Raw genomic sequence first — 71848 nt, forward strand, 5'->3', positions numbered from 1 at the left:
TGGAGTTGCCATGTGTTAGACCAATCAGAAAAAGAATCAAGGTCTTTTTGGAGAGTAGTTGTGCTGTCAGTGGTGTTGAAGAGTTTTAAATCGTCTGCAAAGAGAACACAGTTGCTTGTGATGTACCAAATCATTGTAAAATGCAAACAATATACAGGACCTGCAGAAAGAAATAATTAAATTACAGAAGAGGAATTAAAAATACCTTTGAGACACAGCACCAGGAAGAGAATAGCTCCAAAATATAACTTATTTATTTGTTTGATTTGACTTTTATGTCGCCCACTCCTACAGGACTCAGTGCGGCTCACAACAATGAAACAATACAATAAAAAAGTCAAATTCAAATGTTAAAGCATTAAAAACCCCTTAATACCACCCCACTATAAACAATAAAACCCCCTAATAATTAATAATAATAAAAAAAACCGAATCCAGAGAATGCAATCATACCGTCACACTTACCAGTCAAAAGATGTACCGGCCGGAAGTGAGCTGTTAATTCTCATGGCCCCTGCCTTGTCGTCAGAGCCAGGTCTTCAAGGCTTTTCGGAAGGCCAGTTGGGTAGTCTCAGTACGGATCTCGGGGGTAGTTGGTTCCAAAAAGCAGGGGCGTCCCTGAAGAGTCCAGGGAGACTCTTTAGTTGACACAAGGGGTGGGACCCTAATCCAGGAACTTCTGTACCCAAAAATGTCTGTTGAAAGGGATCCAACTTTTGATGGAGGAATTGCCAATGTTGGCATCCAGGAGGCTTCAACACTGCCACCAGCTGTGCATTGTACCTGCTGCTCCTGTACCAATGCTCTGGGCCCATAGCCTTCATCAGCCATCCCAGAAATCGAACCAGCATCAGTGGATGGAATGTGGCGGTGTGCCTACATCCTGCATTCCCTCAGAGGTCAGTCTCGGCCTCCCGCAAATGGTTCCTCTCTCTCTTGCAGGGCACCAGAACTGCCAATCATGGCTCTGGCAGAGGACGCCATTGAGATTCCAGCCCTGGGCCGCCCTTTCCAGCTGGGGATGCTTTACGACTGTCGCAAGGATGTGCTCATTCCAGGTAGGAGCTGGAGGAGAGTCGCGAGTGGCAGGAAACCTGGGAGGGAGGGAGACAGGCGCTGCCATAAATGTACAGGCTTGGCCCAGGGAGAACTGACATCCTGCACATGCGGCCTGTTAGTACCAGTAGGCTCTTCTGCTTGGGAATGTGTATCCAGCCCTTGGTCTATAACACAGCAGGGGTGGCCCTGTCTACCAAACAGGGGGCAGATTTCCACAGTAAACTCACTGAAATGCTATGACAAAACCTCTCTACTCAGTCAAAAGCCTTTGGGGGGGGGAGGGTTGCAGTATTTTGCAAAACAGGTAAGAGGTTCCCAAGGTGGTTGCTGGATAGTTGAGGTTATCCTCTGGAAGAAATGATGACCCCTTGTCCAAGCTCTCTGGGGCTTCTCTATCCAGCTGCTGCTTTTTGGGAGGTCCATTTTCACTTTTAACTTCATGCTACTGTATTTCTGTTCCATGCAGGGTTCAGCCTTTGGGACTACAGCTCTCTTCAGAACCACCGGAACGTCAATTTTCAGCCCAAGACAGAAACAATAATCATTGATTCTGACAGAATTGATGACAAGGCCTCTGCCCTGGATATGTCAGAATCTCTCAAGGCCAGTTTCCTGGGGGGATGATTAAATTGGGGGGGTCAGCTGAATATCTTCATGACACCAAGAAGTCCAAGCAACAGGCCAGAGTCACCGTTCAGTACAAAAAAACCACCAGGTGTGAACAGCTGATAATGAACTATCTAGGGACCCAGAATGTCTCTTACCCAGCCATCTTGGAGCATGGCACAGCCACCCATGTGGTCACTGCGATCCTCTATGGAGCCCAGGCCTTCTTTGTATTTGACCGAGAAGTTTCTTCAACGGAGATGTTAAAAAATACAGAAGGAAACTTCTAGGCTACACTCACTAAGGTAATATCTACTAGAGAAGCAGAAGACAAACTGACTGTGGAGGAGAAAGAGAATGCTCTTAAGTTCAGGTGCAAATTCCATGGAGACTTTTCTCTGGAGAGTATTCCAGTGACTTTCCAAGATGCGATTAAAGTTTATGAAACTCTCCCAAAATTATTAGGGGAATATGAAGAGAAGGCAGTGCCTATGAGGGTTTGGCTCTATCCATTGACCAAGCTGGATGCCAGAGCAGCTAAGATGGTCTGTGAGATCAGCCTATCATTGATCTTTGATCTTGAAAAGATATTGGAGGAACTCAATGAAATCCAGATGCAAAGCAATGATCTAGCGAATGATCCCATTGTTGAATTCTTCCCTGAGATCAAGAGGAAAATCCAGCAGTTCAAGGATTTATGCAAGCAACACAGGCAGACTTTCCAGAAACAGCTGTCCAGAGTGTTGCCTTCCATCGGTGGAGGAGGGCAGGAGGAACGGACACTGGTGGACCTCTTGATGTCTGTCAACCAGTCGCCCTTCAACAGCCAAAGACTCCATGAATTTCTGGAAACCAAGAAAAGAGAAATTAACTTTGTCAAATCTTATCTGACTATTCTAAATAATATAGAAGTTATTTCATCTCAGAGCAAGCTGGAAGAAATAGTTCTTAACCCCCAGAATGTACATGTGGTCTCCTTTATATTCACTTCTTTACATGAAGACGAGCCATTTCTGTTGAGCTTACAGGACTGGCTTCAGGAACAATTCTTGCAACAATCAGCTAACCTTGGCCATGGAGGTCCTCAAGAAACATCAGAAGCTGGAAGCTGCTCTTATTTAAAATAAAAAATAATCTTTACTAATTATTTTACATTAAGAAAAATACACAAATGCCACAAGACAAACAGAAACAAAAACAAAACACAACACAACCTATACCAACATATAGATATCATCATTCATAATTAGTTATATATCAAGTCTTAAACACTCAACAATTTATACATTTGCTAATCTACCCGTTGACATTATTGCTACAGCTTATTTTATTTTATTTATCAGCCTGCTATGTTATATATTGTTACCTAAATCTTAGTCTTTATTAATTTCAATCATATTACTTAAATCATAAATTGTCCAAAATTAATTGCTACACAACAATTTTACTTTATATGTCTAGTAAACGAAAGGAATAACAAGATTGCTTACAATTTCCCCCTGTATTCTTTCAAATTGTGAGATATTTCACTGTATTATAGATATTTAAACTTTTAAATATTTTTTTTTGGATTAACCCAATCATACCACCTGCTCCAGGTTTGGTAGAATTCTCTTTCTTGTATTCCCAGTGTCATCTTGTTCATCTCAAAAATTTTGTAAATTTTATTTATTAAGTTTAGTGTTGAGGGAACATTATTTAATTTCCAGCTCTGTTCATAAGCAAGTCTGGCAGCTGTGATTATATGTATTATTAAATATCAATCTTTGTTAGGTATTTTTTTGTCTAATAATTCCGAGTAGGTATAGTTCTGGTTTCAAAGGGATTAACCAGTTATTTGCTCTAAATAGTTTTTAATTTTATTCCACATTTTTTTTGCCACTGGACAGGTGCACCATGCATGGTAATATGTTCCATTTTTCTTTTGACATTTCCAACATTTCGACGATATACTTGGATACATTTTAGATAAATGTGCAGGTGGCAAGTGCCACCTGTAAAACATTTTGTAAATGTTTTCCTTATAGGTGGATGATATTGTTAATTTGTAACTAATGGTCCATATTTTTTCCTATTCATCTAAGTATAGCCGAAATTTTGGGTCCATGCTATCATGGAACCTCTGACCTTATCTTCTATCATTTCATAGTTAAGGAAGAATTTGTATAATTTTGAAACAAACTTTTTTCTGAGCCAAATGATATTTTATGTAATTCATTTTTTGTTGGAATTCTATTTTGTTCTTGTTTTCACTGTACTTAGATTTTATTTGCAAATAATGAATCCATTCTATGGCAATCCCATTGCCTTGTAACTCTTGTGTTGAGAGCAATTGATTGTTATTGTTCATATGTTAATATCTTATTTATATCTAATGTGTTGGGATAAATTATAGCTTCAGTTGGAGAGGTCCATTTTGTCTTTTAATTTTAAACCATATTTCAATTAAATTTTTCCTTATACAGTGGTACCTCTACTTACGAATGCCTCTACTGACGAACTTTTTCAGATATGAATCCAGTGTTTAATAAGAATAATAATTAATAATAATTTATTAGACTTGTATGCCGCCCCTCTCCAAAGACTTGGGGCAGCTCACAACAAAGATTTAAGATTTTTTTGCCTCTACTTCCGAACCGTTTTCTACTTCTGAACCCTTGCTTCTCTCTCAGCTGCTGCTGCTGAGAGCAGCAACCAAAACAAGCCCTTTTAAGTTTGCAGGTTCTGAGGATCGCAAGGGAACTGGAGCCAGGCTTTGCCATGCGGGGTTTCTACCCCCCCATCTCTTCTGCTACCGTCACAGCAAAGCAGGAAGGCGTCAGAGAGAACGGTGCATCTGAGGAGCTCTCTGCAGCCGCCCTATCTCGCTGCCAGTTTCCCCTCTCACCCGCCGATTCCTCCGCTCACAGGTGAGAGGGGATTGCCCCCATTTCACTGCCAAAATATGTTTGAGGGAGCCCCGGCCATCCGTCGCCCGCCACCCCCTCCTGTCAGAAGCCCGTGGGGGCCAAAGCCGGTGTGGGGAAAGGTGGAACCTTCGGCTCCTGGACAGGCAGGAGAGCCCCCAGCTGCTGCCTTCCCACCCGGCTGCCTTGCTTGCCTCCCCTCCCCACCCTCGGCCAATGGCACCCATCCCACCTGTTCCAAAAGTTGCACCAAGCCTGCCTGGGAGCCCTCGCTGCCAGGATGGGTTGGTGGGACGGGGGGGGGGGGGCAGCCTCCAGCTGCCTCCCCCATGCAGCCTGGGTCCGCTGGCGAGAGCTTTGCCTTGGCTGTTTCTTCTGAGGGTGGACTGCTGTCTTCTACCCTAGGTGCGGAGATGATGCCCCTCCCACCATCTCCTCTCTGCCGGGCTCTCCCCGCTTACCTCCCATCTGCCCCCCCTCTTTCAAAGGAGGCAAGGGGAGATTTGACGGAACGCCTGGCACCTTTATTTCAATTCTTCCCTCCAGAAGATCCCTGGTGTTTATTTCAGGAGACTAAAAAGAAAAGCGTCCTTGCCTTCCGGGCTTCAAGATAAAGTCCCCTGTCAAATGGGAAGAGAGGCCGGGTGCAGAAAAAAACCCAACCCTTTGGCATTGCAGACTCCAAAGGAGTTTTTTTAACAAAGATAGACAATCAAAAGAATTGGAACTTTTGGGAAGGGAAGGCAGTGGGTGGAAGGATGGAGTTTATTGCTGCATTTGGCTGATCTGAGTCATATTAAACCACCATCCAGCAAATTGGTGCCTCCTTCCCTTTGCGGGAGGGGCTTGAGCAGAGGACAACTGAATGCAACATAAATAAAAACGCACTTGTGAGAATTCAATGAGTACAAATCACCAGGACCAGATGAACTGCACCCCAGAGTCCTAAAAGAACTGGCAGACACCATCGCGGAACCACTACTCCTTATTTACCAAAAATAAGAGAGGGGCTTGAGGGAAAGATAGAGAGGGGCCTGACGAAATGGTAGAGAGAGAGGCCTGTTTCTTTTCCTGCAAAGCAAAGACTTACCATACCTTTCAGAGTGTAAGATGCACCTTTTTACCCCCCAAAAGAGGGTGAAAACTTGGGTGTGTTTTATACACTGAATGTGTATAAGTCACATTCCCTCAGAGTAATTTACCTCCTTGCAGCAAACAGCAGCAGAGCCTGATTAGCACAAGCCACTTATCTGATTCATTGACGTTGCCAGCAAGTCCGTGCTAAAATGAAAGTGAAACTAAAGTTGCATGGAAGCAAATGATGCAGGGAGAGGCAAAGGCTGAAACTGGCTGGTTTTTTGCTGCAAGGAGATAAGTCCATAACTATAAATGTCTATAGAATGTTCAAATTATTAGATTTATTTTTATATTGTTCTAGACAACTTAACAAAATGAAGAAGCTTTTTAAAATAAATGCTTGATCTGCAGAGGCCCAGTGCTCTTGTACCTTCTTTTAAATAGCAGAGAATACTTCCAGAAAGCCATATCAATTTTAAAGAACTGTAAAAGTATAATCCAAAATGTCCTGTTTTGGTATTAAGTAGTAATATTAAGTAGTAGTATTAAGATAAGGCAGCTGAGTTAAACCCTCACTTAGTCATGTTTGGAGTAGATCTATTTAATTAGAAGGAATAAGTATGATTACATTTAAGAAAACTTTCTGGGTTTTTAATATACTGCCATATTGTACATTTCTCCAATTCTTTGCTATTTCTATAGGTCAGGCACACATGCACAGAAATACAGAGCAAACAGTGTATATATCATCTGTGCTGTTTGCTGTTTGGCAAATTGCTAGGAAGCAGAGGCCCCTTTTCCTTGTTTTCCTCCCCCAAAACTAAGGTGCATCTTATACTCTAAAAAATACGGTAAATGTGAATAATGAGACAGGAAGTCTGCTTCAAAAGAGGACAGGAAAGGGTTCCCCCCCCCTTGCTCCTTCCACTTTCATTTTCTCACTGAAGACAAAGCAAAAGGCCAGGCTTTCCTTAAAATAGATCTAGTAGAGAAGCAGATCCACCTGCCAGCGGGGATTCCCCATTCCCACAAAACAAGTGAGCCCCCCCCCCCAAGAAGCAACGAGAACCCGCAATTGGCGTTTCATGGGACAGTAAAGTGAATTGAGAGCAATGGGCATTTGTGGAGAGAAAGTGAAGGAGCTTCCTCTTTTACGCAAGAACAGGCAATTCCTCCACTCTGGGAGATGCTGATGGGTGGGTGGAACAATGGAGACCGCAATATTGGGAAAGGCGATCATCAGAGGGGGATTACAGGAGCAGCTGAGACCCTTGGGATCCTGTCTTCCTTGTTAGGCAATATAGCTACATGTGTGTCATAGAAGCACCTGTGGCGTGGGTGGGTGTATTCCAGATAATTTGGGGAGGTGAAAACATGTTTTACCGGTAAATACAAAGCAGTTTCCTTCAGCTCCAGGGTAATGGGATTAAGACCTTCACCCTTAGGATATGATAGGATTAAATTGTCTAATTTTCATAAATTGTCTAATTCCTTACAAGAAACCCATATTTCAAAGGATGAGATCAATTTATTACATTTCCCAAATTTTGATTTTTTTTGCACACCCGCATCTGAGAAAAAAAGAGGTATAGTTATATACATCAAAAAGACTTACTTTCCTAAATTTATCTATGAGGATGAAAATGGCCAATTACTGATAGTCCAATTAAAATTAGGATATAAAAAAATAACTATTATAGGGAATATATCCCCCTTCTATTAGCCAATCTACCTTTTTTAACAACCTACATCAAAAAATACTAGAATTGAACCTAACAATTTTTTTAATAATTGGAGACTTCAACGCCATAGCAGATAGAACTAAAGATTATAAAGGTACTACTAAGCACAATTTGCATAAAATCTTACCCGCTACATTTAATCAAATAACATATGAATTTGCCCTAAAAGATATATGGAGACATTACCATCCAGATACCATACAATATACTTTTTCCCCCCTCCGCATAAATCTTGTTCCCGCATTGACATGGCTTGGTCTAACCTTGAAATTATAAATGAAATTATAGATATGCAAATATTAAATGCAACCTGGGGTGATCACAATCCTTTACTCCTAACATTTAAAAATCCTAATAACAAAACTTTTCAAACAATTATTAATCAACAACAATTCCAAGACAATACAACATGATTTACCTCTCCTTTTTAAAATTAACCTAAACGACGAGACATCTTATCAAATGGTATGGGACACTTTTAAAGATTACATTCATGGTATTTACATTTCTTACTCAGCAAAAAACCCGAAAGAATAATATGGTCAGTTACAAAAATTAAACATATCCTTACAACTCGCTGAAAAAACATTACATACTGACCCCAAAAACATTGCAATCCTGGCTGAAATAAAAACCATTAAACATGAAATAAATTTAATAACACAACACCAATTTATTCAAAAATTAAAAACCGTGAAATAAGTTCATTTTGAATCTGCTAACAAACCAGGTCGATGGTTAGCCCTCAAATTGACTTACCAAAAACTAGATAGGAATATTGACGCTCTAATTGATAATTCTGGACATTTGAAAACAACCAATGCTGATAAAAAACAAATAATTCAAGACTTTTATGAACATCTTTACAATACATCAACAATAGACGGTGATTCAATACTAACTTACTTAGGAAAAAAACGAAAGAAAAACATTAATAAATGATGAACAAAGATCCATTCTAAATAATCCAATTACTATTACAGAACTTAAAATTGCAATAGCAAAACAAAAAAAATAATTAAACTCCTGGCCCTGATGGAATACCCTCTGAATTTTACAAACAACACTCAGACATAATTTTACCCATAATGTTAGATATTTACAATGATGCACTTTCTTATGCTAAACTTCCTATTTCCTGGTCAGAAGCCTATATAACACTCATCCCAAAAAAATAATCAAAACAGGCACCAGCTCGAAAATTATAGACCCAGAGCACTCCTTAATATGGACTACAAAATGTTTACTTCAATAATAGCAGAACGATTAAAGAAAATTTTAAATATTATTATCCACTCTGATCAAAATGGATTTCTGCCTTTAAGAAACATAGCAACTAACACGCGAATAATATTAAATACTATCGAATACTATGATAAACACTATGACAAACCAGTCGCCCTAATATTTATGGATTTAAAGAAAGCATTCGATAGTCTTCAATGGCAATACTTCATTACACAAATCGACTATATAAATTTTGGTGAAAAATTTCTCAATTTCATTAAATTGAGTCTGCGGAGAGGGGCGGCATACAAATCTAATAAATAAATAAATAAATAAACAAACAAACAAATAAAACTATATATTCAAAACAATATGCCAGAATCCTTTCCAACAACAACATCATGGAAAAAATAAGCATAACGAAAGGTGTACGTCAGGGATGTCCACTAGCTCCTCTTATTTTAATTCTAGCGATAGAAACACTATTGAACAATATAAAAAATAATAACTTAATTCAAGGCATTACTATTAAAAGAGAACAATATAAACTTCAGGCTTTTGCAGATGATGTTGGGTTTATAGTACAAGACCCAATACAAACTGCCCCGATTTTAATGAATGAAATATACAAATTTGGAGAAATATCAGGTTTAAAAATCAACAAGAGAAAGACCCAGATCCTAATCAAAAACATGACCCCAAAACAAACCATACTGTTGGAAGATCTGATCAATATAAAAACTGTCAATTTTTAAAAAAATATTTGGGTATATGGATGACATCCAATTATAGCACTATAAAAAAAGACAATTACGATCAATTACTTAAAGACATTCAAAAAGATTTGTTAAGATGGTCTAAACTGAAACTATCTCTCATGGGGAAAATATTTGCTATTAAATCTAATATTTTGCCAAGATTTTTGTATCTTTTCCAAGTCGCCCCAACAAACCTAAATAAATCTTTTTTTAAATCACTACATAAGGAAATACGAAAATTCATATGGGCAAAGAAGGCCAGAATAAAATTTAAAAATCTTCAAGATCATAGAATTAGAGATGGCCTTGGACTCCCAAATTTTTATCTATATTATCAAGCAACGAACTTAACTATGTTAAGAGATTGTGTGACTCTTAAAAATAGAAGACTCCTAACCATCGAAGGCTTTGACCTTCATTCCGGGTGGCTCTCATTCTTAATGATGGATTCCAATAAAACACCTAAATACTTCAAACATCACTATTTACGGAAAACTCTAATAACAACTTGGCATTGTATAAAGAGAAATCATTACAATTCAATACCGAAATGGTTATCACCAAATGAACTAATTACTTACTAACCCTTTTTTCTTCTGCTAAATTATTAACATATCAACATCTAATAGATAAAAATAAGGTTCTCCTATACAAACAACAATTAAAAGACATAGGGATAAATTTAGATTGGTTAATATACCTACAAATCAATTCAAAATACAATGAACATAAAAAAGAATTTGGATTCCAAAAAAATAATATAATAGATACAATATTTTTCGGCCCAAAAATGATTTCTAAATTATATAATTATATAATGTATGATAATTATGTGGAACAAGTCAAATGATGTATGATCGCCTGGGCCCAAAATTTCGGCTGTATGATTAATTTAATAGAATGGGAAAAAACATGGATGACAAATTATAAGATGACTACGGCAATGTCTTACAAAGAAAATCAATTGAAAATGTTCTACCAATGGCACCTCCTTCCAGCAAGATTATCCAAAATGTTTCCAAATTTCCCCCCAATTGCTGGAAATGTAAACTAAAACCAGGAACGTACTATCACGCATGGTGGACTTGCACCTATGCCAAACAATATTGGAAAAACATCCAAAATTTAATAAACCAAGTTATGTCAATTAATTTATTTCTTAAACCTGAAGCATATCTGTTGGGTATATTTAGGCAGAAACTTACCCAACCAGAAAAATATCTCATTTTACAGATTTTAGGGGCAGCAAGAATCACATATGCCCAGTTTTGGAAACAAAAAGAAATTCCCTCAATATTAACAATCATTACTAAAATTATGGATTGTGCGGAGATGTCCAAAATCACAATGGAGATTCAAAATCAAAGAGTCAGACTATTATAAGATATGGGATAATTGTTATAAATGGACTACAGCAAAAAAACCCCTATCGTTCATTTCCTAAAAGTAATAAACTCATCTCATCTTTTTAAAGTGAAAATATCATCGACTGATAAAATAATTCCAACACCAACTATCATAAAATTTGATTCGAAAACTATTTTGATACCATATTTCTCTTTATTCGTCTTTAAATCTAATGGAAATAATTATTCTTACTATAACATTCTAATATAATTACTTATTCAATCATACAATAAACTTCTAAATTCTCTTATATAACTATACAGTTATTATACTTTACATATACACCCACTATTTATTACTATACTTTGTGGTATCTCCTGAAAATGGTTTACGTGGATTTACCCTTCCCTCCCCCACTTACCCAACCCCTTTCTATTTATATTTCACCTTCCCCCAATCATCTCGTCTATCTTTAAACTTATTTTCCTTTCCTTTCCATAAATCATTTTTATTTATCTTTTATTAACTTGAAGGTTTATATATCTTAATCCATATGTTATGAAATATAAAGAGCAATAAGATACATATTTCAATGCCAAAGAAATTTTTTTTGTATAGTTTAACATAGACAGCATCCATATGTAATACTATGTAACAATATTCCTATGTTTCCATATTCTTTTGACTTTATGTACCCCCCTCCTCTTCCCCATTTATCTTGTGTTATTTAATAAACTTTATATTTTAACTTCCTTCAGCATAAGACAAACCTTAATTTTGGGGAAGGAAAATCAGAAGAACCGTTGTACCTACCTGAACGGTCTTCTCAGTGCACTGGAAGGAGAGTCCAACATGGGTATTTCACCAATCCTATTGGTAGAGACTGAGTTAAAATTTACATATCAATTGAGCACCGCCCCCTCTGCTCTCCCCATGAGCCAGTTTTAAAAACGAAAACCATAGTAAGAGGATAACCAAGTTTTATTGTCAACAACTATTAACTGACTTAACTGCCGCACTCCGGCGTCCCTGCACCCATAACAATACCGGGTGGATTTGGACTCTCCTTCCAGTGCACTGAGAAGACCGTTCAGGTAGGTACAACGGTTTTTCTCCACTGCATCTGGAAGGAGAGTCCAACATGGGATATACCAGAGATTTAAGGCCCATGGGAGAGGCACAAACTTGTTGTAAAACATGTCTCCCAAAAGCTGCCTCTGCTGAAGCAAAGGAGTCCAACTTGTAATGACGAATGAAAGTCAAAGGCGCCGACCACGTTGCAGATGTCATCTATGGACGCCTGGGTGACCCAGGCCGCTGAGGTGGCCGCACTCCTCGTCGAGTGAGCTGTCACTCCTGCTGGTATGGGTTGATTACGAGCCTTGTATGCCTCCGCAATAGTCTCTAATCCAACGACTAATGGAGGTAGATGAAAGTCCAAGTCCCTTTTTACACTGCGAAAAGGAGATAAATAACTTTTCCGTTTTCCGAAACGTCTCTGTCCGTCTAATGTAGATCTTAACCGCACGGCGTGCATTGATCTTATGCCAGCGTAATTCCGATGGATGACTGCCGTGTGTGCAAAAATCAGGAAGAATTAGTTCCTGTTTCCTGTGAAACTCTGTGTTCATCTTCGGTATGAAGGAAGGGTCTAATCTCAGCACTACCCTATCAGGATAGAAGATGCAAAGGTCAGGTCTCACCGACAAGGCAGATAATTCCGACACCCTTCGTGCCGACGTGATAGCCACCAGGAAGGCTGTTTTGATAGAAAGCAGTCGCAATGGTATGGATCTCAAAGGCTCAAACGGTGGCTTTGTTAACGCTCTGAGCACCAGCGCAAGGTCCCATGATGGGAACCTCCGAACCGGTGGAGAATGTTGGTTCAATGCTCCCCACATAAAGTCCTTCACCCAAGGATGGTAAGCCAAGGAGCGTACCTCTGCCACTTGTATCATGGTTGAAAGGGCCGCCACCTGCCGCTTTAGAGTATTAGGTGCTAACCCACGTTCAATTCCAGCTTGCAGGAATTCCAGGACGGTAACTACCGATGCCATTCTAGGATTTATATGCTGCTTGTCGCAGAAGCCGCAAAAGGCCGCCCACGTAGATTGGTAGATCCGAGATGTAGATGGGCGCCTTGCAGCCTGCATAGTATCGATGACCTTCTCCGGTAAATTCATTTGTCGTAGTCTGAGCTGTTCAAGTGCCAAACGGTCAGTTGAAGCCACTGGGGATCTGGGTGTTGTAGGTTCCCCTGGCTGAGGGATATCGTCTGGTCCGGAATTCTCCATGGAGGTGACACCGACAATGCCACCAGATTGGAAAACCACGGTCGGCGGGGCCAGTGTGGGGCTACCAGCAACACCTCCGCCCTTTCCCACAGGAGTTTCTCCACTACTCTTGGTATAAGGTTCCTTGGTGGGAACGCATAGAGTAGTCCCGGGGGCCAGGATGCCAGAAGGGCGTTGACCCTCTCCGCTCCCGGTTCTGGAAAGCGGGTGTAGAATCTCGGGAGTTGAGCGTTCTGGGAACTTGCAAAAAGGTCCACTAACAGAGACCCGAACCTGGTCACCATCTGCTGGAATAGACCCGGGTCCAGTCGCCATTCTGATGGGTCTAGAGTGGACCGACTCAACCAGTCCGCCTGCGTATTGCTGACTCCTGCAATGTGCTCTGCCGACAGAGACTTCAGATGTTGTTCGGCCCAGTTGAAGAGGTTGTCCGTTTCTTCCATAAGGCGTTGCGACCTCGTGCCCCCTTGATGGTTCAAGTGAGCCCTGGTCGCGACATTGTCCGTGAGCACCAACACGTGCCTGTCTTGAACCAGTGGTGTAAATGTCTGTAGGGCTAGAAAAACTGCCCTTAGTTCTAGAAAGTTTATGTTGACCGACGATAGGTCCTCTGCCGTCCACAGGCCTTGAGCCATGTGGGCCCCAATGTGGGCGCCCCATCCGGTAAGGCTGGCGTCGGTGGTCAGGATGATCTGGTCCCGTAGTTGGAAGGGAGAACCCGTGCCTATTGCGGGAGAGACCCACCATCTCAAGGATTCTCTGACCCTCTGAGGTAAGCGCACCTGCTTGTGGGAATGGCTCACCTTGGTTCTCTGAGCTGGAAGCAAGAACCATTGCAGTGTCCTGATATGGTATCTGGCCCAGGGGACGATGCCAATGGCCAACACCAGGGTTCCCAGTATCTTTGATAGCAGTGAAAATGGGACCGGTTTGTGCGGTATGTTGGATACCAAACGACGTATGTTGTCCTGTCGTTCTGAAGAAAGTGACACCGTGCCCGCCTGGGTGTCCATAATGGCTCCTAGGTGCAGTAGTTTGGTGGTGGGTGAAAGTTGGCTTTTTTCCACATTGATGGTGAAGCCGTGGATTTCTAACGTGTGAACGGTCTCGTTCAAGTCTCTCCTTGCTGTTGACGGAGACCTGGACAATATGATTATGTCGTCCAGGTAGGCCATCAGCCTGATGGATCGTGCTCGTAAGCTGGCTGTTAGCACGTCCAGGAGCTTCGTAAATGTCCGTGGGGCTGATGAGAGGCCGAATGGCATGGCCCTGTACTGGTAATGCCTCCCTTCGGTACAGAATCGGAGAAACCTGCGATGTTCTGGGTGGATGGGAACATGCAAGTATGCTTCCTTTAGGTCTATGGATGTTAAAAAGTCCTGTGCCCGGATGGAAGCCAGAATAGTCTGCAGGGAATGCATCCTGAACCTCCGGTATCTTATGAAGAGGTTCAGTTGCTTCAGGTTGAGGATCAACCTGCATCCCCCGGAGGCCTTGGGGACGGTGAAGATCGTTGAATAGAACCCCTTGCCCTCCTCCTGCTGGGGGACCTGTTCTATGGCTTGAATGTCTAACAGGTGCGTAATTTCCCTGCGCAATTGCAGTTTCTTTTGAGAGTCCTTTATCCTTGGACAATGTAAGAAATGGTTGGGAGGTGGTTGAGTGAACTCCAACCTGAGTCCTTGTGTAACCGTAGCCAGAGCCCATTTGTCAGAGGAGGTCGCATGCCAGGTGGAGCTGAAGCCCTCTAGCTTCCCTCCTATGGGCTGTGGGGCAGCCGAGTCATTTCGTGCGTTTAAACCCTCTTTGGTTGCTTCCACGAAAGGGTCTTCTGGACTGTTGGTAGCCCCTCGGTCTGTCCTGGAAGGAGCCTCGGTCGCTCCTATAGGACTGCTGATTGTATTGGCCCTGGGAAAAGGGCCGCTGGTTTTGGGTGGAACCTGAAGCTGGGTCCCAATGAAAGGACTGGCGTCTCAAATATGGCGTGGACCTTCGGTCCTGGCGTCTATTTGCTCTGGGAAGTACCTTCCCTCTTATCCTTGTCCTCAACGAGGACTTTCTCTAATAAGTCCCCGAAGAGTGTTGAGCCTTGGAAGGGGCTGGAGGCCAGTCGCCACTTAGATTTAAGATCCACCTGCCAGTTCCTTAGCCACAGGAGACGGCGGGACGATAACGTGGTTGCCATGCTTCTGGCAGAAAACTTGGCCACGTGGAGAGTGGCGTCCGCGGAGAATTCCACCGCTGCCAACAGCTTACTCAAATCTTGGTGAAGGCAGACGTCTTCGGGTCCAAGGCGGGATTGCATCTCCTGGATCCACAGCATCGATGCCCTGTTAAGGAAGGATGCTGCGGCGGCTGCCCTGAATCCCCAGCTGGACATCTGGTGTGCTTTGCGCAGCAATGTCTCCGCCTTCCTATCCTCCGGCCTCAGGCTGTCACCTGTCTCTGAGGGCACCAGTGCGCTGGAGACAAGCGTCATGACTGGCTGATCGATGGGGGGGGAATTCGAGAAGTTTTTCCACCTCCTCATCGAAGGTATAGAATTTCCTCTCGAGATTGGAAGGCCCTTGAGCCGCCGCTGGATGCTGCCAGGGCCTCTTGATCCCCTTCACGAAAATATCTGAGGCAGGGAAATGGTCAGACTCGGGCTGAGGCTCCTCGAGTAAGGTGGCCAACGATTTGCCTGTATCACTGGCCTCCGCAGCTCTTGCTGAGCCAGGTAGATTCATCACCTGTTTAGCTCTGTATAATAAGGTTCTAAAGAGCGCTTGTTTAAACAGACCAACCGTGGGTGTTTGTTCTGGTGTGGTCTCATCCTCTGAGAGGTCAAACTCTCGGTCACTGTCCTCAAACTGAGCCTGTTCTTCTAACAAGGACCCCAAACCCGAGGGGGGCGGTGCTGACCATGAGCCTTTCATTTGTTGTGGATGCCTGCCATACTGCTGAGCCCCTGTTGCAATGCCCTGCGAATATGCATTAGCAATAATGTCTTGTAGGTCAGGGGGCATGTTTTGCCACGCACCCGGTTGTGATCTCAGGCCAGCCGCTGTGGGGGTAAAGGTGGCTGATGGCCCCTGGGAGCTTCTCCCTGAGTGTCCCGCTGACCCTGGTCTGGCCCAGGAGGTGCTGGGTGATGGTAAGACCTGAGGGAGGGGCAGGAACTGTCTGTCCGGTGACCAGTCCCCTTCAGCAGATACCCCAATCGGTCCAAATGTGGATGGGGGTGTCACGGGATCTGAGGGTGGTCTCTGGGTGAGAGGTAGCCCCGCTGGAGATGCTTGTAGGGCTGCTTCCAGCTTTTTTTCCAGCGCCTTAATGCGCTTTTCAGCCTCCTTAATGGAGGAAGAGGAGGCAGAAGAGTGGGAGGCTTTGGCTTTGCCTTTCCCCTTGGCCTTATCTTTTGGTGGCGCAGGGGAGCCAGGTTTGTCATTTCCCTGGTGGGCCTCTGTAGTACTCACGGTAGGAGAATAATCAGACAGAACTACGCTGTTCTTTCACCTCCAAAGTGCCTCGTCAGGGGCTCAAAATGGCGTTGCCGCCTTGCTGTCACTCCGCGCCTGCGCACTAGGACCCTCCGGCCCGTTCGCGCTCTGTTCCCCCTGAAGGGGCCGCCTTTGCGCCAATTAATGGCTCGCTGCGTCATCAACATGGCGGCGTCCGGGCACTCGTCCCTCGGGCCCGCCGCTCGCCTCCTGCGGGGTCTGGAGGTCACACCCTCTGCTATCCGCCGTGGCCTCGTTTCGGGCTCCCCGGCTGCGGTGGCTCTGGCGGCTCCGGCAGCTGCGGTGGCCGCTTCAGCGGCGGTTTCGGCGGTGGTTACGGCGGCGGCTGCGCTGGTCGCTCGATCAGCTGTGAGGCGCTCCCGGAGTGCTTGGCTGGCTGTGCGCTGTCCCCGAGCTTCCCGGTGGGGGGGGCGGACCCCCGCACCTTCGGCTTGCAGCCTTAGTATGGCCACGGAGGCCAGGGACCCCAGGCTGAGGTGCTCCTCTGCAGGGCGTTCCCTCGGAGGGAAGCCAGACCCCTGAGGAGAATCGTCAGGGGTATAGCCCGCGGAGGGCAGCAACCCCATCCTGTCTGTTTCCCGTCTTCTTCCCTCTGGTCGTTCCTGAAAAACACAAGAAAAAAGGGGATTAAACAGGTAAAGTACAATCTTTATTTTTCTTAAGCAAAACTCAGTAGTCTCTACTCTGGGACTGAGTTTTTAAAACTGGCTCATGGGGAGAGCAGAGGGGGCGGTGCTCAATTGATATGTAAATTTTAACTCAGTCTCTACCAATAGGATTGGTGAAATACCCATGTTGGACTCTCCTTCCAGATGCAGTGGAGAATTGCTCTTACTGACAGTGAGAGCGATCAACCAATGGAACAGCTTGCCTGCAGAGGTTGTGAGAGCTCCAACGTTTGAGACTTTCAAAGGGAGACTGGACTACCATTTGTCTGAAATGGTATAGGGTCTCCTGCTTGACTAGGGTGTTAGTCCTACAAGGTTCCTTCAAACTTTAATAAATAAATAAAGAAAAAAAAATCTGCTTCGGCCTACCAGCATCAGAGGTGGGCTGCTGGCAGAACGCCTAATTGCATGCAGCCCAGCGGCTCTGGAATGGGAGTGCGGGATCGAGCGCAATTATGCTTCCTGCACCCGTGCAGGTAGTAAAATCGTGCACAGGGATGCACGGGCAGGCACATTTCAGTGAGGTGGTGCAGGAAGCATATTAGCACTTGATCCCACACTCGCGTTCCAGAGCCACGGGGCTATGCACAATTAGGCATTCCGGCAGCATCCCACCTCTGAGCAGCATCCATGACTAGGGTTTGGGAGGAAAGCTCCTTTTGGGAGGGGCTGTGGTAGTAAAAATTTAGGAACCTGCACCCCGGAACTGTCAGATGACTCGACCAATCAACAGGCTTTATTTTCCCATTTGAATATTTTATTTTATTTATTTGTTTTTTATAATGAAAAATAATAATAATAAAACCAAAACCAAAAAAACAATCTTTATATAAATGATGCTATAGTAAGAGACCACCGTTAAGGGACGGAAGGGATGCTGATGCATTTATGAATGCCATTTATTTATTTATTTATTTATTCAATTTTTCTGCCGCCCTTCTCCTTAGACTCAGGGCGGCTTACAACATGTTAGCAATAGCACTTTTTTAACACAGCTAGGCGCACGAATAGTGGCCTTGGAATGAACAATAGTCTCAAAACGTAACAGCAAGGACTTAACAGCTTCTTCTTCTTCTTCTTCTTTTGATGAGGTTATCTCATCTAGACTTCCTACAACTTTCTGGCCGGCTGCAGAAAAAATGTTTCTCCACAGCACATATGGTACTACTGGCCCCTTTTTCATCTACATAGGCACAGAAGCCTTCTGCTCGCATTGAAAATCTGAAAAAAGAAAGAGAGAAGGAGTTACTATCTGCATGGTGATAATAACTGAGGGCAGAAATCAATATTGCAGGAATGATCCTTCCAAGATGATTCCCAGCTTTACAGAGCATAAGAGAAAAAATTAAAAATAATATGCACACAAACCAAAACACAAAGCATCATTTGAAAAGATCTCTCATGCTTAGATATCAGAGTTGCCCCCACCCTCCTTGCCTTTCGCAAGCTCCTTAAAACCCACCTCTGTCGTCAGGCATGGGAGAATTGAAATCTCCCTTCCCCCTAGGCTTATAGAATTTATACATGGTATGCTTGTATGTATGAGTGGTTCTTTAAATTGGGTTTTTAAAGATTATTTTTAATATTAGATTTGTTTTCATTGTCTTTTAGTTGTTGTTAGCCGCCCCAAGTCTTCGGAGAGGGGCGGCATACAAATCTAATAAACAAACAAACAAACAAACAAACAAACAAACATTTGCACAGCATACGGTGGTCGTGTTCTCAGCTTCACAGAGGAGCAAAATCTCACTTGACAAATATAAATGATTTGCTAGTTGTAACTTGGCAGCTACATCAGAGCTAGATTTATGTTGTTTCTCTGTGCTATATAATGTTGTTAGCCTCGAAGTCCGATATTGTTCTATGTACAATCCTTGTTTTATTGATCGCATATATAGTAATCTAATTTTCTGCGATGGGGGATTTGCAGTTTTCATGAGCTGTACCCCATAATCATCACAATTATGACAAATTACGGCTTGGCAACATTAAAAGGTGTGGATTTCAATATCTTAAAAGTTGTCAAGATTTAAGAACTCTGTCTTATATTGCCTTTGCGGAGGGGAGGGAAGCAAACTCCAATTTTATGAGCTCTTCCTCCCTATATACAAAATATAAAAAATGGCACCACACACATCTGCTCTTGGAGATTGTGTGTCACTCATCCATCCTGAACTTCTCAATCCATTTTAGCTGGCCAGCAGTTCAGGGATCACCAGAGATTACCTGCTATTGCTTGAACAGTTCTCTCCTTTTCCCCTCCTCTTTCTGTGTCTTGGGGAGAGAAGCTTAGCCAAAAATTATCTTGATTCTTATTATTCTTTCAGCCACTCAAGCTGAAGTGTATTAACTATAAATACTTGGAATAGGTAAATAGCTCTATTAAATCCTATAAACAAATAAAACATACTTACTGATTTTTAAAGTTTGTACCATTAGACCATTTCCAGATGTTGTCTTCTTTTGAGAGACCAAACCAGTAATGAATGTGCTGGAAAAAAATTCTCCAAAATTCCTAGGAGAAGGGAAATAATATATAATAAAATACCCAATCAGCAGACTAATTGGGATAGAAGTATATTGACTGTCTATTGAATGTCAATACTGTATACATCATTTGTGTTAAATTATTTCCTTTGTATAAAATCATAAAATTTAAGGTAAAATGAATGCATACGTATAACAGCCTTGTCAGAACTATTTCAGATACAATGGGATTGTCTGTTATTTTAGAGAGGTTTCTACACAGAAATGAGGTCTTTTATATCCAAAGTCTGCTAAAATCATTTCATTGGTAATCTATGGTATCGTACTCTGCAAAGAGTTATAGTATGGCTAAAAAGGCCAATCCGAGATACCATCCACACTGAGGGCAGATCCATTCTATCCCCTGCTCATCCCCCAGATTTTACTGGTTCTGGGATTGCCTCTTGGCCTAGCCTGCCGAACAGCTGTCTCCTCGAAATGGAGAAGGCCATGCTGCGTCTTTAGCCTCCAAGCTGAACAATCAGAGGTCAAAGATTCCCAAGGGTGGCGCAGCAGGTAGTGCTGTACTGCCGACCACTGAAGCTGACTGTAGATCTGTAGGTCAGCGGTTCAAATCTCATCACCGGCTCAAGGTTGACTCAGCCTTCCATCCTTCCAAAGTGGGTAAAATGAAGACCCGGATTGTGGGGGAAATATGCTGGCTCTGTTAAAAAAGTGCTATTGCTAACATGTTGTAAGCCGCCCTGAGTCTAAGGAGAAGGGCGGCATAACAATCAAATAAATAAATAAATAAGTCCCTCTTACAGATATCCTTATATCGCAGCTGTGGTCTCTCTCTAGGCAGCTTTCCCTGCACTAATTCACCATACAGGAGATCTTTCGGAATCCGACCATCATCCATTCTCGCAACATAAGCCAGTGAAGATGTTGCTGTTGCTTGTTTGTTTTTAAATATCTTTATTGAATATTTATATTTAAAACAACAGAGACAGAAACAAACAAACAAAATATATACAAACAAAAACATAACATACAGAAGCATACAACTTTATGCAATATAGGTAACTTTGGTATCAGAACTTAAGCACCTAATGATTAACATATATGCCAGCTATTCTGCTGGACCTTATTCCTTACAGCCCATCCACGTTTTAATCTATTCTGTTTTCTGATTTTATTGTAAACTACACTTTTTAGATTAATTTATTTCTATTTTTTTGTGTTTCTTTTTCTGGGTTACACTATTTCTCATTGCTGTAAATTGATAGTTCAGTAGGCATCAATAGGTAAGTTTAGCAATAGTTTGTCTGCTTCCTTAGTTGACCATAATTAAAATGTTGCTGTTTTAATAGTATATACATGCTAGAAATTCCAGCATGTGCCAAGACTGCACCATTTGGAATTTTGTCATGCCAGGTGATGCCAAGAATACTTCGGAGACAGCGCATATGGAAGGTTTAAGAGTTTAACTGGACATTTTTAAGAGAAGATTGAACTGCCACTTGACTGGTGTACTATAGGGTTCCTGCTTGGGCAGGGGATTGAACTCGATGGCCTTCATGGTCCCTTTCAACTCTAACAAACAAACAAACAATAAATAAATAAATAAATGTATTCAACTTTCTCTCCTACTGTGCATAAAAGACCCAAGACTCGCAATGGAAGAGTTAGCTCAGGACACAGGCACTATAAACCTGGATTGTACTGTTTCATTGCTGTTGTGAGCCACCCCGAGCCTTCGGAGAGAGGCGACATACAAATCTAATAAATTATTATTATTATTATTATTATTATTATTATTATTATTATCATCATCATCATCTTTGTATGCACTGCCAACTTATTTTTTTAATTTAATATTTTTATTGATTTTTTTTAAAGATATAAACACACACACACACAACATAAAACAGGTGTGAGTCTGGAGCAGTTGTTGTTGTTGTTGTTATTATTATTATTATTATTATTATTATTATTTAGGTTTGTATGCCGCCTCTCTCTGTAGACTCGGGGCGGCAAGCCTTTTTTGGTACGTGTGCCAAAAATGGCTGTGCAAGCATGCGTGCATATGCCCATACTCCTTCCCTCCCACAAATGCACATATACACCCTGCAATGCCCACAATTCCCCTAGCCCCGCACATGCACAAAGGCCTCACTGAAGCTTGGGACGTAAAAAACCAGCCAAACGGGAAAACCTGAAGTTCAGAAAACGCACTTCTGGTTTGCCTGTTGTGCTGGTTTTTTTGCACTCTGGGGTTTCAGGAACCTTCCCTGAAGCATCCGGAGGGCGAAACGGCCTTTCCCAAGGCTGAAAATCAGCTGGCCAGCACACGCAAGCACGCTGGAGCTGACATAGGGTAATGTCTTGCGTGTCCTGATATGGCTCCGTGTGCCACGAAGGCCATAGGTTTGCCATCACGGGTCTAGAGAATGTGGTGGCTGCTTTACCAATACAATACAATTTACCAATTCAGCTCAGTATCTAAAGGAGACCTGGGCAAGGACGGCCCGTGGGTTGCATCCGGCCTGCCCGCTATCTGTGACCGGTCCGTTGAGGTTGGGGTCCGTACCAGTGCGAGGATGAAAGTGGTAACCGCATCTGCCGGGACTCCTCTGGTTCCTGCTTTCCTGATGAATCATGAAGAAAGCAGGAACTGGAGGAGTCCTAGCAGACGCAGTGAGCTCTTTCATCCTCACACTGGAGTGGACCCCAACCTCCTACCGAGAGCGGCCGAACACAAAAACCACACAAACACTCCAGTGACTGTGGTGCACCGTGTTGCCATAAAGCAAACAATTAGGGGTCTGTAGAGTGGATTTGGGTATTTAGGTCAGGCTAGGGTCTAGGTCTTTACAGTATTGGGTAGAACTGAGTTAATTATATTAGTCCGGCCCTCTAAAACCATCCCAATTTCTCATGTGGCCCCGTAGCAAAATTAATTGCCCACCCCTGATCTAGAGTGAGTGTGTCTGCGATGGTTGAGCCAATATACGTAAAGTCATTGACCACCTCCGCTAAAAGAGGTTCATTAATTTAAGCTTTGCACTGCAATGCACTTCTGTATAGTCTGGAGGACAGAAGGAAAAGGGGGGACATGATCGAAACATTTAAATATGTCAAAGGGTTAAATAAGGTTCAGGAGGGAAGTGTTTTTAATAGGAAAGTGAACACAAGAACAAAGGGACACAATCTGAAGTTAGTTGGGGGAAAGATCAAAAGCAACATGAGAAAATATTATTTTACTGAAAGAGTAGTAGATCCTTGGAACAAACTTCCAGCAGACGTGGTAGATAAATCCACAGTAACTGAATTTAAACATGCCTGGGATAAACATATATCCATCCTAAGATAAAATACAGAAAATAGACTAGATGGACCATGAGGTCTTTTTCTGCCGTCAGACTTCTATGTTTCTAATGATGTACCTATGTCTCTATTTAAATTTCATTTAAATGCATTGCATAGGTTTCAGCAGAAATATACGAGTTTACATTTAGATTAACTTTAAATGTATTGCACAGGTATTCAGCAAAAATATGAGTTGATGACACCCCTCCTTAAATATTTATCAATATTAATAACTCAGTAAGATAACAAAACAGGCAGGTTTTATGCAGCTAATGTATTTATTTGGTTATGTGCATGCTAATATTGACACATAGGGATTGCTTAGATTGACTTTTCTGTAAGGATCTGTCGATTGCAAAAGGCCACACGGCTTGGATCTGCATTATATACTATACTGCCATCCCCCTAGATCCATGATGGCAAACCTATGGCACACGTGGAGCCATATCTTTTGGCTCCACGTGTGCCACATATGCCAATAGCCATATCTGTTGGCACGTGAGCTATTGCCCTAGCTTAGCTGTAGCACGTATGAGGGCACCCGCCAGCTTATTTTTGGCTTGCACAGAGGCTCTGTGAGGGCTTTTTTGGCCTTTGTAGGGCCTCCAGGAGGGCAGGGGAGGGCATATTTGCCCTCCCCAAGCTCCAAGAAAGGCTCTGGAGCCTGAAGGGGTGAAAAATGGGTCTACCAGGCCCATTGAAAGTCAGAAAATGGGGGTGCATGGGGGGCCTTGAATATCGGTGTGGGCACGTGCACATACACTATTTTGACACCCGAGGGAAAAAAATTCACCAGATTCTTAGAAAGATCTTTATATGCACATACAAAGCAGCTAAAAAACGGGCAGTTGTGATTTCACATTGTTGTGAATAGAGAATAATAACTTGACAAACTTACCACCTGTACAGTCATTTTTTGGGAGAAAATTAATGCCCTCCAATGTGATCAGAACACATACACACACACAACACACACAAATAGAAAAATAATCATAGTGGCAAATGAACTTCAATAATAAGTCAATATAGTTATTTAACTAAAGAGATGGGGGGGGAGTGGTACTGGGGGACACTTCTAACTTCCTGCTGGCTTCCCCATTGATTTTGTTTGTGGAAAGCCGGCAAGGAACACCAGAAACCGCAAACATGTGACCATAGCGATGATGCAAAGGCCAAAATTTAACTGGTCTGGACATCGCAGAAATTTCAATTCCACTGGAATTAGTGGAATTTTTACACATTTCCTAAGTTATCAGATTTTAAATATCTTGATTCAAAATTGTTGCAGTGTAATACTTGAGGGTACAAGCAGACGAACAGATAAGCATGAGTATTTTAGCCGTATATAGATAAAAAAATATAACAAATAGAATATGACTGCTTTTTACATTTGTGAATCTTGGGACAATTATAGAGTTAATCATGATGTCTACTTATTCCTTACCAATTCTTCCTGACTATCAATCACAGCCAAGGAGGCATTAAATGAAGAACAGGTTGTTAAACTGAGAGACCAATTCCTTTCGTCTTTTGACATATAGAAACATTTTCCTCTATATCCAATCCAGGAATCTGGGCAAGCGACACTTCGACTTGCAGGGGAATGAGAAGGTGGATGTCTAACTGGAAGTAAAACAAGATGGACAAACCATAAATCTCACATTAACTACAATTCTGACAACAAAGTTCGAATAGTTAATATTAAGCTACCTCATTTAAATTGTAATTCCGGACTTTAAGGAAACCTAGTGAATCCACCTGTAAATAATCCTCATTTACCAACCACATTTGGAATTGGCAATTCTGCAGTTGTTAAGCAAATATCCACAGCTCATCAAATGCAAACTTATGTGACTGTGACTTGCAACTTCCAGCTAGCTTCCCCATTGACTTTGCTCTACAGAATCTGGCTGTGAAGGTCACCACCAATGATAATTACGTGACTATGGATCTCTGTGACCACTATAAACCATACATTATTTACCAAGGAATTGAAAGGGCCCAATGCCATGATCTTAGTTTTCTTAATGTTGAGTTTCAAGCCAACTTTTTACACTCTCCTCCTTCAACCGCATCAAGACGGTCTTTAGTTCCTCACTTTCTGCCATCAGTGGTATCATCTGCATATCTGAGATTGTTGATATTTCTCCCAGCAATCTTAATTCCAAATTGTGATTCATCTAGCCCTGCCTTTTCATGGTGGTCTACATATAAGTTAAATAGGCAGGGCGACAGTAAACAGCCTTGCCGAACTCCTTTCCCAATTTTGAACCAATCAGCAGTTCTGTGTCCAGTTCTCACTGTTGCTTCTTGACCTGCATATGGGTTTTTCAAGAGACAAATAATATGGTCTGTGTTGTGTTTGGGCCTGGGCCAGCTGTTGCTCCTACAGATGGGAGAGACGCGGCACAAAGTGAATGCGAAAGCCTGGCTGACAGCCAGGAAGATGTGGCAGACAGCTAGGAAGACGTGGCAGGCAGGCAGGAGGACAAAGCCACTGGAACGCAGGATTCAGCAGACAGCCCAGGGGATTTGGCATGCAGTCCCTCAGACAGTCTTTCGTCCCTGGGTTCTTCTGCAGATCAATATATTGATCTGCGTAGCCGAAGAGCTATGCAAAGAAGGGATCGCTTTAAGGAGTATTACAAGTCATTATAGGAGCACCTGGGCTGGGTGTGGTTCTTATATTGAGGGCTGGTTGTGGTTCCCTTAATGTGGGCTAAAGGGATAAAAGGGAACAAAGGCCAAGGCAAACTGTGGCTGTTTATCTGTGTTATTTTGTGGTTCCTGCTCTGAAGTTTGTGTTCCATGCCGTTGGAGTTTTCAACCCAGCTTTTTCAGACAAGTGGGAGGTGAAAACTCTGGGACTTGCTGTTTGTTCCAAAGATTCAAAAGGACTCCTGAAACGTCTTTGGTCATTCCAGGTTGTCTTTGTTTGTTTTTTCCTGTGTTTTTGTATGCGGCTGAAGTAAGCCTTGTACTCTCATTGTTTTTGGACACTAAGAACTGTTTTTGAGCAAACCTATTTTGTTTATCTAATACAAGTTTGCTGATTAGCAGAGCACGTGTGTGTTTGATTTCTTTTCCTTGGACTGTTACGCATTGCCTGAGCCAGTCAGGCAGAACAGTCTGGTACTCTCATCTCTTTGAGAACTTGCCACAATTTGTTGTGATCCCCACAATCAAAGGTTTTAGCACAGTCAATGAAGCAGAAATAGGGGTTTGTCTGGAACTCCCTAGCTTTCTCCATGATCCAGTGCATGCTGGCAATTTGATCTTTAGTTCCTCTGCCTCTTTGAAATCCTGCCTGTACTTCTGGTAGTTCTTGACCCACATACTTCTGGAGCCTAACTTATAGGACTCTGAGCATAACTTTGCTAGCATGTGAAATGAGTGCAATGGTGCGGTAGTATATGTATGTATATACAAATACAGTGGTACTTCATCTTACGAACGCCTCTTCTAATGAACTTTTCAAGATACGAACCCGGTGTTTAAGATTTTTTTGCCCCTTCTTCCGAACTATTTTCACCTTACCAACCCAAGCAGCTGCTGCTGGGATGAAGGGGTTTCTTTTTTCCCCCTTTTTTGAAGAAAGAAAACGGAGGGGCTGCTTGGAATAGGAAACATTTTGCAGAGAACAATGTGCTTGCAAAGGAACTGAAAGGGTGTCTTTTTAAGAAAGAAAAGGGAGGAGGGAGGGGCAGCTTGGGGGAGGAAAATTTTTGCAGAGAACAACGTGCTTGCAAAGGAACTGAAACGGTATCTTTTGAAGAAAGAAAAGGGAGGGGCGCCCCCCTTGCCTTTCTTCCTTTCCACTCACCCTTTAGCCTAGCCTTGCTTCTTCCACCCGCCCCCTTTAGCTGCTCCTCCCTGCCCTCTTTTCGCCTCCCTTCTAAAGTTTGGGATTTTCCTGAAGGATTTGCACGCATTATTTGCTTTTACATTGCTTCCTATGGGAAACATTGTTTCATCTTACGAACTTTTCACCTTACGAACCTCCTCCTGGAGCCAATTAAGTTCGTATGATGAGGTACCACTGTACATATAAAACTTTATAATGTAATTTTAGATTTGCATCCTGAATATGTCAACTCCTATTTGATGCAAACAACTGTTTGCTAGATTGCAAGTCCCAATTCAGAGATCTTAGTTTGCATTTATTTAAAATTCAGGTGCGTCATGGCTCAGCAGCTAAAGATGCTGAGCTTGTCAGATGGAAAGCTGACAGCCCAGGTTCAAGACCCAAGCACTATGCAATAGGGTGAGCTCCCGTTACTTGCTTTGGCTCCTGCCCACCTAGCACTTTGAAAGCATGCAAATGCGAGTAGAAAAATAGGTACCACTTTGGTAGGAAGTTAACAAAATTCCATGTGCCTCAATGTATAGTCATGCAAGCCACATGAGTGTAGACAACACTGAAGGAGCTATAAAATGGAGATGAGCACTGCCCCCTTAGAGTTGATTTGCCCTTGTAGTTCTTTTGTTCCAGAAAATGTCCTTGCTGTTTGGGCTCAGCCAACTCCTTCTTCAGATGCTGTAGTGTAAAGCAGTAGGATTCTGAAGAAAAATTGTAAGCCCAGTCACAGTCACATGACTTTCCACTTAACAATTGTTGTGGTTAGCTCTGGCCCAGCTCCTGCCCCAAGGACTGTGGTTGTGGGGGAGACATCCAAATGCTGTAGGCCTGTTTTGCCCCCGGTGGAATCTGCTGATGAAGGCTCCTCTGACCAAGAAGACATGAGTGACTGGGAGGAGGAGAGTGTGGCAGACAGCTCAGAAGGAGATCAATTATCTAGCTCCTCCTTGGATTCAGAACAAGAGTTAATGATACAGCCACGCATGCGGAGAGCGATGCATAGGCAACAACAACTGAGAGATTATTATCAAAGAAAATGAGGCCACCTGTGGTTGGGTGGGGCTGTGGTAATTAGTGAGGCTGCTATAAATAGCAGCCCGTGGGTTTGGCCATTGTGGAGGATTATCTGATAGAAACATAGAAGACTGACGGCAGAAAAAGATCTCATGGTTCATCTAGTCTGCCCTTATACCATTTCCTGTGTTTTATCTTAGGATGGATATATGTTTATCCCAGGCATGTTTAAATTCAGTTACTGTGGATTTACCAACCATGTCTGCTGGAAGTTTGTTCCAAGGATCTACTACTCTTTCAGTGAAATAATATTTCCTCACGTTGCTTTTGATCTTTCCCCCAACTAACTTCAGATTGCATCCCCTTGTTCTTGTGTTCACTTTCCTATTAAAAACACTTCCCTCCTGGACCTTATTTAACCCTTTAACATATTTAAATGTTTCGATCATGTCCCCCCTTTTCCTTCTGTCCTCCAGACTATACAGATTGAGTTCATTAAGTCTTTCCTGTTACGTTTTATGCTTAAGACCTTCCACCATTCTTGTAGCCCGTCTTTGGACCCGTTCAATTTTGTCAATATCTTTTTGTAGGTGAGGTCTCCAGAACTGAACACAGTATTCCAAATGTGGTCTCACCAGCGCTCTATATAAGGGGATCACAATCTCCCTCTTCCTGCTTGTTATACCTCTAGCTATGCAGCCAAGCATCCTACTTGCTTTTCCTACTGCCCGACCACACTGCTCACCCATTTTGAGACTGTCAGAAATCACTACCCCTAAATCCTTCTCTTTTGAAGTTTTTGTTAACACAGAACTGCCAATGCAATAATCAGATTGAGGATTCCTTTTCCCCAAGTGCATTATTTTACATTTGGAAACATTAAACTGCAGTTTCCATTGCTTTGACCATTTATCTAGTAAAGCTAAATCATTTACCATATTACAGACCCCTCCAGGAATATCAACCCTATTGCACACTTTAGAGTCATCGGCAAATAGGCAAACCTTCCCTACCAAACCTTTCCCTATGTCGTTGTGTTTCGTGACTGCTTTACTGACTTTGACCTTTTGTGTGCTGATTTTTCCCCGCTTTGAAGCTAAACCAGGGCAAAGTGTGTTTCACTTTGTGAAAGAAGAAGGACTGTGAATTGCCTCACAGCTGCAAGCCCCGAGTCTTCGGAGAGGGGCGGCATACAAATCTAAATAATAAAAAATAATAAAAAAAATAAAGCTAAGTATCACAGAACTGATAAGGGACTTGTACAAATTACCAGTTTGTTTGGAGACAGTGCTCTTTGCTATACCAAAAGAGGGCTTAGTTTAAGTTAATTTTCATTATAAAGAACATTGTTTTGAATTTTCAAACGTGTTTGTGTCTGAAATTTGTACCTGTGAATTTTTGGGAGGAGTCTGCCAGAGAGCCCGACAGAACAACAATTATGGCACCTGAGCAATTGAGATGCTTGAACAAGTTGGTGTTGCTAAAGGAGTATTGCCATTGTTCTATCTAAGGGGAGAGCTAGCAACTGTGAGTGCAGAATTAAGCAGAGTTAGTTAAGTAAGACTGGGAAAGTGTTGGTGTCAACTCTAGTGTCAACTGAAGCAAATCTGGCTGGGACCATCTTTGTGGCTTCAAGGTTGCCACAAGACAGAGGGGGTGGAAACAGATAGCTGGGGTTTTGTAGTCAAAACTGAAAGTTTTTCTGTGGGAACCAAGGACAATCAAACAAGTAGCTGGAAAAAGGAGTACAGTAACCAAGCAACCGGTTTTTGACAGAGTAAATAGAGTGAATGGTTGTAGATTAAATACTTAATGGCCAAAAATTAGAGTTAGTAGATGAATTTGTATACCTTCATAGAACGTTTATTAAAGTTATAAAATGAAAAGACTTTAAGAGTGTAAATGCTGGTAAAAAGAAGGAAGAGACTACATGGTCTGTTGCAAGGAATGCATATCAAATTAAAATTTATTTATTTATTTACTTATTTATTTATCTATTTATTAATTTACTTGGTCAAGCATGTACAAGGTAATAGTAGGTATTAGTATAAACATAAACATTAGCAAAGTAGGTACAGGTAAATTAGGCAATAGGACAGTAGGACAGGGACGGTGGGCACAATGGTGCACTTATGCACGTCACTTAACTCTTAGGAATGGGGTGAAGTCAGTTGTAGATAGTTCTAAGATTAAAGTTTTTGGGGTTTGGGGAAGAAACCAGAGAGTCAGGTAGCGCATTCCAGGCATTGATTACAGTGTTCCCTCGATTTCCGCAGGGGATGCGTTTCAAGACCGCCCGCGAAAGTCGAATTTCCGCAAAGTAGAGATACACTATTTTTGGCTATGAACAGTATCCCAAGCCTTCCCTTAACACTTTAAACCCCTAAATTACCATTTCCCATTCCCTTAGCAACCATTTAGATTATTACTCACCATGTTTATTTATTAAAGTTTATTTAAAAAAATGTTTTTTAAAGGCAGATGAAAGTTTGGTAATGACATATGACGTCATCAGGCGGGAAAAACAGTGATATAGGGAAAAAGACCCCGAAGTATTTTTTTAATTAATATTTTTGAAAAACCGTGGTGTAGACGTTTCGCGAAGTTTGAACCCGCGAAAATCGAGGGAACACTGTATTCTGTTGCTGAAGTCATATTTTCTGCAGTCAACTTTTGAATGGTTTACATTACGTTTGAATTGATTGTGTGCTCATGTATTGTTGTGGTTGAAGCTGAAGAAATCATTGACAGGTAGGACATTGTGGTAGATGATTTTGTGAACTACATTTAGGTCAGATCGAAGGTGACAAAGTTCTAGGCTATCTAAGCCCAAAATTTGAAGTCTGGTGAAATAAAGTATTATGTTGTGTGTAAAAGTGTAGTTCTGATTTTGTTGATGGGACTTTGGAGCTGCCTCTTCCGTTATGGTGATTTTTTTAGTCCTAAGAATGAGGAAGAGGCAGGGACAAACCATTTCCAAAATGTTGCCGTGAAAACTGTAGGGACATGTCCAAGCAGTTGTAAGGAGTCAAAAACTGACCTGATGGCTCCACTTAAAACCTCTCAAAAAAGCTACGGTGGAAATGGAATGGTTGAGTGTGTGTGATAAAACCAGAAGAGAAATGACCAGGAATGAAAAGTTATGGAACCAAATGCTAATTTAGGTTGGATCATGTTCTCTTCTGTCTGCCGCACTCCCGCCTATCTGTTTTAGGCTTGTCCTACCTTTCATATAACAATATTTCCTTCCTGAAGCATTCGGAAGAGTGTAAAAAAATATGGCAATCACAGCAGTGCAATACAATTCGTCCCTTGGTGGCTAAGAAAGGAACATTTGACACATCCACAGAAGTCCTAGCTTCAATTGCACTGCAGAAAGCATCATTTTTACTGATTTGACAAATACACACACAGCTGCTGCAACTTCCTTCCAAATTGTTCTGTGGTTTAAATGCATGGGGTGACCTTGATGTAAACAATAACACCTATGAACAAAGTTAAATAGAAAGGTCTCGCTACTTACCAGCCAATGAAATTATAACGCTAATCAAAACAATGATCAGAATAACAGCTACTATAGTGATATTTTTGACTGTAATGTACTTATCTGAAAAACAGAAAGGGAAATAGCAGGAGATGAAATTCAAGATTTTTATGTGATTGTTTTGATAGTTTTGTTTTTGTTGTCTTGTAACCATGATGTGGTCATACTATAAGTGGCTATGTAGGAGAAGCAGACACTATGACATGCTAAGACAAACAGATGTACAGACAGACAGAGACAGAGGGAAAGGTTCAGCTATACTTAATACCAGAGACCAAACATTTACCAAAAACAACTGGCTTTAATTTGTATATAACAGTTTTTATATTCTGTATGTTAGCCTGCACTGGCTGCCGATCGGTTTCCGGTCACAATTCAAAGTGTTGGTAATGACCTTTAAAGCCCTACATGGCACTGGGCCAGAATACATGCAGAACCGCCTTCTACTGCACGAATCCCAGCGGCCGATAAGGTCCCACAGAGTTGGCCTTCTCCGGGTCCCGTCGACCAAACAATGTCGTTTGGCGGGCCCCAGGGGAAGAGTCTTCTCTGTGGCGGCCCCAGCCCTCTGGAATCAACTCCCCCCAGAGATTAGAACGGCCCCCACCCTCCTTGTCTTTCGCAAATTACTCAAGACCCACCTTTGTCGCCAGGCATGGGGGAGTTAGAATATTCTTCCCCATGGCCATTACAAGTTATGCAGGGTGTTTGTGTGCATGTTTGGTTTTTTTAATAAGGGTTTTTAATTGTTTTATTAAATTGGATTGTTAAATGTTCTTTTTTATCATTGTTGTTAGCCGCCCCGAGTCTGCGGAGAGGGGCGGCATACAAATCTAATAAATAAATAAAATAAACTTAGAATCTTCAGTCTTGCCTGTTGCATCTGGCATATAAAACAGTAAGGGAGGGGAATTTGGGAAAGGAATTTGTAACTATTTGGACAGCTTTTGGTTGGGAAAGTCTGATGTATTTCCATGTGTTGACAATTCAAGATTTGGTCTGACTCACAGCAGCTGTTTTTGCCACAAATAAACCCTGAATAACCCCCCACTTTCCTCCCTTCGCTCCACAAGGGAAGACAGAAGCAGTTAGTGTGACTCGAAGGAGCCCAAAAACACAGCCTTTTTGTCGTGTGTGGCCTTCAGGTTTCTTTCCCCACAGAATAGATCAAATGGATCAGGATTGGCTAAGAACCTCCATCCTCTCATAGTCATGGGAGAAACAAAGTTAATCTGAATCTCGACACTTTTAAATGCCCAACAATCCTGTCACAAGGAAAGTGTGGCAAAAATGTAACAATCCAAAATACAATTCTCAGTAACGATTTTCCACAGCTGCAAATATTTTTCCATAAGGCAACTGTGGGAAGGAAGTTGACAACAATGAACACACACGCAGGAGGGGAGCTGGAAAAATAGGCTAGGCAAAGCAAAACAAAAAAAAACCTCAGCTACCAAATTTATTCATGAACAAGAAATAAAATTCATGAACAAGAATAAAACAAGAAAGGGCATGCCTGAATGTAAATACAAGACTTATCACACACGCCCAAATATTTCTTTTTTTTAAAGGAGAAAATGTTCTTTATTTACAACACATAACACACATAACAAAGACGAGCAACCAAGATGATTAGGGGGCTGGAGACTAAAACATTGTGTTTCTTTACACATGCAAATATTTCTAATGTGTCTTGTGCAACTGAGGAATCCTTGTTAGAGACAGTGGCAGGTTAGAGATTATCAGAGTTGGAAGGGACCTTATAGGTCATCTAGTCCATCCCCGTCCAAGCAGGACTAATTTCTGACAAATGACAATCCAACCTCTTCTTAAAAGCCTCCAGTGATGAAGCTCCTACATCTGAAGGCAAGCTATCCCACTGGTTGATCGCTCTCACCTTCAGAAAGTTCTTCCTTATTTCTAGATTGAATTTCTCCTTGATCAGTTTCCATCTATTGTTCCTTGTCTGTCCTTCAAGTGCTTTGGAAAATAGCTTGATCCCCTCCTCTCTGTTGCAGCCCCTCAAATATTGGAACACTGCTATCATGTGGTCCTTAGACTTTCTCTTCAATAGACTAACCATGCCCAGTTCCTGCAACTGTTCTTAGAAACATAGAAACATAGAAGACTGACGGCAGAAAAAGACCTCATGGTCCATCTAGTCTGCCCTTATACTATTTTCTGTATTTTATCTTAGGATGGATATATGTTTATCCCAGGCATGTTTAAATTCAGTTACTGTGGATTTATCTACCACGTCTGCTGGAAGTTTGTTCCAAGGACCTACTACTCTTTCAGTAAAATAATATTTTCTCATGTTGCTTTTGATCTTTCCCCCAACTAACTTCAGATTGTGTCCCCTTGTTCTTGTGTTCACTTTCCTATTAAAAACACTTCCCTCCTGGAACTTATTTAACCCTTTAACATATTTAAATGTTTCGATCATGTTCCCTCTTTTCCTTCTGTCCTCCAGACTATACAGATTGAGTTCATTAAGTCTTTCCTGATACGTTTTATGCTTAAGACCTTCCACCATTCTTGTAGCCCGTCTTTGGACCCATTCAATTTTGTCAATATCTTTTTGTAGGTGAGGTCCCCAGAACTGAACACAGTATTCCAAATGTGGTCTCACCAGCACTCTATATAGCGAGATCATAATCTCCCTCTTCCTGCTTGTTATACCTCTAGCTATGCAGCCAAGCACCCTACTTGCTTTCCCTACCGCCTGACTGCACTGTTCACCCATTTTGAGACTGTCAGAAATCACTACCCCTAAATCCTTTTCTTCTGAAGTTTTTGCTAACACAGAACTGCCAATACAATACTCAGATTGAGGATTCGTTTTTCCCAAGTGCATTATTTTACATTTGGAAACATTAAACTGCAGTTTCCATTGCTTTGACCATTTATCTAGTAAAGCTAAATCATTTACCATATTACAGACGCCTTCTTCATATGTTTTAGCCTCCAGCCCCCTCATCATCTTGGTTACTCTTCTCTTCCATTTTTCTAGAGTCTCAACATCTTTTTAATAATACTATAGATATTCCTCACTTCCTTCAGCTAATGTACAATGATGCCCATAGGTCCCAGTTCTGTCTTGAAGGCCCTCCTTGCAGTTCTAAGTAACATACTTGAAATTATGTGCACCTCTACTTTGCCTTGCTGAAGGCTACTATAAAAGGTAAACGGTCCCAGAAAAATCTTCTCTGCAAAGCTGCTTGCCCTTTGCAAAGCAAAGAATCTCAGTTGCACAGCAAAATAATTTGTTCTGGGACAGAACTGTGGAGGAAGAAGAGAGGCACTTGAAGGAATATTTAGAAGTGAAACCACATTGCACAGAAAAGCACCGTGCAAAATAGAGCATCTTCATCTTCTCCAACATCTATTAATCAGATCTTGTTTGGTTATTAACATCATTTTTTCTTTCCCTTCAAATGGCTGATCTGGATTTCCCCCTCCAAACTGAACTGCCCAAAGTCAGTGGCAGGGTTTATATCTCCTGAAAATAGAAAATATTCAGGAAGCTGACGTGGGAAACTTCATTTGTATCAAGTTTTTCTTTTCAAAAAGAGGAACACTGTCAACTTCCTCTTTTCAAAGCCAGGGAAAAAAGATAAAGTATCTGCTTTTAATACTTGCTCCAACCACTGTTTCATTACTTCCCCCTCCAAGATTACAAAGGCTATCACACGCAAAGGCTCTCATGCACAAAGGCTCCCACGCAGGTAATAGTCTATATTATTACCATATATTTCTCTTCCACACTTTGCATCAGGCCTTCGAGCAGAATATTCAGTTTTCACCTCAGGAGTGAGATTAACACGACATTCAGAATTTCCTTGTTCTCCTAAAGAAAGGCAGAATGTCACAAGTATGACAATATACAACAGATATGGTCCAGTTTTGCTATTGAGAAGATGTGGCCCACAATACCCAACCAGGGCTCCCTCTTTCCCAGTCAAAACAATTTAAAGAAATATTTTAAGTAGCTGAAACCCAGAAAGATCCCAACGTTCTGAACTATTGAACATTCACTGGCTGAACTGCAATATTTCAGATGTTTATACAGTGGTGCCTCATCTTACGAACGCCTCTTCTAACAAACTTTTCAAGATACGAACCCGGTGTTTAAGATTTTTTTGCCTCTTCTTCCGAACTATTTTCACCTTATGAACCCAAGCAGCTGCTGCTGGGATGAAGGGGTTTCTTTTTTTCCCCTTTTTTGAAGAAAGAAAAGGGAGGGGCTGCTTGGAGTAGGAAACATTTTGCAGAGAACAACGTGCTTGCAAAGGAACTGAAATGGTGTCTTTTTAATAAAGAAAAGGGAGGAGGGAGGGGCAGCTTGGGGGAGGAAAATTTTTGCAGAGAACAACGTGCTTGCAAAGGCACTGAAACGGTGTCTTTTGAAGAAAGAAAAGGGAGGGGCGCCCCCCTTGCCTTTCTTCCTTCCCACTCACCCTTTAGCCTAGCCTTGCTTCTTCCACCCGCCCCCTTTAGCTGCTCCTCCCTGCCCTCTGTTCGCCTCCCTTCTAAAGTTTGGGATTTTCCTGAAGGATTTGCACGCATTATTTGCTTTTACATTGATTCCTATGGGAAACATTGTTTCATCTTACCAACTTTTCACCTTACGAACCTCCTCCTGGAACCAATTAAGTTCGTATGATGAGGTACCACTGTATTAGGGGATGGTGCCCGTCTCACAGGACAAAGCTGGGTATGAATCTGAGATATTTCCACTGCTTTTGTGATGCACATTGGAAGATGATCTTGCTGTTGCAGAACCAGATATACTGTATTTTTGGAGTATAAAAGTATAAGACCTTTTTACTCCCTAAAAGAAGCTGAAAATTCAGATGAATGTAACTTTTTTTCCAGCTATAACTATCTGCTAACGATCTTCCCAGTTCTTACCTTGCAGGCTCTTTCATTGTTTCTCTCTGCTAAGAATGTTTTCCAAGCCCTCAGTCTTTGCAGGGTTTTTTTTCATTGTTCTATTTTCTCTGAATAAATTTTTTTCCAGCCCTAGCCAGGTGCTAATGATGTTCCTGGCTCTTAGCAGGTTGCAAGCTCTTTCATTGTTAATTTCTGCAAAGAATGCTTTCCAAGCCCTAAGTCTGTACAAGGTTTTTTCATTCCTCTACTTAATCAGAATGTTTCTTTCCAGCCCCAACCAAGTGCTAACAATGTTCCCAGCTCTTCACAGCTTGCAAGCTCTTTCATTATTACTTTCTCAGAATAAGGGCTTTTTTTTAAGCCCTAGCCAGGGGATAAAATAATGTGCCGAATCTGACCAAACTAAGGACACTAGCCATATAAATATATGGTAAGTTGATCCCCCCCCCCCCATTTTTCTTCCCAGAAACTAAGGTGCATTTTATACACCAAAAATACAGTATATAGTGCTGAATTCTATTTGAACGTAACATTCTACATATAATCTCAGGTATGAAAGTCTCTGATTTACACAATGAGCCTCTTAAAGCTTTGAAAATCATCTGGCAGAGCCCTCTCAGATGATCTTCCTGTTTGGTTAGAATTTGAGTGTCTGCTCCCAGTAATAGAAACATAGAAGATGTATTTCAGAAAAAGACCTCATGTTTCATCTAGTCTGCCCTTATACTATTTCCTGTATTTTATCTTAGGATGGATATCTGTTTATCCCAGGCATGTTTCAATTCAGTTACTGTGGATTTACCAAACCACGTCTGCTGGAAGTTTGTTCCAGGCATCTACTACTTTCAGTAAAATAATATTTTCTCATGTTGCTTCTGATCTTTCCCCCAACTAACCTCAGATTGTGCCCCCTTGTTCTTGTGTTCACTTTCCTATTAAAAACACCTCTTTTTAGAAGAACTAAGTACATCTCTAACCAATAGAACCAAGGATGACTGAAGAAAACAGTCCTACTGGTAACCAGTTCCCTTACCAGTTCAACCTTCATTCTAGTTTGAGTCCACTCATCTCCAAAAATTGCAGATCAAAACTTTGGCCCATTCAAATTTGCTTTTTTTTCAACTCATGCCTGCCTTACTTATTGTGATTCCTCTGCTTCGAATAGAAACCGATGTTTTTAGCCATAGAATCAATTAAGAGGTTTTTCCATGATTTCGTTAGTACTCTAGGCTTTTTCCTCCTGCTTTTTGTAATTCTCAGCTGGATGAAAGAAAGAGCTGAAGGCCTGTTGTAATCATAGATTTATAAGCACTGAAATTAAGGAATAAGATATTGCTGGAGAGTGATGTTCTAAGCCTAATTATGTGCTGTATAAAATCTTAATTCTTCCTCTATGGAAAGGCAGCCCAGGCTGAGCAAGCATTCTGCAGAATCATGACCATGTATGGAAAGCATTTAAAGAAAACATATAGAACTTCCATATAAGGATGCATTACTGACATTCCTTTGCAATCACACAATCATGGGAAAAAAGCAAGGAATGCAGCTTCTGAGAAGCTTGCCTTATAAGGTACAAAAGTAAATAGTAGCTGGAGGATGGTTTAAATGTATGTGGCGTTCGCAATTGGTCATTCTGTACCACATGTCAGAACTGTGAAAACACAATAAATAGGAGACACCTTGATCTATTTGGGGTCGTCCTCCCATCGAGAAAACATTCTCTCTGTCATTTCATTCTGATGTGACAATTCATGGCATGCTGTGCCTTCCTAGAGGGCGACCCACTGAAGGAGGGCTGCATGCCTTCAAAGGCCTCACCTGTAATTTCTCCTGGCATCTTCCAAGCCTTCTGTGGTCATCCCCTCACCCGCCAAAAAGCAGTATTCAGACTGTATGGAAAGAAAAGAAATTGGTATTACTAATTCCTGTACTGGAATGTATTATTGAGATACAGTGGTACCTCTTTTTAAGAACGCCTCTACTTAAGAACTTTTCTCGATAAGAACCAGGTGTTCAAGATTATTTTGCCTCTACTTAAGAACCATTTTCTACTTAAGAGCCCCGAGCCCAGAAAAATTTCCCAGGAAATTTGAGAGCAGCACAAAGGCCCGGCCAGTTTCCTGCCATTCCCCCTTTAATCCCGGCCATCTCGGGCTTTTCTGGGATGCCAGAGGAGCCTTTCAGTGGCGCTTAAGGAGGCTTTGGCAGTCTAGAGAGAACAAAGCATTTTCCTTTCTCTGGGAGCTTGGAGAGGGAATAAACCTGTGCCAGCGCCCAGAGAAAGGAAACACTCCCTTTGCTCTGGGCAGCCCAGAGCAAGCATTTTCCTTTCTCTGGGCGCTGCCTCAGAGTCCCCCCCTTTTTTTTAAGCCTTAAAGTTTTGGATTTTTTTGATTCCCCTCACCTCCCCTTCTTCCTTCAGCAGTGACTGTCCTCCTCCTCTTCTTCCTCCTCCTCCCACCCAAATTCCGAGCTTTTATTTCTTTCCTAATGGTTTTGCACGCATTATTTGCTTTTACATTGATTGGAAAAATTGCTTCTACTTAAGGACATTTCTACTTAAGAACCTGGTCACGGAACAAATTAAGTTCTTAAGTAGAGGTACCACTGTATTACTATAGAGAAGATACTGCTGCGCTCTGGCTCACCACTGCTTGGATTTCCTGTGGTTCGCACAGCACATTCAGACTGTCTGCCTTCCCCTTCCCCTGTCTGCTCTCTGTATTGCTGCATGAAGATGAGCCTTGTGCTTCCTGCCGCTCCAACCCACCAATACTCAGTGACATGTCAGGCTCGCCTGCCTTTTCCATCTGCTTACACAGGTAATCACCCGAGTCTACGGAGAGGGGCGGCATACAAATCTAATAAATAAATAAATAAAATAATCAATTCACCTGTGCTGAGTGGGCTGAGGCTGCTGCCAGACATCATCGATCTGCGCACACTCATCACCTATGCTGGCCATGCCCGTCCTAGGATTTATTGTTCAGAGTTGAAGATAAAACTCACCCAATGTCTTTTTTTCTCCCTATTGCTTTTAAAATAATGCTATAAATCTTATTTCTTTTTCTTTTCCTTTCTTGTATTTTATTCATTTTTTTAAAAAAACCTTTATTTTGTCTTTCTTTGACAGTGTATAAAGGGCAAAACAAGCACTTTATGTTTTGTTTTTCCCTTTATACATTTTCAAAAAAAGAACACACATAGAAAGTGCTTTTAAAAGTGAAAATGAAAAAAGAAAAGAGATATAATATTTTTAGCACTCATTGCAATTCCATATTTATTTATTTATTTGTTTGTTTGTTTATTTATTTATTAGATTTCAATGCCACCCTTCTGTCTGAGCCTTGTGCTTCCTCCTGCTCCAGCCCACCAATGCTCAGTGGCATGTCAGGCTCGCCTGCCTTACCCCGTTTTCATCTGTTTGCACAGGTAATCAATTCACCTGTGCTGAGTGGGCTGAGGCTGCTGCCAGACATCATCGACCTGCGCACATTCATCACCTATGCTGGTCATGCCCGTCCAAGGGTTGGTTTTGTGGGTAGGGCTTATATTAGGCACAGGCATAAAAGACAGGCTAGGCCCTATTTTTGGGATAGGTCTTATTGTCAGGAAACATGTTAATTATCTCTTAAATTTCATGCTCTACCTTTTCTTCCAGTATGCAATAATCCACATACAGTGATGCCTCATCTTACAAACGCCTCGTTATACAAACTTTTCGAGATACAAACCCAGGGTTTAAGACTTTTTTGCCTCTTCTTACAAACTATTTTCACCTTACAAACCCGCCGCCGTCGCTGGGATGCTCTGCCTCCGGACTTCCGTTGCCAGCGAAGCACCTGTTTTTGCGCTGCTGGGATTCCCCTAGGCTCTCCTCCATGGGAAACCCCACCTCCGGACTTCTGTTTTTGTGATGCTGCAGGAGAATCCCAGCAGCGCAAAAACGGGCGCTTCGCTGGCAAAAGAAGTTTGGAGGTGGGGTTTCCCAGCGAGGGGAGCCTCAGTGAAATCGCAGCATCGCAAAAACACAGAGGTCCAGAGGTGGGGTTTCAAGGACTTCTGTGTCTTTGCGATGCTGCAATTTCACTGATGCTCCCTTCACTGGGAAACCCCACCTCCAGACTTCTGTTGCCAGCGAAGAGCTCGTTTTTGTGATGCTGGGATTCCCTTGCAGCATCGCAAAAACACAGAAGTCCGGAGGTGGGGTTTCCCATGGAGGGGAGCCTCAGGGAATCCCAGCAGCACAAAAACAGGCGCTTTGGCTGGCAAAAGGGGTGAATTTTGGGCTTGCACGCATTAATCGCTTTTCCATTGATTCCTATGGGAAACATTGTTTCATCTTACAAACTTTTCACCTTAAGAACCTTGTCCCGGAACCAATTAAGTTTGTAAGACAAGGTATCACTGTACCTGATTTTCCCATTCCAGTTTCCAGTTTCACCCTTCAGATGATCCTCAGAGTGAGATGGACTGCAGCTCCTCCAAAGATCAACAGATGAAAAACGTCGCTGACCACAGATTTAAATTTCAGGGATATATCACCCCAGCCTCCTCCTCATTGTTTCATTGAGAACAGGACGCTCTGGAAATAAATTAATGAACCAGTACTGTATATCCCAAGGAACAGGATGCACAATGATAAAAAATCCACACAAACACAAAAGAAGACAACTTGCCTTGTTTGCCCTACAGTAATTTGGCTTGCAAATTCCCCCAAAACTACCATAATAAACCCTTTCTGATTAATAATAAACCCATGTGAGTCATATAATATCTTGTGGATATTATCAACATTTTCCTCTGTTTTCTGTGTGAGAATGAGAAAAACACCTTCGTCTTCTCAAAAAGGCTTCTGTCACAGTGTAGGTAGATGTTTTAAATGGGTGGGAAACATAAGAAATGCATTTTTTAACTTTGTGCTATGCCAGCTTCCTTGCAAAGCAGCTGCTTTCCTTTATCCGCGCCCCCCCCCCAAAAAAAAATAAAGCTGTCAAATTTCTTTTAAAAAGATGCTGGCTAATAGGAGGGGCTAGATGATCTCTGAAGTCCCATCTATATTCAGTTATATATCTCTGCCTGTTTACCGTGGTTGGTAAATCCACAGTAACTGAATTTAAACATGCCTGGGATAAACATCCATCATAAGATAAAAATACAGGAAATAATATAAGGGCAGACTAGATGGATCATGAGGTCTTTTTCTGCCGTCAGTCTTCTATGTTTCTAAGATTGAACGCCATACACCCCCCCCCAATATATATATGTATGTATGTATGTATGTATGTATGTATGTATGTCACATGTTTAAGCTGAATTTGAAAATTAAGGGAGACTAGGATAGATCTATTTCGGCCTTATTTTGGCCGAAATATGTAGATTGTTCTGAGTTCGGGTTTTGCCCTGTGTAATATTTTGAATGTCTATGCGATGTTTCGGTGAAATCACATTCACCATCATCAGGCTGAAGTTCCAAGCTTCGTGCTGTTGTAAAATGGAATGTTTGCAACTGTCATTTCTTCCTAGTGGGGGTGGAGATTTGGTTTGAATGTAGCAAATAGATTGGGTGATTATGTTTTAGTGATCTGATTGGTTGGTGGAATCATAATTATTAGAAGGATTGACATGGTGATTTTTATGAAGTGTTTTTTTTGTTTAAGGCTGGTTTCCAAATCTCTGGTAGGCGGGACGTGTCATCTCTTTTATTTATGCAAAGGGGGCTCCTCTCAATTTCTATGGCTTTAAGAGCAATTCTTCTATATAAATTCTGTTTTGTGAAGTAATTTAGTTTTTTCAAAGTCAATTTCGTGCCCTGTTTTTTTAATGTGCTGGACAAGGGAGGAAGTCTTTTCTTCTTTTTTAATTGCATTCACATGTTCTGCAATGCGTTGGCTCACTCTTCGATTGGTTTGTCCAATGTATGTGGCTGCACATGTTTTGCAAGGGATTTCATAGATTCCTTGGTATTCCAATTGGATTTTATCTTTGGGGTTCCTTAGGATGTTTGATATTTTTTGGTTAGTGCAAAATGAAGTTTTGATGTTATGTTTGTGCAGAATTTTACTAATTTTGTCTGTGGTGCCCTTGATGTAAGGGAGGATGGTGGTACCATTGTCCTGTTCTTGATCTTCTTTTTTGGGGAGTGTCTCTTTTTTGATTAGGTTTGTGATTGTTTTCCCTTCGAATCCATTAGAAATTAATACATCTTTGAGTTTGTTCAATTCAGTTTTTAAGTGCTCATGGTCAGCTAAGCGTTTGGTTCTGGTGATGAGAGTTTTGGCCACTGAGGTGATTTGTGCGGGGTGGTGGTGTGAGTGTGCATTTAGATAACGGTTGGTATGGGTTTTCTTTTGGTAGATAGTGTGTCCTAGGCTGCCATTGGGTTTTTTATAGACCAGTACATCTAGAAAGGGAAGTTGATCATTGATTTCTGTTTCCATAGTAAACTGTATTTTGGGGTGTAGGCTGTTGAGATGTGTGAGGAAATTGTCTAGTTTTTCTTTACCATGTGGCCAAATTACAAAGGTATCATCAACATATCTCAGCCAAAGTTTAGGTTTGTATTTGGATTGCTCTAATGCATTATTTTCGAAATATTCCATATAGAGGTTGGCGATGACCGGTGAGAGGGGTGATCCCATGTCGCATAGACATGCAAAATATTACACAGGGCAAAACCCGAACTCAGAACAATCTACATACATATACCCGTGAAAATTTACGAAAACAAATCTCTCTCTCTCTCTCTCTCTCTCTGGCAGCTATGGCTCCACATTATTGTGAATAGAAAATAATAATAATTTAAAAAAATTGGACTCATAAAATTGAGAAAATAGCAGAAAATTAAATTGAATTGCTTTGGGACTTTACAATTCAAATAGACAGGCACCTGCCATATAACATCCCAGACAGAGAAAAAAGTTTGGGTAGTGGAGACAACATAATAGAAGAAAAAGAAATGGAGAAAATCACAAAATATAAAGAATTTCAAATAGAAACAGAAAGACTGTGAAAAAAAGGCAGCTTTAATTGGAACAGCTTATATCCTGCCACAACTTGTTTAATAACTCCATAAAAGACCAAGACCAACCTCTGCCTGTCCCTTGCCCTTGGGAAGGACTCAATGCCAAATCCAGTCTAAACTTAAAACTAAACTTTCAACAGCATGAAAGTTTATCAGAAAACGCGCGTACTCGCCAAAATGCAACAAAGCAGACCTCATAAATCATCGCATTTGCACGCGTCCTTAACACCACCAGGGGCACGGACGTATGACCCCAAAGTAGCGCACCCCGATTGTCAAATAAAAATCCCGAACCCGCAGGACTCTTACATGAATTTTAGTCGCTCCACCGCAAAATTATTGTTGTAGGAAAGCGATGAAGCCTCAGGCACACGCAGGACCGTTTCTGCACAAGCCTCAAAGAAAGGCGGGTGAATCAGTTTCGAAATCGAACACATGCGATTCGGGAAGCTGGGATGGAGGCGAGGCAAAGTTCACTCTCGCTAGGCATCCAACAGGGGTCTCCAACCATCGCAACTTTTAATACTTGTGGACTTCAACTCCCAGAATTCCTCAGCCAGCTTTGCTTACGTGCTTTACTGGCTGAGGAATTCTGGGAATTGAAGTCCACAAGTCTTCAAGTTGCCAAGGTTGCAGACCCGTTCCACAGTATTTACTCAGTCCCGGGGGAGAAAAGATTAAAATCGGCCTCCAGATCTTGCAGCTGTTCATGCTGCCATAGTTACGCGCTTCTTCCTTCCTTCCAGCGGCCAACACCTAGCAGTCCTCCCAGCTGCTGCTGCTACTTTTTAATTCCTCCCACGTCGCCTCGGCAGATCTGAACGGTTAACGGGGCTATCAAAAGAAAACGAATCGGTGGGGGACGGAGTTTTTCTACTCGTATTGGCTTCTCCCTTGTGCCGATTTGCGAATCGAAGCGCCGAGCAGGGGCGGAAACGCAAAGAAACCCTAGACTTCACTTGAACGCGCAGCGCCCGAAGGTTTCTTTCCTTCCCCGCCTTTTTCAGCTTTTGAACCTGAAAGGCAGCCAGCCGAGTCCCGGAATCTCAAACCAAGCCAAAAAGCCTCCCTCCATTTTTTTGTAACTGACTTTTGTCTGCAAGCCAAGCCTACGAGGCCCAGAACAAAAAAACAAAACCCTACGAGATCCCACTTAAAGGCAAAACTACAGCGCAAAAAAAACACTCTACGCGATCCCATTGAATACGATCCAAAGCCCCCAAAGTAATCAAACCTTTGCTAATCTAGGAGGAAAAGTCCCCGAATCCTAGGTTGAGAGGCTCGGGAGTACAAATCCCCCTCATGTTAGAGGTTTCTTTTTACAGTCCTGGGTCCCCCACAATACTGCCACAAGGTCACTTCTGTCGCAGCCCAGGGTTGTTCACACTACAAAGGGATCAATTCTTTGCGGCCGGTGCTGACTGTACTTTTTCCACGTGGAACAGCTGTCGCTCTTTGAGATCACTGGCAGGCATCCCTACTTATAAGGGGATAACTTTTGTTTTTGATGGCTCCAAAATAGCTCCAAGTATTCCTTTCTTGGCAGGAGATGATTTGAGATTTTAACTGTGTTAGATCATTTTCTCCAATCTTCTTTTGTTCTGTTGTTTCTTTTGCTCTACATCAGTGGTTCTCAACCTTTCTAATGCCTTGACCCGTTAATACAGTTCCTCATGTTGTGGTGACCCCCAACCATAAGTCTAGCGCCAATTCTCCCATCAGAGCTTTAAGCTGATTGGCAAGGTCAGAGGGACACCCCCCCCCTGTAAACACCTGATTGGTCAGATTGTAAAAATAGGTTCTAAGGCTCCAGAATAGAAGCTTTAGTTCCTAACACCATGGGAAATTTGTCTTTTCCCATGGTCTTAGGCAACCCCTGTGAAATGGTCATTCGACCCCCAAAGGGGTCCCGACCCCCAGGTTGAGAACCACTGCTCTACATCATGGTGTTTTTATTTTTATTTCATACTTTTTCCCTATTTATTAAATTTATATATGTTGTCCATTTCACCACGAGGATTAATTTATTTCAGGGACATTTTGACTTTAAATCAAATAGGTAAAGCTGAATATAAGCAAATCTAGTCTCTCTTCTTAACAGTCTAGGGCAGGGGTAGGCAGTTGGCTCTTCTATGACATGTGGACTTCAACTCCCAGAATTCCTGAGCTAGCATGATTGTCTCAGGAATTCTGGGAATTGAAGTCCACGAGTCATAGAAGAGCCAACTTTGCCTATCCCTGGGTCTATGGCAGGGATGGTTAGCCATTTTGTGGCCGTGTGCTGAAATTGCATGCGCGCACCCATAATGCAATGTGTATATGCACCCTGCCCCTGCATGTGTCCCCTGCCTTCCTTGCCCCATGCATGCATGCACCCTTGACTTCCCCCTGCCCCATGCATGTATGCATGACCCCCACATGTATCCCCACATGTACATGTGACCTCCTGTGAGTAGTGAAAATGGAATGAGGTAGTAAAAATGGAGCTCCACCCCAGAGCACCCAATTTACACTGAAAGATGTTGAAAGAAAATGCATAAGCCATGTCCAGTGTGATAGTAAAAATTTTGGTAGCCCTTCACTGCCTATGCACCCCGCCCCTACATATGCGTGGCAGAGCTCTGGAAACCAGCTGGCCTGTGGGAGGAGCTGAGCTGGGGTGATGGTTCATTTGCCCGCAGAGAGAGCTCTTTGTGCCACCTGTGACATGCATGCCATAGGTTCGCTTTATACTATTTCAAGCAAGTGACTGTCCAGTCTCTTCTTTAGCTCCTCCAATGATGGTTAAATAAGGTTCAGGAGGGAAGTGTTTTTAATAGGAACGTGAACACAAGAACAAGGGGACACAATCTGAAGTTAGTTGGGGGAAAGATCAAAAGCAACGTGAGAAAATATTATTTCACTGAAAGAGTAGTAGATCCTTGGAACAAACTTCCAGCAGACGTGGTTGGTAAATCCACAGTAACTGCATTTAAACATGCCTGGGATAAACATATATCCATCTTAAGATAAAAAACAGGAAATAGTATAAGGGCAGACTAGATGGACCATGAGGTCTTTTTCTGCAGTCAGTCTTCTATGTTTCTATGTAACTTCTGACACTAATCTGTTCCAGAGGTCGATTGTTCTCATTGTTAGGAAATGACTCCATCCCTTGTTTCTTGTCCTGCCCTCTGGTGCTTTGGAAAATCCCCTATTTTTTATGGCTATCATGTGTCGTCCCCCCCCCCCCAAAGTCCTTCTTTTCTCTAAACTAGCCAACCCCAAACACTGCAGCCATTCTTCACATATTTTTGTTTAATCATCTGTTTCTGTTCTTTGCACTTTTTCCAAAGTCTCAACATGTTCTTTGTAACGTGGTGACCAAAAGTGGACGCTGTATGTAGACTTTATAAACAGTATTAATACTTTACGAAATTTTGATTCTGTGCCTGTTTATACAACTGAGGATTGCGTTAGGTTTTTTGGCTTCTGCCGCACACTGCTAGTTCATGTTTAAGCAATTGTCCAAGGTCTCTCCCGTAGTTACTGTTTTTGAGCCAGGTTTCCACTAATTTGTACTCTGTATCTTTGGTTTTTCCTGCTGTTTAAAACTTTGCTTTTCTCCACATTAAATTTCATTTTGTTGTTCAAGTGTATCAAGGTCTTTTTGGATCATGAGCTGGGCTGTTAGCTATTCCTGCCAGCTTAGTATCAAATTTGATGAATTCTCCTTCTATACCCTCATCCAAGTTATTTATGAAGATATTGAAGAATACTGGGCTTAAGATGGAACCTTGTGGTACCCCACTGCTTACTTCCCTCCATGTGGATGTAGTACCATTAAGTACTACTCATTGAGTATGGTTTGCCAGTCCATCTGGTGGTGATGTTGTCTATTTCACATTTTTCTAGCTTACCAAGTAGATTGTGGTCTACTTTGTCAAATGCCTTACTGAAATCTAAGTAGACTATGCCCACAGCATTGTACTGGTCTAGTAATTTAGTCATTTTATCAAAGAATGAAATAAGATAGGTTTGGAATGATTTATTTTTAACAAATTCATGCTGGCTTTTAATTATAACAGTGGTTCTTAACCATTCTAATAACACCACCCCTTAATACAGGTCCTCATGTTGTGGTGACCCCAACCATAAGCCTAGCGCAAATTCTCCCAACAGAACTTTAAGCTGATTGGCAGGAAGGTCAGAGGGACATCTCCACTGTAAATGACTGATTGGTCGGACTGTAAAAACATGTTCCAAGGCCCCAGAATAGAAGCTTTAATTCCTATTACTATGGGAAGTTTGTCTTTTCCCATAGTCTTAGGCAACCCCTGTGAAAATGTTATTCACCCCCTAAAGGGGTTACTTACGACCCACAGGTTGAGAACCACTAAGTTATAACTTTGTTTTTATATATTTGCGTATCTGTTTTTTGATTATCTTTTCCAGTATCTTCCCAGGGATTGATGTTAAGCTGATTGGTCTCTATTTTCCTGGGTCTGTTTATTCCCCCCTTTTTTGAAGAGGGGAATCACATCACTTCTTTCCCAATCCTCAGGTAATTCCCCATAGCAGCTATGAAAACCTCAGATTAGATATTCAGCTGCTGGAAAGTTTCTTTAGCATGGACTTTGAAAATTATGTATCTTACTAAATGTGGTTTAAGCATGTTCAACTAACAAAAGGAAATCTCTAAAAGACAGGCTGAGAATGCAAGTTAAAATAGGCAAGAAAATGGTAAAACAATTTATCCACCCTAGATGTTTTTAAATCACCGGGACCAGATGGATTGCATCCCAGAGTTCTGAAGGAGCAGAGCTGGCACACGTGATGTCGGAACCACTGAACCATATATTTCAAAGATCCTGGAGCACCAGGGAACTACCGAAGGACTGCAAAAAAGATGAAGGGGGAAAACGGATACATGAAACTACTGAACAATCAGCCTGTTAGCAATACCTGGGAAGATGCTAGAAAACATAAGCAACAACTCTGTAACATTTAGAAGTTAAAACCAGATGCCAACATGGGTTTGTCAAAAAAGATCATGCCAAACAAATCTTATTGCATTCGAATGGTTGAAGGAATTGGGTGTCTAGTTTTGAGGAAGAGAAGGACTAGAGGTGATATGATACCCTGTTTCCCCGATAGTAAGACACCCCCGATTGTAAGACGTATCGGGGGTTTCAGGGGGGTCGGCTAATATAAGCCATACCCCGAAAGTAAGACATATGTCTTACTTTCGGGGAAACACGGGGATATTGCCGCCTCCCTCTCATCTAGCTGCGCGCCGCCTCCTGCCCACGTCCGCACCGTCCCCCTCTCCATACGTCACCACGCCGTCCCCCTCTCCATACGTCACCGCGCCGTCCCCTGCACTTGTCACTGCCGCCTCCTGCTTAAAATACGGTAATGCACACAGTATTAATCATACATCAGTAAAACATACACACTGGCATACTGGGGTATCATCTGCTGTTTTGTGGTGAATACAATACTGTTCAGGTTGTAAATAAATGTTAATTTTATGGTTAAAACAAAAAAATTGACGATTTTTCCCCCAATATAAGACATACCCCGAAAGTAAGACATAGTGGGGCTTTTGGGGATAAAAAGAAAGTAAGACACTGTCTTACTTTCGGGGAAACACGGTAGCAGTCTTCCAACATATCTCAGGAGTTGTGACAAAGAAGAGAGGGTGGAAGCTAATGGAGAGAATTATTCTAGAACGAAGGAGAAACTTCCATAGGTAAAACCATAAAAAATAAAACAAGAAATCAAGTTCTAGAAAACTGAAGGGATTAAGCATCAAGATGTTTGAAAATAAAAGGAATGTAAAGTTTTATTTAATCCAAGTTAAACTTATTCCTGATAGACCTTAATAGTTTTTGCTGACCTTGACCACAAGGTTTTAGGGTTTCTTTATAGATAAGGAGATGAGACACAGGAAGAAAAGATCTTTGTTCAAATGTAACAGATAACATATGTTTATATTTGTTACAAAGGGAGAAGTCATTTATATCTGTCCTTCCTATTTTTTCCTGAACTTTCTACTTCCTCTTTTTAGTGGATTTTAAAAATATTTTTAACTGAAGAGCTCAAAAAACATTAACGAAAGTTTTAACATGTTTCCTCCACAGCCACAAAGCGCTTGTGGCTCTCCTTCCTCACGTCTCTCACATAAAAATTACCACAAGGCTAGAAAAAAACCAGTACTCACTCACACCAAAACCTAATGAAGCAGTCTTCCCAACCATCGCATTTACACGTGTCCTTAGCAGCACAGTACGCATGTGACCCACATTAGTGCACCCACTGCTCCGCAAAATAAAACCTCCACATTCGGAGGAGCCCCGCATGAATTCACTTCATCGCAAAGTTGTTGGAAAGCGATTAATCCTCTCAGGCAAAACGAGAAGAACGCTTCTGCACAAAGCCTCCCGGATTGGGAGTCAATCATGAAACGCGAAGATCCGGGAGGTCCGACAATGATCCTACCCCCACTCCCCCACACACAGCTGCCAGTTCTGCCATTATTTACTCCCAGGCGCGGGCGATAACCTCTCCACCTTCACATCCTGCAGCTGCTCCTGCTGCCAAGCCCTCCGCAGCTGCTGCTTTCTTTACAACTCTCGAGCCGCTTCAGGAGAGCTCAGAGCGGTTAACGCGGCCAAGAGTCAAGAATCAGTCCGGGACGAAGTTTTCTAAACCTTCTTTGCCTTTCCCTCAATGAAAAAGGGTGGGGCCGCATTGTGAAGCGCAGCGGTGGAAAACGCGGGGAAACCCCTTCGCCAACAGCCCAGACAATAGGCGCCAAGAGCAGGGCTGCCCTTTCCGAGCAACGCCTGAGAAGTTTCCTCCCCACCCAGGCACACCCCAAGAACCGAGCTCCTTTCCTCACCTGAGCTTGCTGACCCCGCCGGGGAGGAGGGGGGGTGTTCTCTCGCCACGTTGAGTTTACACAGAATAGTTTCGAAAGAACTGCCGAACAAGCTAGAACCTGCCCAAATTCGAAAAAAACAGTTCATTTATATCTAGGCGCCGCCTCCACTTAAAAGAAGCAGCGAATGAAGAGAACAAGAAGTACCGGTAAGTGGGGGCGGGGGAGAGATCTAATCAAGAAGTAAAGGAAAGCAAAAAAAAATATTTTATTGATTGATTTTGTCCAATACACAATGAGGGTTTTAGTGGGTATACACATAGTAAAATACATGATGAAGGTTATAGAGGATATACTTTGTTCTGTCGGGCTCTCTGGCAGACTCCTCCCAAAAATTCACAGGTACAAATTTCAGACACACACACGTTTGAAAATTCAAAACAATGTTCTTTATAATGAAAATTCACTTAAACCAAGCCCTCTTTTGGTATAGCAAAGAGCACTTGTCTCCAAACAAACTGGTAATTTGTACAAGTCCCTTATCAGTTCTGTGATACTTAGCTTGCAGCTGTCAGGCAATTCACAGTCCTTCTTCTTTCACAAAGTGAAACACCCTTTGCCCTGGTTTAGTTTCAAAGCAGGGAAAAATCACACAAAAGGTCAAAGTCAGTAAAGCAGTCATGAAACACAATGATCAGATAATCCTCCACAATGGCCAAACCCACAGGCTGCTATTTATAGCAGCCTCACTAATTACCACAGCCCCACCCAACCACAGGTGGCCTCATTTTCTTTGATAATCTCTCAGTTGTTGTTGCCTATGCATCGCTCTCCGCATGCGTGGCTGTATCATTAACTCTTGTTCTGAATCCAAGGAGGAGAGAGATAATTGATCTCCTTCTGAGCTGTCTGCCACACTCTCCTCCCTGTCACTCATGTCTTGACTTGGTCAGAGGAGCCTTCATCAGCAGATTCCACAGGGGGCGGGGGCAAAACAGGCCTGCAGCATGTGGATGTCTCCCCCACATCCACAGTCCTTGGGGCAGGAGCTGGGCCAGAGCTAACCACAACATACTCATAGTAAAATTAGGGGACTGGAGGCTAAAACATATGAAGAACAGTTGCAGGAACTAGATACGTCTTGTTTAATGAAAATGGGGGAGACATGGTAGCAGTGTTCCAATATCTCAGGGGTTGCCACAAAGAAGAGGGAGTCAAACTATTCTCCAAGGCACCTGAGGGTAGAACAAGAAGCAATGGGTTGAAACTAAACAAGGAGAGATATAACCTAGAACTAAGGAGAAATTTCCTGACAGTTAGAACAATCAATCAATGGAACAGCCAGAAGTTGTGAATGCTTCAACACTGGAAGTTTTTAAGATGTTGGATAACCATTTGTCTGAAGTGGTGTAGGGTTTCCTGCCTAAGTAGAGGTTGCATTAGGAAGACCTCCAAGGTCCCTTCCAATTATTCTGTTCTATTCTAAATCCCCATCTGAGTATGGATGGATGGATGTGAGAGGTATAAAATCCAATCAGACAGGAATAAAAAGATGGTCCTGAAGTTGCAGCATTTGCATTCAGTTCCAACCCAAAAAAGTATTAAACAAGGTTGCATTCTCACCATTTGTCTATGGAAATTCTCAACCATCCAGGTCCTGGTTAGCCCAAAAGTGCTTTTTTAAGAGGCAACTGGACTTTCTGATTTTTTCATTTTTCCTTTTTTTGCATATGTGCTATGGCTCATGTGTTACTTATGCAGCATTGTCTGTTTATCAGAATTTTAACCTGATTTAATTACTGCTTTATGCCAATAACAGTAGAATTCTCTTTACCCCAAGCAGGTATTTTCTGCATATTCAGAATACAGATAGTTGTAAATTGATGATTATCTGTATTCTGACAGTCATTCATCTAATTGCAAGATCCAATTTGGGTTGGTCACTAACCTTAACCCTGAGGATGGGTTCTAGCAAGAGTCCAGAAGTTCAGAACACTAAACCTCTGGTCCCTGTTATTAAAGTTTGTTAAAAAAAATCAATTTCCAGAAGCACACACAGATTACTGATTCAGCTGGATTCATTAATAATTCTTTATTGGCCAATTGTGATTGGACACACAAGGAATTTGCTTTTGGAGCATATACTCTCAGTGTACATAAAAGAAAATATACATTTGTCAAGAATCATGAGGTGCAACACTTAATAATTGTCATAATAAGCAATGAGGAAACAATATTAATAAATATCTTAAGGATACAAACAACAAGTTACAGTCATACAGTCATAAGTGGGAGGAAATGGGTGATAGGAAAGAGGAGGAAAAAAACCTAATAGTAATAGTAGTGCAGACTTAGTAAATAGTTTGATAGTGTTGAGAGAATTATTTGTTTAGCAGAGTGATAACATTTGGAAATAAAAGGAATGTAACTCTTCTTGTGTCTAGTTGTCTTGGTGTGCAGTGCTCTATAGCATTGTTTTGAGGGTAGGAGTTGAAATAGTTTATGTCCAGGATGCAAGGTGTCACAGCCCTCTTTTTGATTTGTGCAATATAATAGGTCCTCAATGGAAGGCAGGTTGGCAGCAATTATTTTTTTCTTTATATACAAGAATATAGATGAAGTAAATTTTACAACACCAATATAGATTCTTCTTCAAGCAATTACAGGTAGCAGAGAACAATTAATTTCATTTCAGCAACAGACAAGCACAGAGTAGACAAAAGAGCACAGTGGAATGAGCCCACCCTAGCCTGCTGGGCCTTAAGCTTAAGCTTTCAGTTTCGATTTTCTGCACAGACTCAGAAATGGTTAGCTCCCATTGGCTGATTTAGTTGCTATGCCTCTTCATTGGCTAACCTTGTTATCATGGCTCTCCCAGTTCATTAATATCTTAACACTGGTGACAGACCCAGATTGAATCTTGCAACATTATCCTCAAACATGTATATTTGCCTTCAATCATTCATTTAGTGACCAAAATCGCAATGACATTGAAAAAAGTGACTTACGACTGTTGCAACATCCCCCTGGTCATGTGATCAAAATTCAGATGCTTGTCAACTGGTTCATCTTTATGACGGTTGCAGTATTGTGGGTCATGTGATCACCTTTGGGACTGTCTGACAAGCAATGGGGAAGTCATATAGACTTAACAGCAATGTTATCAACAGTATGTAAAATAGGGCAAAACTCTGAACAACTCTTTCCCTTAGCAACAAAATATTTGGCCTCAATTGTGGGCGTAAGTCCAGGACTGCCTAAGTTGCTCTGCTGAAAGGTAGTAATCTAAAACAAAGCTGGTGCTTCTTTTACCAAAGAATAACAATAATAATGGACTCTCACTGCTTTCCGTCTTCATCATATCTGACATATCTAATGCAGCGTTTCTCAACTTTATTAAAGTTTGACAACTTTAAGATGTATGGATTTTAACTCCCAGAATTCCCCATTTGAAAGCTTTCAAGGTTGAGAAACACTGACCTAGGGTACCCTTGTTTCATCTTCAACCTCTTGGATATGCTAAATTCATGAAGTTGGACTATATGACCCATAAGGTCCCTTCCAACACTGTTAATCTGTTAAAGTTAGTAATCACACTAATTGTAATGGAAATACTGTATATCTGTCTCAGCTGCTAGTGAATTGTATAGAAACATAGAAGTCTGACGGCAGAAAAAGACCTCATGGTCCATCTAGTTTGCCCTTATACTGTTTTCTGTATTCTATCTTAGCATGGATATACAGTATGTTTATCCCAGGCATGTTTAAATTCAGTTACTGTGGATTTATCCTCCACGTCTGCTGGAAGTTTGTTCCAAGGATCTCCTACTCTTTCAGTAAAATAATATTTTCTCATGTTGCTTTTGATCTTTCCCCCAACTAACTTCAGATTGTGTCCCCTTGTTCTTGTGTTCACTTTCCTATTAAAAACACTTCCCTCCTGGACCTTATTTAACCCTTTAACATATTTAAATGTTTCGATCATGTCCCCCCTTTTCCTTCTGTCCTCCAGACTATACAGATTGAGTTCATGAAGTCTTTCCTGATACATTTTATGCTTAAGACCTTCCACCATTCTTGTAGCCAGTCTTTGGACCCGTTCAATTTTGTCAATATCTTTTTGTAGGTGAGATCTCCAGAACTGAACACAGTATTCCAAATGTGGTCTCACCAGCACTCTATATAGCGGGATCATAATCTCCCTCTTCCTGCTTGTTATACCTCTAGCTATGCAGCCAAGCACCCTACTTGCTTTTCCTGCCGCCTGACCGCACTGTTCACCCATTTTGAGACTGTCAGAAATCACTACCCCTAAATCCTTCTCTTCTGAAGTTTTGCTAACACCGAACTGCCAATATAATACTCAGATTGAGGATTCCTTTTCCCCAAGTGCATTATTTTACATTTGGAAACATTAAACTGCAGTTTCCATTGTTTTGACCATTTATCTAGTAAAGCTAAATCAATTTCCATATTACAGACGCCTCCAGGAATATCAACCCTATTGCACACTTTAGAGTCATCAGCAAATAGGCAAACCTTCCCTACCAAACCTTCCCCTATGTCACTCACAAACATATTAAAAAGAATAGGACCCAGAACAGACCCTTGTGGCACACCGCTTGTAACCTGTCTCTGCTCAGAATACTCGCCATTAACAATAACTCTCTGATGTCTACGCTTCAGCCAGCTGCAAATCCATTGAATTATCCAGGGATTAAGTCCAATCTTCACTAATTTATCTATCAGCTCTTTATGTGGAACCGTATCAAAGGCTTTGCTGAAGTCCAGGTAGGCAATATCCACGGCCATAGTTCCCTCTAAGCTGAGCAATGAGCAATCGCTCACTTAAAAATCATCATCAACTCAGAGTTTTCCAAACCTGCCCAGAAGCCGAGACGGAAAGAGTGGGAGGGAAGGAGAGAGAGAGGAAGAGAGGAAGAGAGAGAAACAGATAGAAAAAAGAGAGGAAGGGAAAGAGAAAGAAAAAGAATGGGAGTAAGGAAGAGAGAAAGAAAATCAAAATCTAGTTTGAAACTAGCTCAACTATTTAAGTGGCATTTTGATATTGATAGAGTTGCCCTATTATGAGCTCACTGTTATAGACACACAGAACAGTATTTTATTTTGAAATTCTCTGAGGCAAAACAGGGTGGGTTTGTTTGTTTGTTTATTTGTTTGTTGGACTGCCGCTCAGACACTATACTTTTCTGCCCCCCCCCCAAAAAAAAAAATTAGAGGGAACACTGTCCACGGCACCACCTTGATCCAACACCTTTGTGACATAGTCAAAGAAATCAATGAGATTAGTCTGACATGATTTGCCTTCAGTAAAGCCATGCTGATTTGGGTCCAATAAGTTATTGTTTTTTAGGTGCTGATTTATCCTCTTTTTGAGTAGAGTCTCCATCATTTTAACTACAACTACATTTTAACTACAACTGTTTGGTGTCAGATGGTGCTTTTATGTACAGTACTCCCATATTTGTTAACTCAAGGCTAGTTTTATTATGACTTCCCTGTTCTACCTTATTTACCTTTCCCTGGCTTTAATGGAGGTGCTATCACAGTAACAGCTTTTCTTCCACTTAGGGAAGTAAAATTAGTAAAGATGTTGCTTCCTTTTTCCTATTACAGTGTTCTCTCGATTTTCGTGGGTTCGAACTTCGAGAAAAGTCTATACCACGGTTTTTCAAAAATATTAATTAAAAAATACTTTGCGGGTTTTTCCCTATACCACGGTTTTCCCCGGCTGATGACGTCATATGTCATCAGCAAACTTTCATCTGCCTTTAATAAATATTTTTTTTAATAAACTTTAATAAATAAACATGGTGAGTAATAATCTAAATGGTTGCTAAGGAAATGGGAAATTGCAATTTAGGGGTTTAAAGTGTTAAGGGAAGGCTTGTGAAACTGTTCATAGCCCAAAATAGTGTATTTACTTCCGCATCTCTACTTCGCGGAAATTCGACTTTCGTGGGCGGTCTCGGAACGCATCCCCCGCGAAAATCGAGGGAACACTGTATAGTTTTGGATTTTTTCCATATTAGGACTTCCGAGGGCGGGGCCATGGCAGAGCAGAGTTAAGGGCGACGGCGCTCCACTTGACTCTGAAATTTTCTGGCTGGGGACTCCTTCAGAGTCATTGCAAATCCCGGAGAGGTGAGCGATAAAAGTGGGAATACCCCAGGAAGGTTTGGATGTGCGCAAATCCTGCCTTTCCTGATTAGATCTCACCTATCCAGACGGGAAAGAAGCCGGTGTGTAAACATTACGGCCCAAAGACATGGCAACCCTTTAAGACATCAGGAAGAAGACAGCATGAGAGAGACGGTATAAGACCAGTGGATTGGAGAGCGACTTCTTTTTTTAATGTACAGTATTTGTATTTTTTATATTGCTGTAAACCGCCCTGAGTTTTTTGGGATTGGGCAGCATAGAAGTTGAAATAAACAAACATACAAACATACATACATACATACTCTTTAACCCTGATTGAGTTCATCAAGTTTTACTTATCTATTTCTCATTAAGATTTATAAGCGCCTTCCCAAGTAACTGCATCTACATGGAGGGAAGTATTTGCTTGGTTATCCCAAGGCTCTGCTTAGATCAGTGAAGGGCTACCAAATTTTTTACTACCACACTGTGGGTGTGGCTTATGCAGAACGCCTGCATTTTCTTTCAACATCTTCCAGTGCAAATTGGGTGCTGTGGGGTAGAGCTCCATTTTCGCTACCTCACTGCGCCCCCCCCCCCCAATCCTGGCAGCAGCCCACTCCTGGCTTAGATCCAGTATTTTCATCATCTTCATCAATCATTTGGATTAGGGGATAGAAGGTGAACTCATCAAATTTTCAGATGACACCAAGGTGACAGGAATAGCTAAGAATCCAGAAGATTGTCTCAATATGCAAAAGGATCTTGACAGACGTGAACACAGGACCCTATCTAATAAAATGAAATTCAATGGTGAGAAAAGTAAGTTTCGACATTTAGGCAAGAAAAAACAAATATACAGATATAGAATAAGGTGGTACTTGGCTCAGTAGTAGTAATTACAAAAGGATCTTGTAATCCAATGGACACTTATTTAAGTGGATAACCAGCTAAACATGGGCCAGCTATGTGCAGCAGCGGCTAAAAAAGCCAACACAATACTTAGCTGCATGAACAGGGGGATACACTCCAAGACCAGAGAGGTAATAATACCACTCTATAAGGCCCTGGTCAGACCTCACCTGGAGTATTGCATCCAGTTCTGGTCACCACACTTCAAAAGAGTTATAGAGACTCTGGAGAGGGTGCAGAAAAGAGCAACTAAAATGATAAGGGGACTAGAGACCAGGCCATACGAGGAAAGGTTGATGGAACTGGGCATGGATAGTCTAGCAAAAAGAAGGGCTAGGGGGGACATGATAACTGTATACAGGTACTTAAGGGGATGCCACGCAGGGGAGGAGGTCACACTATTTTCCAGGGCACCAGAGGGCCGGACAAGGAACAACAGTTGCAAGCTAACCAAGGAGAGATTCAACTTGGAGATAAGGAAGAACTTCCTGATGGTGAGAGTGATCAACCAGTGGAACGGCCTGCCAGCAGAGGTTGTCAACTCCCCAACTTTGGACATTTTCAAGAGGAGATTGGACTGCCATTTGGCTGGGGTGCTGTAGGGTTTCCTGTGTAAGCAGGGGGTTGGACTTGATGACCTGTAAGTTCCCTTTCAACTATAATAATAATAATAATAATAATAATAATAATAATAATAATAATAATAATAATATAAACAAATATGAGCCAGCAGAGTCCTTCAGCTGCTAAAAAGGCCAACAGACAGAGTCTGCATTAATAGAGAGACAGAATCAAGATTTAAGTATTAATACCATTTTATAATGCCTTGGTAAGGTCACGCTTGGAATATTGCATCCAGTTTTGGTTGGCATGATCTTAAAAAATGATGTTGAGATTCCAGAAAAAGTGCAGAGAAGAGCAACAAAGATGATTAGGGAGCTGGAGGCTAAGACATACGAAGCACAGTTGCAGGAACTGGGTATGTCTAGTTTAATAAAAAAGAAGGATTAGGGGAAACATGATAGCAGTGTTCCAATATCTCAGGAATTGCCACAAAGAAGAGAGAGTTAACCGGGGGGGGGGGGTGAGGGGGGGGCGGGATGCAGTGGATTAGCGAAAATGGAGCTCCACCCCAGAGCACCCAATTTGTACTGAAAGATGTTGAAAGAAAATGCAGGGCATCCTGCATAAGCCACCCCACACAGTGTAGTAGTAAAATTTTTGGTAGCCCTTCATTGGAGTTAACCTATTCTCTAGAGCAGAGGTCCCCAACCTTTTTAGCACCAGGGACCGGCTTTAAGTTAGACGAGTTTTCCACGGCCTGGTGGGGGGGGGCTTTGGTCATATGGGGGTGGGGTTATGGAGGGGTGGAGCTTAGTGACGCAGCCCTCCACACTTCTCCACAGGGCGGGGAAAATCAGGAGGCTCCTTTGGCGGCTGGGGGCTGCCTGGCTTTGTGATTTTGGCTGGGGGGGGGAGTTAGGAAGGTCCTACTTCTCCCCCCCCAGCCAAAAATTCAAAGCCTATCTGCTGGATACGGGCGATGAGTGGGACAGAGCGGCGCGGAAGCCTCTTGCAGCAGCTGCCACAGCCACCGGCTTCGGCGCCGTTCGTCCCGCCCATCGCCCGTATCCAGCAGAAGCTGCTGCCCGAGTGCTCTTGGCCGGCGGGATTCAAAGTGCTGGGGTGGGGGTGTCCTAACAGCCCCCCCACCCCAGTGCTTCGCCTCCCGCTGGGACACCCCCCACCCCAGCACTTTAAATCCCGCCGGCCAAGAGCACTCGGGCAGCAGCTTCTGCTGGATACGGGCGGTGGGTGGGACGAACGGCGCCGAAGCCTCTTGCAGCAGCTGCCACAGCCACCGGCTTCGGCGCTGTTCGTCCCGCCCATCGCCCGTATCCAGCAGAAGCTGCTGCCCGAGTGCTCTTGGCCGGCGGGATTCAAAGTGCTGGGGTGGGGGTGTCCTGACAGCCCCCCCACCCCAGTGCTTCGCCTCCCGCTGGGACACCCCCCACCCCAGCACTTTAAATCCCGCCGGCCAAGAGCACTCGGGCAGCAGCTTCTGCTGGATACGGGCGATGGGCGGGACGAACGGCGCCGAAGCCGGTGGCTGTGGCAGCTGCTGCAAGAGGCTTCCGCGCCGCTCTGTCCCACTCATCGCCTGTATCCAGCAGATAGGCTTTGAATTTTTGGCTGGGGGGGGGGAGAAGTAGGACCTTCCTAACTCCCCCCCCAGCCAAAATCACAAAGCCAGGCAGCCCCCAGCCGCCAAAGGAGCCTCCTGATTCTCCCCGCCCTGTGGAGAAGTGTGGAGGGCTGCGTCACCGCCCGACGCCCCACCCCGTCCTGCATAATGTTCTCTGCCGCGAGGGCAGCGCCGCCGCGGACCGGCTGAAAACCCCCAACGGCCCGGTCCTGGTCCGCGGACCGGCGGTTGGGGACCTCTGCTCTAGAGCACCTGAGGGTGGAACAAGAAGCAATTGTTGGAACTAAACAAAGAGAGAAGCAACTTAGAACAAAGGAGAAATTAGGTAGTTTCTTTTCTTTTATCTTTTCTTTCTTCTAGCCAATTATAGAAATTCTCCCATGTCTTATAATTTTCAGAGTCTTCTTTCCCTTCTTGCTTCATTTCCCTTCTATCCATCTCTGTGCAATCCATTACCTTTTTAATTACCATCCCTTCTTCTGGTATTTTATCAGATTTCCATTGTTGAGCATATATTATCTTTGCCGCTGTCAGAATGTGAATAATCGAATATCGTACTTATTTTTTGAGTTTCTTATTAAAAATACCCAATAGATATAGTTCTTTTTTTTCTCCACCTCTTCATTTGTTATTACTTTTATCCATTCCCCATCTTATTCCAATAGTTTTTGACCTCTGGACAGGTCCACCATTGATGGTAAAATGTTCCTTTTTCTTTTTTGCACTTCCAGCACGTAGGAGAAACGTTTGGGAACATTTTAGATAATCTCTCTGGTGGCAAGTGCCATCGGTAAAACATCTTGCACTGGTTTTCCTTGAATGCATTAGGCAAGGTTATCTGCCAATTAAAAGTCCAAAGTCTTTCCCATTTTTCTATTGAATACCCAATTTCCCCCCCCCCAGCTTATCATATTATCCTTTACAATTTCCACCTCTGTTTCATATTTGATTAAAAATTTATACATTTCACCAATTAATTTTTCCTCATTTACCAAGAGTGTCTTGTCTAGGCCTCCCCTTCCCATTTGAAATCCTTGTCCTTTCTTGTCTTTTTTGTCAACAAAGACAAGACCTAATACTTACTTTCTAATCCTACATCCTCTACCTGCTGCCAAGAGCTCAGTGTTCCTGCCAGTTCAATTCCACAAATGACAAAACCTTTTCCATGAAGATGGGCCAGGGATGAAACCCAGCAGGTTCTGACAGTTTCTGGAGAACTGGTAGTGGAAATTTTGAGAAGTTTGGAGAACCAGCTAATACCATCTCTGGTTGACACCAGAGTGGGCTGGGAATGGAGATTTTCCAGTATCCTTTCCCCAGGAGTAGGGAAGGGATGGAGATTTTTGCAGTATCCCCCATCAAGCCATGCCCACCAAACTACATCACCCCCACCAAGCCATGCCCACAGAACTAGTAGTAAAAAACATTGGATTTCATCACTGAGTTGGACTGATGTAGATTGGAGAGGAATCCTTTTTTTCCCCACGATGTGGAAACTGTGTTATTGCTGAATCCTATAATACATTTGTAATTTTTATAGTCCCATCACACTGTCTGGTCACTTCTATTCAGTTTGCAGCTATTTTCTATCTATGAATTTTATCACTACTGCAGTAAATGCATTACTGCCATGCTTTTCATTTTAATTTAATTTAATGTAATTTAATTTAATGCCACCCACTCCCTGAGGAATCAGGGCAGCTGAGTTAGAAACCTATGCAGTTTTTCTAACTTTCTTTTTAAATTCTGTCTGCTGTTATCTGTTATGTCGAGTCACTGCAGATTTACTAAAAATTCCCTGCAGCCTCCCTGATTCATTAGTACAGAAATTGAACAGGGACTTTACTTAAATGCCACAATTCAACGTATTCAAAGTCAGCATATTTTCCAAAGCATCAGAAAACAGGACAAGAAACCATTGTTGGAGGCTAATCAAAGAGAGAAGCAACCTGGAGTTAAGGTGAAACTTCTTAACAGTGAGGGATATCAACCAGTGGAACAGTTTGTGTTCAGAAGTTGTGGGTGCTTCATCACTGGAGGTTTTTAAGAAGAGTAACTTGTCTGAGATTGCATAGGGCAGGAGTCAGCAACCTTAAACACTTGAAGAGCCACAAAGGTCCTAACTTGAAGCACCCCCCATTTAATTCTGGAGCTGACCGGAAGTCTGATTCCACCACCATAGAGTCTCTCTTAGCGCAGCATCCTTTTTCCTCCACTAGTCCTAACCGAAAGCCCTATCAATTGTGGAGCTGACCAGAAAACCCGCCCCTTACCATAGAGTCTCCTCCTGGCGTGCCTTCCTTCTCCCCACCCTAGCTCCTCTGAAAATTGTGGTGCCGACTGGCGACAGGGAGCTGCAGCAGAGGGATGAAAGAGGCCCATGTGGCTCCAGAGCCGTGGGTTGCTGACCCCTGGTATAGGGTCTCCTACTTGAGCAGATGGCTAGATTAGAAGACCTCCAAGCTCTATTCAGATTGAAATATTGGAATCTTCAAGGATTGTCTGGATTGTGTAAGTGAAAGAATGATATCTGGGCTGGTGGGATTGAAGTCCCATCTGTGTTGCACCCAGACAGAACCTCGATTTTGCTGTCATGGCCACCCCCTGCCCGTTTTTTGACCCTTTCCTGCATCTACTTCTGCAATGTTCTGTTCAGAGCAATCTCACAGACAGATGCCTGGGAGATACCATTGGCCAGGCTTTGGGAGTAATTTAGGGGGGATGAAAATAGTTGCTTCCACCCAGACATCATCAATAATGTTGCTCACTAAAGAAATTGAAGGAAAGGATTAAGTAGCTATTTCTGAGCTTGGGTGGTTAAGAGGGAAAAGGCATGTGACAGATGCTTTATATTGTTTTAGGTTGCTTTATCTTTGCACAATACTTCTGATAAGGGGGGGAAAGCACTCCAGATGTTCAAGCTGAAAATAAATTAACTAATGTTGGAGGTAAGTGATATAAAGTCAACAGATCTTAGAGTTCCTATAGTCCAACCCCCTGTCCAAAACAAGACTTCTCACAAGTGGTTGTCCAATATTTTCTTGAAAAACTCCAGTGATGGAATACGCACAACTCAGGTCATCAATTAATAAGCAGTTAGTTAGTTAGTTTAAAAATAATACACAATGCAATCCAAGAAGCAGCAGCAAAATTTGATGGAATTTTAACACATTATTCAATTTAGTGCGAGGAGTTTGGTTTTGACAAGCAAGTTTCAAGTTCAAGTTTCAAGTTTTATTGGATTTATATGCCGCCCCTCTCCAAAAACTCAGGGCGGCTAACAGCAATCATAGACAATATACAATAATAATCCAATACTAAAAGCAAATTAAAACCCCTTAATATAGAAAATCAAACACACATACAAACATACCATGCATACCATTGTAACGGCCTAGCGGGAGAAGAAATCTTAATTCCCCCATGCCTGGCGGCAGAGGTGGGTTTTAAGTAGTTTACGAAAGGCAAGGAGGGTGGGGGCAATTCTAATCTCTGGGGGGAGTTGGTTCCAGAGGGCCGGGGCCACCACAGAGAAGGCTGTTCCCCTGGGTCCCGCCAGTTGGCAAAGAATGCCCTTCAGAGAGTCAAAGAGTAGCAGGGAAGTGTGGAATTTTAAAGAGATTTAGCAGTGTGCAGTGGCAGCCAAAAAAAAGCTGCCACTGCACACTAGGATTGTATTAACAGAGAGATTCAATCAAGATCACCTATGGTATTAATACCACTCTTTAGAACTTTAGTAAGACCACACCTAGAATACTGCACATCCACAGCATGATTTTGCCTCTGTGCATGTACAGGAAGCAAAAATGTGCCAAAATCTCATGAGGACGTGCACGTGTGAGATTTTGGTGTTTTGTTGTCCATATCGCCCGAGTTTAATCAAATCCAGATGGTTTAGCACAGTGGTTCTCAACCTGGGGGTCGGGACCCCTTTGGGGGTCGAACAACTATTTCACAGGGGTCGCCTAAGAACATGGAAAAAAACAAATTTCCCCTGGTATTAGGAAATAAAGCTTATATTCTGACACCTTGGAACATATTTTTACAATTCAACCAATCAGGTGGGGGTGTCCCTCTGACCTTCCTGCCAATCAGCTTAAAGTTCTGTTGGGAGAACTGGCGCTAGACTTATGGTTGGGGGTCACCACAGCATGAGGAACTGTATTAAGGGGCCGCGGCATTAGAAAGGTTGAGAACCACTGGTTTAGCAGGACATACCTGATTTGACTTCATCTGAATGTCCACAAGACAAAAATCAACCAGAAAACGTCTGTAAAACTTCTTTAACTTCTCTATTGTCTAAATTTTGTGAGAGCAGATATGGTAAGTACTACCTGACACGGAGGTGAACTTACTGGCATGTGGTTAATTGAAATTAAAAACAATTGGTCATGCAAGAGATGTATGAATGTATGAGGAACATAAACATGATTAGAGGTTACATTTAGAACTTGAATGCTTAAACGTGGTCTCATATATATACTGCTCAAAAAAATAAAGGGAACACTCAAAAAACACATCTTAGATCTGAATGAATGAAATATTCTCATTGAATATTTCATTTGCACAGCTATTCCATTTGCACAACAGCATGTGAAATTGACTGTCAGTGTTGCTTCCTAAGTGCAGTTTGATTTCACAGAAGTTTAATTTACTTGAAGTTATATTCTGTTTTTTAAGTGTTCCCTTTATTTTTTTGAGCAGTGTATAGAGTATATTCTATGTGATTCCTCCCTACTTTAGACACCTTTTAAAACATGGAACCTGTATAAAATTAGAGATTTTAAAATCTGTACAGTGTCTTGAACGCTCTTCATTGATTTTGTATGGGAAAGGAAAGTATGAGTTGGTCAGACCCCACCTTAGATAACATGTCCAGGTTATCTATTAAATACCTTGAATAATTTGTTTCTTAGTTTCCAAGGCTTCTGATTAACTTCTGAATCAATAACTTGGGTTAAAACAGAAAATGTGTGATCTCAAGGCTAGAGAAAAAAGGCGATAAAGGAGAGGTTCATGAGTATTGAGGGGAAGGCAAGGGGAATGAAATGAAGCAGACCAGTCAGAAATGGTATAGACGGTTCCGTTTATTCAGCTCGTAACAAGTGACTTCAGCCAGGAAACGCGTCTGAGCTGTCAGTGTCAAAAGCAGCTCTATTTATACTTTAAAGGCTCGCGCCTAAAAGAAACGGCCGTGCGTCTTAACCAATCAGACGCGACCTTGATTTATTCACATTTAAAATTTACAGAGACAGTATTTTTACAGAATTTCTTTTTACAGACTTAACACCCCTCCCTCATTGGTTGAGCGCAACTGTCAATCAGTGAGCCATGTGATGTAATCCTCCAGTCTGCTTGGTCTGCGTGAAAGTCGCTCAGACCTGCGCAGATCATTTGTGTCTGTGAACTCAACGGAGGAGGATGGCTCGTTGCTGTCTCTTGTCCGCGGCTGGGCCCGAGTTGGGGCTCCGGCCTGCGGCTGCTGATATGATGGCGTTGCACCGGTTCCAGACGAGGAGGACGGCTCGGAGTCGTTGTTGGATAATCCTGGCCGTGGTGAGTCCATTAAACAATCAAAAAGTTCAGGCTCTGTGTGAGAGTCTGCTTGGGGGGAAGAATGTTTGTTAGCGGTTTGATCATTGTCAGGTGTTAAACGCCCCCGCAAGTGATCTATGTGCCGCTTCCATGTGCGGCCATCCTCTAGTAGAACAAAATATGTTTTAGGAGCTGTTTGCTGGATTATTTTGCCTTTTAGCCAATTTAAACCCCCATCAAAATTTTTAGCAAATACATTCTGACCCAGGTACATACTTCTTTCAGGTATTTTACATGTTACATCATTATAATTTGTTGTACAATAATGGGGGTGCAACCTGTCCAGAGGGGACCTTATTTTTCGACCCAATAGAATTTCTGCAGGGCTTTTATTAGTGATGGAATTTGGGGTGATATGTTGCATTAATAGGAATTTATCCAAATTGTGTTGTAATTCCCCCGGGCCTGCCCTGCGCAGTGCCTCTTTGGCCACCCGAACATAACATTCTGCCAGACCATTAACCCATGGCGAATAAGGAGATGTGAGGGCATGTCTGACCCCCAAATTACTGAGAAAACATTCAAATTGTCTGGCAGTCAATTGTGGCCCATTATCAGAAACCAGGATGTCTGGGCACCCATGAGTGGCAAACAAGTGATACAAAGCCTTTATAGTGGCACAAGTAGTGATGTTTTGCATGGCTATTATTTCTACCCATCTGGAGAAAGCATCTACTACAATCAAAAAATTTTGGGATCCAATAGGGCCCGCAAAATCAATGTGTATGCGTGACCATGGCCCAGTGGGTTTCTCCCATTCAACCGGCGTTGTTTTGGGTGGATTGGGACGTGACTCCTGGCAAGGGTCACAGTTTGCTACCCAGTGCTCGATGTCTGAGTCTAGGCCTGGCCACCACAAGTGTCCTCTGGCCAAACCCTTCATTCTTACAATACCTGGGTGGCCCTCATGTAGCATACATAGCACTTTTTGTTTTAAACTGTTAGGAATGACTACCCTGTCACCCCATAAAATACACCCCTTCATATAAGACAATTCCAACCTTTTTGATTTAAAATCTGTTAGTCCTGTTTCCTCAGGGTCTCCTATCCAACCCTTTTGTATACAGTTAATAACCTTTAACAATGTTGGGTCCCTTTTGGTGTGTTCAGCCACCTCTTTGGCTGTGGTCAGAGGATTTTCCTCCAAGTCTAATAGCAATATGTCTTCTTCTGGGGTTGGATCTTTAACTAATTCAGGCATGGGGCATCTACTTAGTCCATCTGCATGGTTTATTGCTTTTCCCCCTTTGTGGTTTAACTCATATTGGTATCCTGATAAAAATAGCGCCCACCTAATCAATCTGGGGGACATGAAAGAAGGAGTTGGCTTGTTAGAAGCCAGTAGACCCAATAGGGGTTTGTGATCTGTAATAAGTTCAAAACTCCTCCCACACAGGTAGTTGTGAAATTTCTTCACGCTGGAGACTAGGGCCAATGCCTCTTTGTCCAATTGGCTATAATTTCTTTCGGCCATGGACAATGTCCTGGAGAAAAAAGCGATTGGGGCTTCTGTTTTGTTGGGCATTATATGAGCTAATACTCTGCCTACCCCATAAGCCGAAGCGTCACACGTAAGCCTTATGGGCAAAATTGAGCTGTATTGAACCACTACACTTTTAGATGTCAATAATTGTTTTATTTTGCAAAAAGCTTCGCGCTCAGGTGTGCCCCAGGTCCAGGGAATTCCCTTCTGCAGCAGCCGGTGTAGAGGTTCTGCTGCCGTTGCCTTCTGTTTTAGAAAGATAGAATAAAAATTAAGAAGGCCCAAGAATGCTTGGAGTTCCGTCTTATTATTTGGCTCGGGTGCTTCTGTTATGGCTTTTAATTTTTCTGTTGTGGGGTGGATTCCCTCGCCGTCTATTCTGTAACCCAGGAATTCGATGCTTTTGGCTCCCCATACACATTTGTCTGCTTTTACTCTCAAACCCCTGGATTGTAGCCTGGACAATACTTCTCTAATTCTTGCATTTAATTGTGACTGGTCGTCCCCTGAGATAAGAATATCATCAAAATATGGGGTGGTTCCTTTTATGCCTGCCAGTAAGCGCTCCATTAGGCTTTGAAAAATGCCTGGGGCTATGCTGACCCCAAATTATAAGCGGGTGCATCTGAAAGCACCCCTGTGAGTAACTATGGTCTGTGCCAGGGATGTGGGCTCATCGACCGGGAGCTGTTGGTATGCCTGTGCGAGGTCGATCTTAGAGAAGACCCTTCCCTCCCCCAGTGAGTGCAAGAGCTGTTGGACTACCGGAATTGGATATGGGTGGTGTTGGAGGGCTTTGTTTATCGTTGCTTTGTAATCTGCACAGACCCTTAAGGAGCCATCAGGTTTAAGCGGTGTGACTATAGGGGTTTCCCATGGCCCTTGTTCCACCGGGACTAGAATGCCCTGAGCTATAAGTTTATCCAGCTGGATGTCCAATTTGGGGAGAAGTGGTAAAGGAACCCTGCGAGGCTTAAGTCTGACAGGGGGAACCTTGGGGTCTAGAGAAAAAGAAATAGGGGGCCCATTATATGTGCCCAATGTAGGGCTGAAAACCTCAGGAAACTCTTGAACAAAGTCAGGAACATCATTGTCAGCATTAATATTACAAATTCCCAATATTTCAATGCCTAGAGGAGACATCCATGTTAACCCAAGGAGGGAGTGTTTAGCTCCCTCAACCACAACCAATGGAAGAGAACATTTGCATTTCTTAAATTGGACAGGCACATCTACTTTACCCAATACAGGTATAACATTTCCCTGAAAATCCCTTATAACCAGAGTTGTTTGCATTAAATCAGATTTAAGAAAATTAGGCATGTACATTTTAAATTTGTCCCATCCCAAGGCATAATAGAGTACTTTGACCCTGTGTCTAATTCCAAATTACAGGGTTTGCCATTTAAATGTAACGAGATAACAATTTTGCTCCCTTTTTTTGTATTTGCGCAATTTACGTAAGTTTGTGCGTTACCTCGTGAGTAGTCACGGTTAGTGGTGGAGTAGTTTCTGCGGTTGAAGCCTCTGGAGAATTTGTTGTCTCGCGGTTGTTGTGCCTGATTGTTGAATCTTGGTTGGCGGGGTGCAGAGAAGGACTCCTCGGGAAGGGGCGCTCTGCATGCCTCTGCGATGTGTCCGCGCCGGTTGCAGCGGCGGCAAATAGCGTCGCGGAAAGGGCAGCGTTGTCTTGCGTGGTTCCCTCGGCATCCGGGGCAAGGGTTGGATGGTCGTTGGTATCTGGGCTGTCTGGTTTGGTCAGATGGCAGCAGGAGACAGGTGTCGTCGTCCGTGGCAGCTGGGCTGAGGTCATCTGGTGCCTCGGCGTGGGAGACAGCAACGGAGATTTTTGAAACGGTTTCTTTTTTTTCGTGTTCCTTCAGTTCTTTTGCGGCCGCGTCAGCTACTTCGGCAGTTTGAGCCAGCTTGATGACAGATTGAAGCGTTGGCTCATCTTCTGTTAGTATTTTATTTCGGACTGCGGCGTTTTTCATCCCAAAAATAAGGGCGTCGGTGAGGCGAGCTTCCGGGTTGTCAAATTTGCACTTTGACAGTACCGTGCGAAGTCGCGTGGCGAACTGGTTTATGGATTCCGACTCACGTTGTGTCATTCTTGAAAATTGGTGCCTGTAGACTACGGCAGGCTTCGTTGGTTTAAAATGATTGGCGAGTCTTGTTTGGAGGTCGTCCCATGGAACGGTTTTAGCCGGGAGCGGGTCGGTCAGCGTTTGAACGAGGTCGAAGATTTCAGTCCCGCAATAATTCAAGAAGATCGCCTGCTTCCTGTCGGCTTCGGCTTCTCCCATTCCTGCCGCTTCGAGAAAAATTTCGAATTTTGCCATGTAGGCGTCCCATGACGACTTTTCGGGGTCGAAGTAGTCGGGAGCCCGGCCGATCTGGAGGTTGTTCATTCTTGACTCGTGGATTCTTCATTCTCTCGTCGCCAGTGAAATGAAGCAGACCAGTCAGAAATGGTACAGACGGTTCCGTTTATTCAGCTCGTAACAAGTGACTTCAGCCAGGAAACGTGTCTGAGCTGTCAGTGTCAAAAGCAGCTCTATTTATACTTTAAATGCTCGCGCCTAAAAGAAACGGCCGTGCGTCTTAACCAATCAGACGCGACCTTGATTTATTCACATTTAAAATTTACAGAGACAGTATTTTTACAGAATTTCTTTTTACAGACTTAACAGGGAACATATGGTGAAATAGGCAATATGATGTCATGATGCAAACCCCATGACTTACATACCTGAGTCCAGCATTGGAGTATAAATAGAGAAGTCCAAGGTTGTCTTGTAATATCACAGTACGTTTCATAGAAACATAGAAGATTAATGCAGTAATGGGCAGCCCAAAATTTTACTGCCACACTGTACGTGTGGCTTATTTTGTGGATATGGCTTAATGGTCATGTGACTGGGTAGGAGTGGCTTGCCGGCCATGTGACCAGGTGGGAGTGGCTTGAACGATCATCATCGTTCAAGTGAACTGTTAAGTCCTCGACTTACAACCTTACCAGTGTTGCTTGCTGGGGTGACAATTTGCTTCATGTTTCCTGTGCTCTCCTTCCTGGGTCTCCCACCCCCGCCTCAAGCTGGGTAGCTAGGCGAATGGGTGCTGTCAGAAGCATGAATGCTTCCAGCGCTGCTTCCACCCACGCCTTCTGCTTGCACCTCAGGTGGGAGGTGGCCATGTGAGGCTGGAGGGGAGCTGGGCAGGAGAGAGGGAAGCTTGTCTGAGGCCAGGAAGGAGGAAAGAGAAAAAAAGCGAAGAGCGCAGCAGCAGCAGAGAAAAAAAGGAGAGCCGAGCCAAGACCAGTAATCCAGGAAGTGACAGCTGCAGATCAGTTGGAGCTGCGCGCTCATCTTCATTTCCGCCAGTGGAACTGCATTCCACCCCGTCCTGCCTGCTGCCCACTCATGGATTAACGGCAGAAAAAGACCTCATGGTCCATCTAGTCTGCCCTTATACCATTTCCTGTATTTTATTTTAGGATGGATGGATGTTTATGCTAGGCATGTTTAAATTCAGTTACTGTGGATTTACCAACCATTTATGACATTTGTAGAGTCCCAGGATCATGTGACCACTTTTTGCAAACCTTCTATCAAGCAAAGTCAGTGGGGAAGCCAGATTCACATAAAGGTGTTGCTTGTTTAGCAACTGCAGGGGTTCACTTAACAACTAGGGTGGGGAAGGTCACAAAACGAGGCAGAACTCTACAACTTTTGCTTAGCAACAGAAATTTTGGGCTCAATTTTGGTCGTAAGTTTTGGTCGTATTGTAGTCAGGCCATGCCATCTGGAACAGCTGGAATTTTGATGTGAACGGCCGGAGGAATGGCTCAATTACGGTTACATCTTATCTAAAAATTTATGTTCACTATAATTTCTTTTTAAACGGCTTCCCCATTTTGCTGTCTGCAAGTTAAAATTTATTACTCTCACCCCACCCCTGCGTTTTATCAAATCCACCTGTTCGTTAGATGACAGGAAATGCTCTCTACATGGGGCTACCTTTGAAAAGTGTTCGGAATCTTCAGATCGTACAGAATGCAGCTGCGAGAGCAATCATGGGCTTTCCCAAATATGCCCATGTTACACCAACACTCCGCAGTCTGCATTGGTTGCCGATCAGTTTCCGGTCACAATTCAAAGTGTTGGTTATGACCTATAAAGCCCTTCATGGCACCGGCCAGACTATCTCAAGAACCGCCTTCTGCCGCACGAATCCCAGCGACCAGTTAGGTCCCACAGAGTGGGTCTTCTCCAGGTCCCGTCAACTAAACAATGTCGCTTGGTGGGACCCAGGGGAAGAGCCTTCTCTGTGGTGGTCCCGACCCTCTGGAACCAACTCCCCCCAGAGATTAGAATTGCTCCCACCCTCCTTGCCTTTCGTAAGCTTCTTAAAACCCACCTCTGCCGCCAGGCATGGGGGAATTGAGATACTCTTTCCCCCTAGGCCTATACAATTTTATGCATGGTATGTCTGTATGTATGTTTGGTTTTACAATAGGGGTTTTTAACTGTTTATATTGGATTGTCATATGCTGTTTACTACTGTTGTTAGCCGCCCCGAGTCTACGGAGAGGGACGGCATACAAATCCAATCCAATCAAATTCTGGTTTACATTGCATTCCCTGTAGGACCCTTTCTCTGTGATCCTTAAGTTAGACAACCTACAACAATCCACTGCAGAGACCTGGATTCTTTTTACAAGCCTCGTTTGTCTACCTTTTTTTTTTTTTTTTGCATCTCTGAACTTTACCTCCTCTACTAACTTAGTTGGCCTGAACACTACCAGGTTCCTAGATCTTCAAATTGATATTTGACCAGCATTTTCTTTCTTTGTTGTTAGTTGCGAAGTCATGTCCAACCCATCGCAACCCCATAGGGAACATTCTCCATGCCTTCCTGTCCTCTACCTTCCCCCGGAGTCCATTTAAGCCAGTGTTTCAGAGACTCTATCCAGCCACCTCATTCTCTGTCGTCCCTTCTTCTTTTGCCGTCAATCTTTCCCACCATTAAGCTCTTCTCCAGTGAACCCTTCCTCCTCATTAGGTGGCCAAAGTATTTGCATTTCATCTTCAGAATTTGGCCTTCTAAAGAGCAGTCAGGGTTGATCTCCTGTAGGACTGACCGGTTTGATTGCCTTGCAGTCCAAGGGACTTGCAGGAGTCTTCTCCAGCACCATAGTTCAAAGGCCTCAATTCTTTGGCACTCAGCCCTTATTATGGTCCAACTTTCGCAGTCATACATT

At 42.6% G+C, this 71848-nt stretch overlaps 2 protein-coding genes and 1 long non-coding RNA gene across 9 annotated transcripts in view; 1 reads left to right on the top strand and 2 right to left on the bottom strand.

Annotated features, from left to right (window-relative positions):
- Positions 1 to 2100, bottom strand: part of LOC139160206 (uncharacterized) — a 3046-nt gene extending 946 nt beyond the window's left edge. Inside the window, exons 1-2 of one of the 2 annotated variants that reach the window (XR_011557901.1) lie at positions 466 to 2100; positions 1 to 94 (exon numbers count right to left, since the gene is read on the bottom strand). The exon at positions 1 to 94 is cut by the window's left edge and continues 946 nt beyond it. This is a non-coding gene — a long non-coding RNA (uncharacterized lncRNA). Of the gene's footprint in view, positions 161 to 465 lie in introns of both variants that reach the window. The other variant, XR_011557902.1, reaches the window with a different exon arrangement.
- The window catches only part of LOC139160205 (neoverrucotoxin subunit beta-like), a 6670-nt gene extending 2541 nt beyond the window's left edge, over positions 1 to 4129 (top strand). Inside the window, exons 2-3 of the mRNA XM_070737838.1 lie at positions 943 to 1058; positions 1526 to 4129. Of these exons, the coding sequence (XP_070593939.1) occupies positions 962 to 1058; positions 1526 to 1683 (255 nt within the window). The 5' untranslated portion in view covers positions 943 to 961 and the 3' untranslated portion in view covers positions 1684 to 4129. The remainder of the gene's footprint in view (positions 1 to 942; positions 1059 to 1525) is intronic.
- A 13793-nt stretch (positions 4130 to 17922) lies between these two features.
- Positions 17923 to 50397, bottom strand: LOC139160207 (C-type lectin domain family 2 member D-like). Of its 6 annotated transcripts, none has more exons than XM_070737840.1 (8): positions 50249 to 50397; positions 40752 to 40923; positions 38157 to 38227; positions 35191 to 35292; positions 31422 to 31505; positions 24470 to 24648; positions 19602 to 19702; positions 17923 to 18408 (listed from the first exon to the last, which is right to left on the bottom strand). In XM_070737840.1, exons 3-8 carry the CDS (start codon positions 38173 to 38175, stop codon positions 18285 to 18287), a joined length of 609 nt encoding a protein of 202 aa, XP_070593941.1. In that variant the 5' UTR covers positions 38176 to 38227; positions 40752 to 40923; positions 50249 to 50397; the 3' UTR covers positions 17923 to 18284. The 6 variants fall into 6 exon arrangements, with proteins under 6 accessions (XP_070593941.1, XP_070593943.1, XP_070593942.1 ...); XM_070737842.1 differs by lacking the exon at positions 50249 to 50397 and adding an exon at positions 49917 to 49997; XM_070737841.1 differs by lacking the exon at positions 50249 to 50397 and adding an exon at positions 49568 to 49724.
- Positions 50398 to 71848: the final 21451 nt, after the last annotated feature.

This window comes from Erythrolamprus reginae, chromosome 2 (assembly GCF_031021105.1).
Source record: "Erythrolamprus reginae isolate rEryReg1 chromosome 2, rEryReg1.hap1, whole genome shotgun sequence".
Taxonomy (NCBI): Eukaryota; Metazoa; Chordata; class Lepidosauria; order Squamata; family Dipsadidae; genus Erythrolamprus; species Erythrolamprus reginae.

Excerpts from the sequence above, each read along its gene's own strand:
- LOC139160207 (XM_070737840.1), bottom strand. Across the intron at positions 19,703-24,469 it reads TTGATAGTCAGGAAGAATTG|GAATTTTGGAGAATTTTTTT; the intron begins GTAAGGAATAAG and ends CCCTTCTCCTAG. Across the intron at positions 18,409-19,601 it reads GGTACAAACTTTAAAAATCA|ATTTTCAATGCGAGCAGAAG; the intron begins GTAAGTATGTTT and ends TTCTTTTTTCAG.